This window comes from Eurosta solidaginis, chromosome 4 (genome assembly GCF_040869045.1).
Source record: "Eurosta solidaginis isolate ZX-2024a chromosome 4, ASM4086904v1, whole genome shotgun sequence".
In the NCBI taxonomy this organism is placed as follows: Eukaryota; Metazoa; Arthropoda; class Insecta; order Diptera; family Tephritidae; genus Eurosta; species Eurosta solidaginis.
Genome location: NC_090322.1, coordinates 84,223,401 through 84,295,489, shown reverse-complemented (window position 1 = coordinate 84,295,489; position 72,089 = coordinate 84,223,401). Strand labels below are relative to the sequence as shown.

The 72,089-nt window shown below is 38.1% G+C and overlaps 1 long non-coding RNA gene across 1 annotated transcript; it reads left to right on the top strand.

Annotated features, from left to right (window-relative positions):
• The first annotated feature begins 19,545 nt into the window (after positions 1-19,545).
• On the top strand, positions 19,546-55,113 carry LOC137250023 (uncharacterized). Its single transcript, XR_010952698.1, has 3 exons — positions 19,546-20,417; positions 20,529-20,972; positions 54,628-55,113. It is a non-coding gene; the product is annotated as an uncharacterized lncRNA (long non-coding RNA).
• The last annotated feature ends 16,976 nt before the right edge of the window (positions 55,114-72,089 follow it).

The window sequence follows — 72,089 nt, the reverse complement described above, 5'->3', positions numbered from 1 at the left end:
AGCTGTGTACAAAAAAATTGTTTAGGGCATTAGCTATATGATACTCATTATCGAGGCATTCGCCATGTATTACTGTCTTAGTGATATGTTTTTTGTTATCTGTAAGCTCTGCGAGGTTTTTCAGACACTTCCACATCCGCTTGATGTTTCCTTTATTGCTGTGAACTCTGCCTTCCATATACATCTTCTTCTTATACATAATCGTAGTTTTATATATTTTCTTTAATACATTGTATTCATCCCAGTATACTGTTTCTGTGGCAATATTATATAGATCAAGTTTTCTTTCTTCTGCCGCATCCAACAAAATAACCTCTACTGTACCACTGCCGTTCCTGTTGTCTCTACTACTATTCCCGCTACTTCTTCTGTCGCCACTGCAATTCCTGTTGCATCTACTGCCGTTCATGCTGCCTCTATTGCCGCCACCGCCGTTTCGGCTACCTTTATTCATACCGCTGCCGATTATTTCACAGAATTAAATGTTTCGCTTGTCACTCATACCAACTCCGACGCCAACTTTAATGCTGTTGCCTTTGCAGTTCCTATCAACTCTGGTACCGATTCTGCTTTAACTGAAATAACCGCCGCCGGGGACGTTGCCAAAACGATTGCCATAAATGTTGAAGACGAATGGGCGGCTTTGAAATACCAAGGGTACGTTTACACAGCCTCCGATAAACCAAAAATTGCCATCAGCTGATGAAATCGGCCGGCCTGGTGTTGAAATTGCAACCGATTATCGGCCGGCAGCTTTTTTCTTACATTTTACTTATTCGCAAAAATGTGATTTCGTTTAGGCTTTTATGTGCTTATCTCATAAAGGGCGCCTGTTTTGTACACAAATAATCAATTTTTCAGTCCACCGCACGAATAATTAATTTTTAACTGTAAATGCACGCAATTTATCGGACGATAAAATTGAACACGCGCGAATTTATCGGCAGTGAAAAACGGCAACGGCCGACAACAATTCGGTGATCGGTTGAAATGTACACACGCTCATCTAAATACACGTGTTTATTTTTATTGGACGATTACAATCGGCATCGGGCGATCAAAATCGGTGGCTGGGAAAGCGTACTCTAAGGTCCCATGATGGAATAAGATAAGGTGGTGCATTGCAAATGTAAACATTAGTTCAGCTGTTTTTTATGCGCAATTTTTACGTCATTTTCCTTTAGCTCTTGTTTTTTCTGTCTTTCTTTCATTCGCTGAAGCAGTCAAGTGTGACGTAGATGCGCAGAACGAAGCAATTTTGAACTCGCGAATGCTCAAACTTCTGCGTGTGATTTGTGCTAAGGCCCCTATTATCAGCATTTTTCGATCTTCGATCTTCACTGGCAATCGAAAATCGCATTTGAAATTGGTGTTATGATATCTAATCTCCGTCAAAATTTTCGTTGTGTAACCATTAGTTTAGCTGTTTTTTATGAGCAATTTTTACGTCATTTTCCTTTATCTCTTGTTTTTTCTGTCTTTCTTTCATTCGCTGAAGCAGTCAAGTGTGACGTAGATGCGCAGAACGAAGCAATTTTGAACTCGCGAATGCACAAACTTCTCCGTGTGTTTTGTGCTAAGGCCCCTATTATAAGCATTTTTCGATCTTCACTGGCAATCGAAAATCGCATTTGAAATTGGTGTTATGATATCTAATCTCCGTCGAAATTTTCGTTGTGTATCTAATTTTAAAGCGAATAGAAATTTGTTGTCGACGCTGTATCGAATTAGAAGAAAATTGTTTGAAACGTAAGTGTTTTGTATTCATCTTCTAATTTTTTGCTACCTAATAGTAATTTCAAACTTTTGTATTAATCGTATATAGTGTAGGATGCTTTATTTTTATTAAAATTAATATTCACACACAAATTTCTTAAGAGAAAATGTTATATTTTCATGATACAAATTGAATAATAATGAACTTTTTTGAAAATAGAAAAATTAATATTGATAATTTAAATATTGTAAAACATATTATAATTACAAAGTTCAAAGTAACATAATAAATAAAAATAATTGAGTCAATGGCCCCTATTATGAGCATTTTTCGATCTACGATCTTCGCTGGCTATCGAACATCGAAAATCGAATTTGAAATTGGTACTATGACATCTAATATCTGTCGAAATTTTCATTATATATCTAATTTTTAAGCGAATAGATATTTGTTTTCGAAGCTGCTTTTTTGCTACCTAATAGTAATTTCAAACAATTACTGGATTCAAAAATTGGACAAAATCCGTTTATAACAAAAGGAACTAGCGGACAGGATCAGGTGGAAAAAATTCCGAGTACATTCTCGTACCCGATGCTCAGTTGAAACAATCCCTAGCGCAAAATCTGAGAATTGTTGCCAATTTCAAAATGATTGGAATAGACTTGGCTGTTGTGCACTTTTGCAGCCATTCATCTTTACTGGATAGCAAGGCCATGAACACTTCTATGGTCATTATGAAGTTCACTTTTTAACACATGTAACAACATGTTTCGAAAGTTACAATGTTTAGAAACCTACAATTACGCATTGAAAGTCATTGCAGCGTTTTATACTTCTAGCTAGTTCCAGTACTTAAGCTTTTTTCTTCATAATAAATAATTTAGCTTTTATTTTATTTGACAGATTATGGGAATGTGCTTTTCTGAACGGTTGAGTTTATCGAATTATCGAACAATGACACAAGTCTACCGAATGAAAATACGTCAGATCAGCTCTTTCGACCACAGTCGAAGATCGAATTTGTCTCATAATAGGGCCCTACGCTTACACAGCCACCGATTTTAATCGCCCTATGCCGGTCGTAATCGTCCGATAAAAGTAAACACATGTATTTCGATGAGCGTGTGCATATTTCAACCGATCACCGAATTGTTGTCGGCCGTTCTCGTTTTTCACTGCCGATAAATTCGCGCGCGTTAAATTTTATCATCCGAATCTGTTTATCAACTTGCATGGATTTACTGGAAACATTTTTTAATTGTGCGATGGACTATGAAAAATTAATTAATTGTGTGCAAAACAGACGACCTTTATGGGATAAGCACATAAAAACATACAATAATCGTGATTTAATAAAACGTTTATGGTCAGCAGTGGCAGCACAGCTGGGTATAGGTACTGAAGAAGCGAAGAAAAATAGGGCAATTTGAGGGACCAATTTAGGAAAGAATTCTGTAGGGTCAAACAATCAGAAAGATCAAGTGACTGTGCCGGCGCAATTTTTACACCGAAGTGGATATATTATTGTTCTCTACTTTTTCTTGCTAACCAAATTGCTCTAAAGAAGTGCCATGCCAATTTGCCTGCAGTTGCCAATGACATATATTCTTATGAATAAATTGATACCCGATTAAAATAGTTTATAATATATGCATATATCTAAATTTTTAGGAAATGATAAATTCCCCGAATTCGACATTGGAGTCACAGCCACTACAAACGCCACAAGTAACACCTGATGCACAATCCACATACTAAAGCCCCCGCCCAACACCTTTTTCCAAATACCGCCAATTCGTTTCAAGGAAAAAAATAAATGAAATGGATCAAGAATATCTGGACATCGAAAAAAAATTGAAGGTGTTCAAGTCTAGATCTGAGGATGCTAGTCATAGCGACCCTGACAAAAATTTTTTGGTGAGCTTGATTGCATACATGCAGGCGGTGCGCGTTGGCAGAAAAATTTTAGTACATTAATGAATAACTATCCCCCTTCTATTGCAGGCAAAATTCTCATTGGGCATGCTGTACGTATGATTTGGCCGTGGTACACATCAAACATACATACAAAAATATATGCGATACTCCACGTTATAAACCATTGTGCCGTCTAGTTTCTAATGGACGCACACCAAGCCTTAAAGCAGAGTCATTGGTGGCGTTTGTCGTATCGCTGTAGTCGTATCCCTAACGTAATCAGCTGTTTACCGTTACGACGGTAAACCAAAAACCAATTGATTGGCTACGATACGGTTACGACCTTAGCGGCACTAATAATCGATTACATTGATTCCCATAAGGTTGGTCGAATCAGCTGTTATAAGGTTACCGATACGGTTACCGATAAAGCACCAATGTCTGCAGCTTTATACTACTTCGTAAAGCGATTTTGGGTATAGAAATACAAATTGGTAAATATAATTCTATAGAAAATGCACGCGCACCCCTGAAAATTTAGAATCGTTTAAGTAGAGATTGGTAAAAACATTTCCAAAGGCATGAAAGTCTCCAGAAATAGTTGCTGCTAATGGATAAACAAGCCAAACTATAAAAAATAGAAGAGTTTGGTTTCATTTGTTAATACAGCATATTATTTTTTTCTTGTACACATTGTGCCGATTAAATGAATTTAGGCTTAAGTTGCTCGTATGCGCATCTCACCTCACGTCACTGACGTAATCACAATAAAAAATTACTTAACATAAAACAAGAATAAATTTAAACCAAAAAATGTAATAAACAATGAAGAATTTAACATTAAACATTTAAAAAAAATCTCGCTTGGCTAAAAAAAATTTAAAACGAAAATATATAATAATCATTTGTTTTGGGACTCAATCCTTTCGTACAATCTTTTCGTGCACACAAACCGCAAACTTGCATACTCAAGTCTATAGCAACAAAACAGTTTTACATTTTACGAAAGCAAAACTTCTTACGCTGATCTTGAAACCAGCAGAATTAGCCAGTAGTAATTTTGTAGTACGTTTTATGTTATTAATTATAATTATTATTTGTAAATGTATAATTGTAGAAGACGACTATTATCGATTGTTAAAGATAATAAACAATGAAATATGTTAAGAATTATTCAATATACAATAATTCATATTAAAAAATGTTTTGTTTTCAAACGTGTATTTTATTATAGACACCCGAGAAAGCTTCGTACATATATCCGTCTAAGGAGAAATATTCCCCACTATAATACATTTAAGCATTTTAGAATTCATTTTAACTTTCCCTGGGCTTCTTTTCATTTCGTATCATAAAATGTAAAAATTCGCGCGATTTTTTATTCCAAATTTTTCCCTGCGGCGCTTTTTTCGTTAAATGAAAAAATCGCTGGTCTTCTTTTCGTTAATGGAAAAAATTTCTTTCATTCTTTTCTTTTCAGATCATAAAACATAAATTTTCGACTGTAAGGTTTTTTTAAGTTTTATGAACAGATTTTCGGCTGCGGTGCTTTGCTTCGATAATTTAAAATCTTATCTCCTTAAATATGTATATTAAATTGCAAATTCTTCAACAAAAGAAAAACCATAGAGCATGGATGTTTTTTTGAATTTATGTCGTGCCGCCACCACCTTGCATTGTTCTGATTAGAGAAAAGCATAAGTACTATTGGTGCTGAGCTGGCACCACTATTCACCTCCATTCGTGTGTGTTCATGTGTTTAACTGCAAAAAAGAAATATGCGAGTTTTTTGATATTTGGTTTTAATTAATAAGTATAAATAAGTGAAGTTTTCAAAGTTATTTTTTCATTAATTCGTGTATATGAAATTACATTAATATACCCAATATCGGATTTGAGTTGATTCATGTGCGTACAGTAACGTAATTGTGCCGGAACTGAACGTGTCCTATGGAAAAGTTTTTCGCGTATAACTTTTAAACGGGTGAAAAAAGTTTACTTCCGCTTTCGGATTCTTGATCTAGAAGCGAATACGCGTCTTTTGATACCTCACTCGAAAAAAAGGCCCAAATTTCGGTGGGTACCATAAACTGCACAATTACCAAAACCTTAATTCAACAAGTACTTAGAAAAGCACGAATAAACGTAAATTTATATTTATAAACAAAAGTTTCTGTTTAATTTAAGTTGATTCTCGATTCTTTACACTTCTCCTTTTACAAAGTTGCATGAATAGAGTACATTTCTTAATCTAATTCAATTCACTGTTTATGTTCAGAGTAACCATCTTACCCACGAATAAAGCCATTGAGTCAATAGGAAACCGTTTGGAGCAGGAAGAAGTAAAAGATTATGACTTAGTACATGAGCTTGTTTATAAGAAAAACCCAAAAGGCAAAAGTATTATCTACGTACCTTATGAGATGGAGGAGAATGTTATACGTTTGATACATGAAAAGATAGATAATCTGTCAGTGGACAAACCAATGGAATGTATAGCGTAAGCTATGCCACCACAAGCGAGGAAAGGACGTTGTATGCTATTCCCAAAACCCCTCCGCCGTTCGACACAGTTCATGTAGATCACTTTGGACCACTGCCGTCTATTAAAGGCCGTGACACAATGACATTTTTCATATAGATGCGTTTAACACAAGCTTATGCGTGACAGTAACAGCGCCAAAATCAATTTAGCAAGATGGCGTATTTGTAAAGAAAAGTCAATGTTTATTTTCGCCAAATGTGTAAATTTGTTTATCTAAAAAAAAGTGTACCGCTTTTGCATTGCGACCAGGCAACAATTTTCACAAAAGAACGAAATTATACTTCTTTCATACATATATACATTTTTCATATAGATGCTTTTATCACAAGCTTATGCGTGACAGTAACAGCGCCAAAATCAATGATGCAAGATGGCGTTTTTGTAAACAAAAGTCAGCTGATGTTTATTTTCGCCAAATGTGTAAATTTGTTTATCTAAAAAAGTGTACCGCTTTTGCAGTGCGGCCAGGCAACAATTTTCACAAAAGAACGAAATTTTACTTCTTTCATACATATATAATATCATTATATATAAAATAACACGCTTTCATCAATTTCAACAAGGGAAAATGGGAAGATTACAAAGCGTTCACAGACAATCGTTTCGCTGCCCTCCCAATCCCGACTGATACCCATCAAGGGGAGCGTGTATTCCGCAAGGTCATCGAATACGCGTCTACTCGTTTTATTCCCGTCGGAGAATTCGCCGAAATCCGGCCACGCTTTCCAGCAGAAATAACAGACATTAACCAATGCATCAGACAGCATGAGAACTACCACAAGCTGGCAAAATGGCACTGTAATCTCTCTACCGGTGTGGGTAAGCTATGGTCTACCGTAAGGTCCCCATTGAACCCAACTAAACACAACTACAAAATATCCATCGCATTCGGCTATAAAGTGCTGTTAGGTCCGAAAAAGCGCGCGAACGGCTACCTCCCTGATCTCTCCAGTTTTTTGCCTCGCGAAACCTGGCATTATCGCCAACTAAATCCTCCGCTACCTTATTTACAACATGGACGTCCCAAATGTCGACCATTTTGAACATCCACGTCGAGTGCACTACGTTACCGACTGTCCTACACCCCAAAATCTTGGGTGTGGCGTTTGATCAGGATCTACATTTTGGTGAGCATGCAGCCGCAATTGTACCGAAAATCCAGAGACGTAATAAAATCCTCAAATCTCTTTCTGGCAGTACTTGGGGAAAAGATAAAGAAACGCTACATTAAAAAGTAATTGGCCAGCCGATTACATGCTACGCGTCCCCTATATGGTCGCCAAGCCTAAAAACTACTCACCTGAAGAAGCTACATGCCTGCCAAAATACTGCTCTCGGAATCGCCACGGGCTTTCTTCTTATGTCCACAGAACTCCATCTACATAATGAGGCGAGAATACTCCCCATCAGGGAGAGAAATGAGATGCTAACCAAACAGTTCCTGTTGAATACCCAGAAACTTGGGCATTCCAACAGACATCTGATTAATGAGCCACACCGTCTAGAGGCTTCAGCATGATGAGGAAATAGCTCACCTGAGAACACAGCCAAAAAGCACAAGCAGGTCCTCAATTATATCTATGCCAGGAATTTCCCTACGCATCCAGTTCTTAAAGAAAAACACCCAGAACTCAAAGACACTTACCTACATGCCACCAACAAACTCTTCAATTGTAATTTGAACCAACGCCTCTAACACCCCTCTCATTATGGTCCACCCCGGTTGAAACTATAGGATGCACAATTTGTGATCGGTCGCGCCAATTGGATGGCGAGAAGCACTGCTACAACAACAACAACGACACCACCTTCTACTCCTTAGGTACCAATAATATAGGTCATAATTTTTAAGGGGATTTTTCATATTAGGAGAACAAACATTTTTAGCACAATAGACACCATCAGCTAAACCAAACCTAATGCTAAGTCTTTAAATTTAAGACAGGTTCTGTAAAAATCTTCATTTTACTCGATGTTTATTATTTACATAAGTTTAGCACCTCTTTTATACATATTTTTATTTACATGCCACCAACAAACTCTTCAATTGTAATTTGAACCAACGCCTCTAACACCCCTCTCATTATGGTCCACCCCGGTTGAAACTATAGGATGCACAATTTGTGATCGGTCGCGCCAATTGGATGGCGAGAAGCACTGCTACAACAACAACAACGACACCACCTTCTACTCCTTAGGTACCAATAATATAGGTCATAATTTTTAAGGGGATTTTTCATATTAGGAGAACAAACATTTTTAGCACAATAGACACCATCAGCTAAACCAAACCTAATGCTAAGTCTTTAAATTTAAGACAGGTTCTGTAAAAATCTTCATTTTACTCGATGTTTATTATTTACATAAGTTTAGCACCTCTTTTATACATATTTTTATTCGCAAATTCATTAAGTAATTATCAGTCTAGTAGTGCGAAAAAGCTGCCTTCTAATTCAAAATCATTCTCGATTCTGTGCGGGGCTTTAAGCCATAAAGTTCCTCAAAAAATTGAAATATTTGTTGCTTGCTCGTAAAATTTTTTACTCCAAGCTCCGCTTCCTTTTCATAAGACTGCTCCACATAAATGTAAGATGGTGACGAAAATACACACACTATACACATTCCATCGATGTTTCGGCTTTCCCGCATTGTTCGTAAAAAAGTGTAGGATTTGAAAGTAAACCTCGTGCTGCTATTACACCATCAGCCTGTGTTTGTGCATGCAAATTTTTAGCGTCTTGTCAGGTGCGAACATTGCCATTAACAATAAGTGGTTTTTTTTATCGTTTTCTTTACTTCAGGCATAGCGTTAATATTAAGAGGATGTGATACCTTCTGCCACATGTTTCGTTCATGTAATTTCATAAATGTGGCACCACATTTTTCTAGTTGACGTGTCAGTTCCACTGTAGATCGTACTAATTGCTCTCCATTGCCATTTCATCAGAGTAGTTTTACCGGTAGCACACGCATTTTAGTTTGTACAATATCTTTCACCAGTTCTGGAAGTCTCAGCGCACAACAGCCATATGCTTTAGAGATTGCCCATGATTGCGGAGAGCCACAATTCAAATCCATGTCATTAACATATGGATATACATATTAACTGGGCTGCTTAGAATTCATGCGCATCGCACGCAGCGAATTGCTATATACAAGAAATGTCCTCTAAACTTGTTTTAAATTTATTATCACACGCCTTTCTACTATTTATAAAAGAACCATGTGATGTCTTCTTTTCAGTGTTAAAAACATTTAAAATATCTATATTTGGCCTTTGTTCGTATCATTGCAAGTTAATTTCGCAAATAATTACATTTTCCAATTTTTTGTTATGCTCTTTATTTCGACGCTAAACTTGTAAACAAATGTCAAATTCTTCTTCTCATGATTTGTTGGCAACAAAATTTGAAAGTTGGCTACTTTTCAATATCAGATGGCGCAGGTGTTGCTCAATCTACCGTTCTCCATAAAAATACGTGCAATCTACTCATAATGCATAAGCTTGTGTTAAACTCATCTATATGAAAAAGTGCTTATATGACGCAGCTATAAGTCAAAGCGAAAGCACATTTTAGCTGTAGTACCTGCTTTCACCAAATTTGTAAAACTATCACACCAATTCTATAAGTACTCGAGAGATCATTGGCGCTTCGGAAAAATACTTTAGCTACTATAATAGGCCGAGAAGAATTATTAGTGAGAGGGGAACCTGCTTTACCTCTTTAGCCGGCAAAAATACTCTTTCGTTTATGCTTTATGTGCTTATCTCATAAAGGGCGCCTGTTTTGCACACAATTAATTAATTTTCCACTCCATCGCACAAATAATTCATTTTTCACAGTAAATGCAGTAAGGCAGTAAACAACTGAAACGGGCGCCAAGAATTCGGTGATCGGTTGAAATGTACACACGCTCATCTCAGTACATGTGTATATTTTTATAGGGCGATCAAAATCGGTGGCTGTATAAGCGTACTCTTAGAGTTTGGTGATTTTTATTAAAGTCCGAGTTAAAGTTGATATAGTCATAACCATATTTCTACTTATCCATATCAAAGTGGCATCAGTTATTGGTGCTTTAACCTAAAAATCGTGAAAATTTCATAAAAATGAAGAAAACGAAAAAAATTACCAACATATACCACAAAAAATAAGTCTCTTTCTCGAAACGTATCCAAAACAATAATTAAAATCTACAAATCAATGTTTCACTTAGCAGCTTCTTCAGGAGCGAAGCTGATTTTACATATTTCATTTGGTCAGTTTTAACACAATGAAAACATGAAAATAAAATTTTAAGTTGGTTACAAAGATGAAAATTTGTTGAATAGAGTTATTAACACTTACATATTTAAATATGTGTAGCGCTTCTCTGCAAAAATCGCGAGTACTCCAATTTACATTGCGATGTCCTAGGACTGGTCCAATTTACATTGCGATGTCCTAGGACTGGTCCAATTTACATTGCGATGTCCTAGGACTGGTCCATATATTCCAGCTCCGCATTACATCAGAGTAATCCATGGAGTACCCACAGTCCAATAAACATCGTGTAGTGATTACAATCGTTAAAAACGAGCAATGATCGGCTCACAATATGTTCGTGTAGAAACATGAGTTGGTCCATTGCTGCATTACAGTAGAGTATAATGGTAAGTACTCCAGTATGACACAAGTGGACCACATGATCCAACGATTTTTGCAGCGTAGCAACATCAAGACATCAAAAGAATGTGACTTTTTGTGACAAATTGTTTACATTGTGCGATGTATCGTAAAAAAGTTAAATAAAAAAATAAATAAGTATGGTACTTGATGTTTACAGTACACTTGTCAACAAACAACTTGGATCGTCTACATTCGTTTGTTAGTAGGTGTTTGCGCGGCATAGGCTGTCATATGTACCATTTCCCCATTGTACTTATGTTTACCCATGAATTTATAACTAACCCATATTGTATTATATATTATTATTACATGGAGTTGTATTGTATTCGACTATATTGAATTACCTTATATTGAATTATCCCTAGAATCAGTGCATTGTATTTACCCTTAAATTCCCTATTGGGTCTCCTCATGGACGTGTGGCATCTTAAAAGCGTCGCCGGAACACACAGCTTCACCTTTGAAGAATTCTCGACTCTATTAATTCGTATCGAGGCCGTTCTCAATTCTCGTCCTATCTCGCCGCTTTCTCAGGACCCAGCGGATCTCACCGCCCCCACACCCGGCCACTTTCTCCGAGGCGCACCCATTCTCGCAATCCCCGAGCCGAACTATGAACACCTCTCTTTGATCAATCGTTGGGAACGGTTGAAAGTTTTACATCACCAATTCAGCAAGCGCTGGAAGAATGACTATCTCATGGAGTTACACAAGCGTTATCGATGGCAAACCGCTCAACCTCCCCCTAAAATCGGCGATCTAATCGTCATCAAGGAAGACAACCTACCCCCTACCGAATGGCGCCTAGGGCACGTGGAAGACACCCATCTAGGAAGAGACGGCCATATTCGAGTAGTCGACATACGCACCCAGAATGGCGTACTCACCAGGCCCATCACAAAATTGTGTTTTCTACCGACCTCTGAACCTGAATCAGGCCCTCAAGGCTCGGTAGCATCCCGAGAACGTTATACAGTCCAACCCCCTGTGCTATCGCAAAATTCACACCAATAATCATCACCCCTACCAACACTCTCCTCCCAACATCATGAGTGACTAACGCGTATTTATCCTATCTTCCTCAGATGGATCGCCAACGCCACCCGGTTCCCACACCGCGCCGCTCCTTGGCATCGCTAGTGATAAGGCCACCGATCCCACCACGAAATGCCGATGCCGTCGCCGACTATCGACGATGCCGTTTGTGTATGCGGCACCACGCGCTCTCGACTTGCCCACTGTTTACGGCCATGGAACCCCAACAACGCGCCTTGATTGCCAGGGCGCACAAATACTGCACCAACTGCCTGGCATTGTCCCACCACACGAGCGTATGTACGTCCCGTGAGCGCTGCCACGTCTGTGGGCTCCATCACCATACACTCTTGCACCGCGACACCGTGAGTCACCAACCCCAGCATGCAGCATCACAGCCGGTGCGCCACCATCGTCAGTCGCGCCGCCGCAAACCACCAAATCGCAGCACAGCAGGAGTGTCCGGCACCGCATCCAGTTCACGGCGCAACCCGCGCCCATCGACCGTATCAGATCGCACCATCCGATGCACCGCCACCGGTTTGCGCACCGCCACATATAAAGGCAAAATCGGGTAGCTCCTCATCGAGGAAGCCCAACGAGCTCTCCGAGAGCTAAGACACACGTTAGGCTCTTAGTACGCCTAGGCGGGGCAGGATGTTTGCGCGGCATAGGCTGTCACACGTACCATTTCCCCATTTTACTTATGTTTATCCATGAATTTATAACTAACCCATATTGTATTATATATTATTATTACATAGAGTTGTATTGTATTCGACTATATTGAATTATATTATATTGAATTATCCCTAGAATCAATGCATTGTATTTACCCTTAAATTCCCTATTGGGTCTCCTCATGGACGTGTGGCAGCCTCCACCGCGAAAATCCACCAAATGGAATTCGCCGCAACTACATAGTAGCGATACGGCAGGATCGCTACCTGTCAGAAAACCACCACCTTTTTTGACAGCATACATTTTTTTATTATTATTATCAAAATCTTGCAAATTTGCTGGTCATTTTTTCCTTTGTGCTACAAATAAGTTATATACATAACAAATATAAATTTATATTATTATAACGTGGTGTAAGCTCTAAGATTGCATTAACTAAAATTCCTATACGCTGCGAGTGCCTTTTTTTTAAATTTCGTAATTTCAATTCAAGTTCGTGTAAGCGGCGATTGTTTCATTAAGCCTTTTGTGAGCCACGGTTTTATTATAAAAATATAAAGGTGCTTGTGCAAAATCTAAAGGACTGTTTTTTTTCATTGGAGCCGGTTACAGGCTGATACTAAGCGTTCAAATTAAAGAAAAATACGACAGCGGTCGCTCTCTAACCATCTTTCCCAAAGGCATACTTTCCGGCGTCTTGTGCGAAAGCAATCTGTGGATCTTTGCGTTTGGCTGTCAGCACGCCACCCGAATTACTACAGAGAACATACGCAGTTTCAATATTATTCCAGTGACGACGTCGACTAGCGTATAACACAAGGAGGAGTCAGTTGCCGCCAACATCGCCCTCATCCTCACCAGCAACCCTATCAACACCAACATCACGATTGGCAAAACCACTGGACTACAGGTGAGTGCTTTAGTACCCGTAGCCCGTTTATCTAGTAGGTATGCATATGTTTACAAAGAAGAGAAATGGTAAAAAGTGGATTATAAGCATAATAGGTATGCATCGGAGATGTCAGCTGTCTCTTCTTTTCTGTTGACAGTCCTGTTTCTCATTTGCATTATTCGTAGGCTTTTTGTTGTGAATCGCACTTTATCACTCGTTTCTTTATCAAATATTTTTGCATTGGACAGATCAGCTGAATGCCCGCTTTCGGTAGTGTGCTGAAAGAGAGCTGTATTGTTTTTTTGGTCATTTACTTTGCACTACTAAAGTGTAAGATCATAAATGCAACCATGTAAACTAATTAATAGAATAAGCAAAAATACATCACTGTAAAGGAAGAAAAGAGAAGATGGTGGACTTCCGGTTCATTATTGGATTGACGACTGAAGAATAAATATTAAGATAATTAATCCGGACGTTTCTGCTGTTTTATTAACCATCGAAGGTAGAAATTACATCTCAGGTGTATTAACGAACCTCGCGCACTATTAGAAACAACTATTTTGTAAAATGGATGCTCGGGAGGACATTGTCAAGGTTTTAACTGAAAGTAATGTGGATTTCCCTCCTACTGCCAACATTATACAATTACGCAGATTACTGCAAAATATAGTTGACGTGGGAGATAATATCTCCGTAAATACGATGAATACCAACTCCGAACACAAATATATTGGAGAACATTCCGGACGAAATGATTGAGATAAACGCTGCCGTTTCTATTGAGTCCTCTGCCGGCATTGCTGTTACCGCCGTTCATACTGCCGCCACTGTCGTCTACTCTGCTGCCGCTACCGTCTGCTCTGCCGCCACCGCCGTTCATACTGCCGTTCCAACTGCTTCTATCACCGATGTTTTGGTTGAATTCAATTCAACACCTGCTTTTCACGATTTCCTGCTGCCGCCCATCAAACTCTGCCCCAATTCACGCAAGAGCCACGACCGTAAGTGTGGATGACGAACTGGTGGCGCTACGAAAACGTATGGAAATGTTAAAATTAATGAAAGAAATCGACGAGCTAAGAGCTAGTACTGGAGTACAACAGCAACGTAGACTGGATTTTGCCGATATAGAGCATGCTATGCCCAAGTTCAGTGGTGATGACATATTAGTGACGGTGGGACATTTTCTTCAAGATTTCGAAGAAGTAATGGAGTCGTCGAGAGTAGACGAACGATTTAAATTGCTGGCTTTTCGTCGCTGCCTGGTGGGAAACAGCCAAAGTTTTCCTTACCACCAGCAAAGCATTAAGCTATGCCGAGTTAAAAAAGGCCTTTACGATGGAATTTGACGTACCGATACAGAGAGCGAGTCATTACATTGTTCCGTTCTATTGATGCAGGCAATAGAAAAAAGGGCAAACATATGCGAAACAGAAAACATCGATTTCATAATAGACGGAATAGGCAATTTAGTGTCAAATGCACTGTTACCGGCCAAAACACTTGATGAGTCGTGAGCTGTTTTCAAAGAAAATATTTCACAGTAGAACCAGACTAATATTTGTTAGAAATTAAGTCAAACCATATCGAGGTCGATTACAGTGTCAGATTGGCCGATCGGTAACTCTGAACACAAATAGGGAATTGTATTAGATTAGGGATTAGGTTTAGATTAGGTATTAGATTAAGAGATGTACGATAGTGAAGATAGAAATTAAGTTATAATGTATCAATGTCAATACAGTGCGAGCGGTAACTCTGAACACAAATAGCGAATTGTATTAGATTAGATATTAGATTTAGATTAGGTATTAGATTAAGAAATGTACGATAGTTAAGATAGAAATTAAGTTATAATGTATCAAGAACTATACAGTGCGAGCCGTAACTCTAAACACAAATAGCGAATTGTATCAGATTAAGAAATGTATGACAGTAAAAATAGAAATTAAGATAATGTATCGAGGTCGATACAGTTTCAGGCTGGCCGAGTTGTAAGATCATAAATTCAACTATGTCAACTAATTAATAGAATAAGCAAAAATACACCACTGTAAAGGAAGAAAAGAGAAGATGGTGGACTTCCGGTTCATTATTGGATTGACGACTGAAGAATAAAGTATTAAGATAATTAATCCGGCCGTTTCTGCTATTTTATTAACCATGGAAGGTAGAAATTACAAAAGCAAATTTATGGTCAGAAATAGTCTATTTATACACATAATATTGAATACAATTGACCAGCTACCATATATACAACTTCTCCACCTCAAATATTTTTAGGTTATGGTTATGGCGAAAAACCAAAAAAATTGGTTGGCTGATATGGTTATACCTATATGACACTAATTTATTTTTGCTTGGATTCCAAGCTTAAAATACTGATAAAACTTTATCGGAGAGGCAAACTGCAAAAAAAAATTCCAATTAGAGCAAGGGAGTCCAATATTGCCCACGAAAGGAATATGCTTGGCATGTTATTGTTGACTTTTTTTCGTTTCATTTTTCACCAATTTTTTTCACAAAAAACCTATGAAAATGTAGCCGAAAAAATATTGCACCATCGTTTGGTTGTTTTTTTTTTTACAAGAACGTCGGGTTTCGCTACATATTTGTGCACATGAAAAGATAGATCATCTGTCAGTGGACAAAACACTGGAATGTATAGCGTACGCTATGCCACCACAAGCGAGGGAAAGGATGTTGTATGCTATTCCCAAAACTCCTCCGCCGTTCGACACAGTTCATATAGATCACTTTGGACCAATGCCGTCTATTAAAGGCCCGTGAAACAATGACATTTTTCATATAGATGCGTTTAACGCAAGCTTATGCGCGACAGTAACAGCACCAAAACCAATGATGCAAGAAGGCGTATTTGTAAACAAAAGTCAGCTGATGTTTATTTTCGCCAAATTTGTAAATTTGTTTATCTAAAAAAAGTATACCGCTTTTGCGATGCGACCAGGCAACAATTTTCACAAAAGAACGAAATTATACTTCTTTCATACATATATATTTTCTTTATATATTAAACTAGCGCACCCTCGCCCGCTTCGCTAGGCGATAAATTCAATGATTTGCTGAAAGAGAATAAAATTAATACGAAACAAAGCAAATCCTTTGATACAATTTCATTCGAACTTTATTGTAACACTTTTTGGTAGACAACGATTTTGGTTTTTCCATCTTTCGCGTAAATGAATAATGACGATGGTTTGCCTACTCGCGAGTAACCTACATACAATTGTCCATGAGAAAAAAATTGGGTATTCTAAATTAATACCGCACATTTGTATAGACTGTCCTTGCGCCTTATTAATTGTTATAGCGAAGGCAAGGCGAATAGGGAACTGCAAACGTTTGAGATCGAATGGTAAATCCATCGGAAGCAGTGGAATTCTGGGTATTAAAACGTCTTCTCCTTTGTACTTCCCTTTCAAAATTGTTGCCTCGATAACGTTACCCATTAGCTTCTTCACAGCGAGTCTGTTACCGTTGCAAAGTCTCGGCACAGTAATGTTGCGCAGCATAATAATCGTTGCTCCAATTTTTAATTAATTTTTGAGGTGGTAGGCCTGGCAAATCGAGTGAGTTTAAGAATTCAGTTGGATAATTTACGACATCATCTTGATCAGTAATAGTGTCCATTGACTTATATGCAACTATGTCACCAGGTATTTGATCCAGAATAGCTGCATTTATATCATTGACGTCCTTATTCTTCCCAGCTAAGATTGCTCTTTCGCTGAGCCAATCATAGTTTTTGTAATGTTGAACTATGTTTGGAAATACACTCTGTATCAATGTCTCTGTAGATTGTGCAAAAGTGCAGAAATTGTTAGGCAATGTAATCATTCCTGTTGGATCGACAGACATTTGGCCATTTCCGATTTTCAGTAATTGCTGTGAAAATTCAGCTGCTGACGGATCGTTTTTAGTTGAACACGTACGTTTATAGTAAATGTAAGCGTGTTTACATGTGTCCATAAATACGATGATTTTAAACATGCATTGATTTCATCTGCAGCCGTGGATTTTGGGATCACAGGTAATGTTTGCCTGAAATCTCCAGCCAATAAAATCGTGGGACCTCCAAAGACTGTTTGGCTTCCTCGTAGATCTTTCAAAGTTCTATCAAGTGCTTCCAATGATTTATTGTGTGCCATAGTACACTCGTCCCATACGATGAGCTTACATACTTTAAGAACTTTTGCCATTCCAGATGTTTTCGAAATATTATATGTTGGTGTTTCATTTACGTGCATATTCAAAAGCAACTTTAATGCAGAATATGCTTTGCGACCGCCTTCCATTAATGTAGACGAAATTCCGGAAGAAGCGAGTGCCAATGCAACGTTATTATCTGATCGAATTGTTGCTTATATCAATGAAATCAAAAAGGCCTTACCTGTTCCCCCAGGGAGCATCCAAGAAAAACAACTCATGGCTAACATTATTCATGATTGTATCATAAACATGTTGCTGTTAATCATTCAATTTCATTTAATTTGATGTTACAGATGTGTTTAGTTCATTACAATGATAATGACATTCACGCTCCAGTTCTCGATTAAACATATCATGCATTGGACGTTTTGCTGGACAATTTGTTTGACATCGACTAACAAATGGCGTCAATGCATATCAATGCTTCATTGTAAATTTCCAATGTAAATTCCAACTCATAATTTGCAGTATTTCGACGCATTTGGTTTAAAATATCATCTGTCATATAATCTGTGAAATTATTCCATAATTCCAATGGATTAGATGGGGAGCACATTACAATTATTATATAAAATAATGTTCGTATTTGATGGACAATGCTTATCATCCTCCAACAAATTTAATTGTTGACATGCTTCACGATATATAGCGCACAATTCACCATTAATTGTTCTTAAAGCTTGGAATGATGTTGGGCCACGAGCATTAATTAACAACAACCGCAAGTAAAAACACTCAGCATTATTTAAATAAACTGCATAAATACGTCCTTATGCATCTGTTGAGAACACATTATGATGACCTTGAACTGGTTTTCCTTTTTTTCGCCTTTGCAATATTTTCCTGGATTTATCCCATTTGAAGTATTGTGGCACTTCTGCATATAGCAATGTTCTTGCAAAATCGTCCGATTGGCATAAATGAATAAAGTTGTCGACTCTTGTTGCTCTAAGCGCTGCATTTTAAGGAGTAAAATAAACGCGTTGGCCATTTTCAAGGTGCGTTTGTGTATGTGTGCTGAAGCATCTCTCATAAACAGTGTACAAACCTCGGAGTTTATGTTTACTCTCCTTCGAAAACAATTTGCAACTTAGCAGCACGACACAAATCGAAAAATTCGTGAATTTATTCAAAAAATGTTGTACACATGAAATGATCTCGAGACTCTCGTCACCCAGAGAAAAATTACCACTCATCAGCACAGCTTCCTTTTGATACCCATATTGAAGTTAACAGCTTTGATACCCATAATGTAAAAACACATCCTAAGGTTATTCTGATCCACGTTTTGGGCAATATCTCGAGACCCTAGTCACCCAGATGTATGAAAATTACCCTCTGCTAAATAACTCATCAACAGCTTTCATTTCATTTCCATATTGTATAATCAAATTCTAGGGGTATCTGGGTCCACGTTTTGGCCTATATCTCGAGACACTAGTCACCCAGGGGTACGAAAAATTAGTATGTAATAAACCACTCATCAACAGCTTCCATTTGAAATCCATATTGTATAAACACATTCTTGGGGTACCCGGGTCCACACTATGGCCTATATCTCCAGACCCTAGTCACCTAGGGGTACGAAAATTACTCATCAGAAGCTTCCATTTGATACCCATATTATACAAACACATCGTAGGGTTATCCGGGTCCACGTTTTTACCTATATCTCAAGACCTTAGAATTTTTAAAAAATTTTTTTTTGCTAAAAATCTTCCCCTATTTGATCCCTATAATATGAAAAAAAACGAATAAAATTGGCCCCGTATCGGCCCCAAAACATGGACAGGAACGAACATCATTTCATTTTATATATATAGATTACACGCTTTCATCAACTTCAAAAAGGGAAAATGGGAAGATTACAAAACGTTCACAGACAATCGTTTCGCTGCCCTCCCAATCCTGACTGATACCCATCAAGGGGAGCGAGCATTCCGCAAGGTCATCGAATTCGTGTCTACTCGTTTTATTCCTGTCGGAAGAATCGCGGAAATCCGGCCACGCTTTCCAGCGGATGCCACAACTCTGGTGAGAGAAATAACAGACATTAACCAACGCATCAGACAGCATGCGAATTACCACAAGCGGGCAAAATAGGAGGAGCACCTAAAGCATTTTAATCTCTCTACTTGTACCGAAAATCCAGAGCCGTAATAAAATCCTCAAATCTCTATCTGGCAGTACTTGGGGAAAAGATAAAGAAACGCTCATCACTACTTACAAAGCAATTGGCCAGCCGATTACTACAGTTGGGATTGTACAGGGTATTTACCTTTTTTTTGAGTAAATACCAGTAGCCCGTTTCTATAACCTTGCGTTATAACAACGAACGATTTGCTATCGCAAGGCTCGTATCGCTTTCGATATGAAAAGTGTTTCTGTAACGCACTCAATTCACCTTGCGATATAATAGTGGGGAGTTTTTATCATATCGATGGAACAATCGAAATGGAACATAGGATCTGTCATCAATAGCTAAAAATATAATAACAAACACAAATTCTTTTTTCGTTGTTGTACTCCATGAATTAATTGCAAAAGAAAATGTTCAATATTCATTATATAAATCGTCAACTTTTGTTTAAGTTGGTATTTTAAGAAATTGACAATCATCCCTTGACTATAATAATAACGGAAAAATATTGTGCTACGGGTATTTACTTTGGAAGAGTCAATTCCCAAAACCAAAAAAAAGCAAATCAGTCCACCTAGAAGCTATAAGTAAGTAAATGTGTACATATATGCATAGAAAGAGTTAATTCGGGCCAAGTTACTTTACAAATTGCCTTGTGCTCTTTAAGTTTTACTAATATGTATGTACTTTTTTCGTAGGAAAAATGTTTGCGGCTCCACTATTTGCTCTGGCAACTGACCAACGAAACATGTTGCGCATATACAGACGACATTTACGGGATGCAACGGACCCCTTTCAGTTACCTGAAGTACGCTTCGAAGAGCTCTTTCGCTTAAAAAAAGGAGCAGCTATCGTGTTGCTCGACGAAATCAGCCCGTACATGAAGAACGGGCAAAGAACGACGTTTGTGCCAAAGGCACTTAGGATGCTGTCAGCACTACATTATTTCGCCACTGGCTGGTTTCTTCGAGATGTTGGGCAGGATTTTCTTTGCTCCTTGAGCAAGACGATGGTCAGTAAATCGATTAAGGAGGTTGCGCACGTTATAGAAACAGAATTGATGTGCAGCTACATCAAATTTCCTACTACGGTCGATGAGCAAGATGCCGTAAAACAAATGTAACTACTTTAAGAGCAAGCGGGTAAGCTTTTCAGTGCTGGTTTAAACTCCAGTCAAAGTTGATCATATTTTAACCTTGCCACTTTGGCTACACTTATTATTAAAGCTGACCCACTCAGCATTTAGGTGATAAAATTTTGAATCAAAATTCAAAAATCAAATCAAATCAAAAAATTTTAATAATTTTTCATTCAGCCTTCTGAATCTTTTCTGACAATCTTTGTTGACTGAATAATGAATTTTATACTTGTTATATTTTTACTTTTGATTGAAGATCTTATTTTTTCGCATACACACATTTTTTCAATCATGAAGTTCAGAAAAAATATATTAAAATTGTATCTTCAAGAGAAGAAATAATGTATATACTGCTCCTAACAAAAGATTTCCCGAACCATTTCTCCACCTTGGGCTTCCCAGAAAATATAAATCCAACCATTACACAATACAAAAGGTTGTGAACTATTTGAACCCCAGGTAAGTGAAACTCTCTTGACATATGTACCTGGATATGTCTTCAACATCCCGCACCGCATCGTATTTTAAGATAGTGACGATCATATGTAGCTGATGTTGGTTGTTGTAGTCGCAGGTGTATATTGGTCTAGTTTGTTTGCGAATTACCTTTGGTTCAAATAGCTCACTTCGGCATGCTTTCTTCCCCTAATGAAATAAGATCAGCATGTAGTATCTTATTTTGTATGAGATATGAAAAATAAATGCATGATAATCGTATTCAAAAATCTCAACCAAAATGCCTGAAATATGTTCACGAATATGATCAGAAAATGATTATGAAAAACATTCAAATATTACTCTAAAGCAATTAAAGCCCAATTTTACAATGATATCAGATATGCACAAAAAGCGTTTCGAAATACATATGAATCATAAATGATTATTCAAGAATAATCACATTTATCCCAGCCAGCATTTTTTGAAAATTTGTATCAAAAAGTATTTAAATATCATACCCCAAGATGATTAAAAACGTTCAAATTTAAAAACATTTTCTGTTCGAAAATTAACGTATCGTCGGGAGAAAAATGTACCATAAATGTGATTATTCTTGAATAATCATTTATGATTCCTATTTCGAAACGCTTTTTTTCATATTTGATATCATTGTAAAATTGAGCTTTAATTGTTTTAGAGTAATATTTGACTGCTCTTCACAGTCGTTTTTTGATCATATTCGTGAATATATTTCAATCGTTTTGGTTGAAATTTTTGAGAATATCTGCTTTTACGGCGGTCTAAACAATTTACAGTGGCGTTGCTAGTTCCAAATCAGAAACATCTGGAAGAACTAGCGGAACGAAGTGGTTTCCAGGGTAAATCATTTGAGTAATTATGCGCGTCAACAGCTATGGAGAAGGCAGTTATTAAGGAAATTGACGAACATGCTAAAAAGTGTAAGTGCAAAAAATAAAATAAAAAAACAACTTTCAAAAGAATTATGTTTATCGAATTTCCGTGTTAAAGACCCGGTTGTTATTTATGGGAGAAAAATATTAACAGATTAGTGGTTTCATAAATTTAGATTTTTCAATCCTTTTTACGGATGTATTTAAATACGACGCATACAAATTTAAGAGGTCACCTGAATTGCCTAAATAACTTAGCACATCTGACATACATACGTGGGCTGTTGGATTGTACTTTTTATTTTAATTTTATATGATAACCAACAACAAAGCATAAACGAGGGTTTTTAAAATCATAAAATATGCGAAGAAAAGGCGACCTTATAAACTGCCTACTTTATTTTATAAAAATAACAAACCCGGTCTGGAACACAATTGATTTGCAAATAGCTAGCACATCAGTAAAGATACGATTTTTACATCATGCTCTTTAACATTTACCATCCAGGCAAATTACAAAAGTTTGAAGTACCCACAGCTATTACGCTCTGCAAAGAAGTTTGGTCGCCGGATATGGGCCTCGTTACGGCCGCTTTCAAATTGAGACGCAAGGAAATTCAAGATAAATATCAGCATGACATCAATCGCATGTACGCTTCAATAAAATCAATATATTGATTTGATTTTGCGGGAGAAGTAAATTAAAAGCATACATTTTCCGCTGAGCATGCAGAGTTTTTCGAAAAGGAAATTAATTTCAATATTTTCCAAATTGTAGAAAAGAGGATACTGGCCATTGATTGGCTACGAATAATTGTACAATTAGACTAGCAAGAACGCAATTAGTGACCAAGGTGAAAAAGGCAAACAAGTTGCATTAAATTATAAACAATAGACAAAAAATGAGATACAGATGATATTTTTTTTTGTAAATTATAATTATTAAATATAATGGAAGTTGTAATGTGTTATTAGGTGCGTTATTACGTTTATATTTGAATTGTGTAAAGAGAGAAAAAAGAAAACGTTATCTATTTGAATGATGATTTATTTAATTATAATTAATATTTATGTACTACCATATGAACTACTTCGCGACTATTCAATATTCAATATTTCTTTATTTAATTAATTTCATAAATAAAAATAAACAAATATAAATTCATTTCATAAGTAGTTTTGTATGAAATAGTTACTTTTTATGTATGTACAGCTACTTAAAAAAAAATATCAAAATTAAAACACAAATATATGTAAATTCTATATATTTTACGTTGTTTGGTCAATTTCTAAATTTTTTTACATAATTTTATGTCAAAAAGCATCGTAATTGATTTGAAACTCTTTATTCAAAATTCGAAATACTTTTTAAAAGTCATCACAAGTTTTAAAATTGTTTTCTTAGAATTCGTAGAAACTTTCTGAATATGCATTTTTGTACCCCCATCCATCAATTCTAGCTAAACAAGATTCAACTTTAATCTTCCTAAAATATCCGCTTATTTTTGACAATTTTCTTTGTGAAAGGTGTTTAGTATTTTCTTCTATATAAACTTATTTCTCTTGTTTGGGAGAATATTCTTAATACCCTTCAGAAAAAAAATTGTCAAAAATAAGCGAATATTTTAGGAAGATTAAAGTTGAATCTTGTTTAGCTAGAATTGATGGAGGGTGGTACAAAAATGCATATTTATAAAGTTTTTAAGAATTCTAAGAAAACAATTTTAAAACTTGTGATGACTTTTAAAAAGTTTCTCGAATTTTGAATAAAGAGTTTCAAATCAATTACGATGCTTTTTGACATAAAATTATGTAAAAAAATTTAGAAATTGACCAAACAACGTAAAATATATAGAATTTACATATATTTGTGTTTTATTTTTGCTCCTATATTTTTGACCACGGCCACGTATTTTTTGTCGGTCGCTTGAGATATGTTAGTATAATAGTAATAGTAGTAATTCAGTCATTAAGTGATTGTGGTTTTAACGCCATGCCTATTGATTTGAGCGTTTCAGCATGTCTTTCAGCGTATTTCAAATTTCGTTAGTTAATTTTTGTTGCCCATTATTGAACTGTCTTTGTCTTTCATCCTGGTCTTCCATAAACTTTTTTATTTCGGCGTAAGCACTTCCAAAAGTATTATGACCACGTGGGGTCGATTGAGATGTGGCTGGGTCGAGTACGGTAGCGTTTGGGTTTGGAGTCGCCCTTGAAATCACTTTTGGAGTTTCTTTTGTAAGATCCAAGAATTCTATACCTTCTTCTTTTATTTCATTTTTCTGCAAATAAAAACATAAAATCATATATGTAATACTCCTATATTGCTAATAGAAAATGCTCGCAATGTGTTTTGAATTCGAAATCAAAACAAGACAGCCTATAAAATTTTTGTGATTTTAACAGCATAAGTGTGACAAGAAAAAATTAAAATTTAGGTACATTCGATTATTGAATACAAAAAAAAATGTTTAAACAGCAATATATCGGCACTCTGATGTTTGGGAATGTACCTAGCCTTTTGTAGCAATGTAGGAGTATTACATATATGCATAAAATGTTAGTATATATAAACAAACAACAATAAAAATTTGTATTCTCGACACAATCCAAAAAAAAAAAAACCAATCTCCTTGCCGAACTTATTTTGAACATTTGGGTTGCGAAGTTTTTCCCGAGAATAATTTATGTACATTTACCTCAGTAAATCCCGCTTCCTTTGTTCTGCCATCTCCGTCTATTGAATCTGATGGTAGAAACTCCAAAACTTCCACATCAACTCCCTCGAGTGGATTGGTCCCTCGCTTGCCGGGAGATTGCCGGTTCTATTTCGGAATTTTTTATTTTTTGCCTCCTGCTTTTTCACGGCAAACTTCCAATCGGACCAACTCTATAAATAAAATAATACAATACAGATATATATTACGTTTATTTCCATAGTATATACGCACTTTTTTCCACTGTTCGGCTGTCTTGAAAGCTCCCCCCACCGCATTTAGCTCAAGAGCAACGGCTTCCCATTCACTGCGGCTCAGGTTAGCACTATTGGGACCGCTAAAAGTCCCCATTGCCACTTTTTTATTGCCCTTCATCAATTCCACCAGTTTCACCTTCTGGTTTTTTGCGATTTTTCCACTTCTGGTTTTTTTCTATAAAATAAAAAATTAATTAGAAAACAAAAAATCCAATTCAGTTTCAAACTAACGAACTTCACTCATTTTCTTTTTATAGTTTGATACTATCACGACCTTCGGAGCTAGTGATATGAATATCGCAAGAAATATCGAAAATACATACTCACCCGTACAGAAACACTACCTTGCGATAGCCATGAATTAGGGTTGCATTTTGCGATATATTTCATACAAGGATACAGAAACGGGCTACAGGAAAATATCCGGAATATTCCCTTTTTGTATCTTTTTTGGGGTATTTAAAAATCATTTGAATAGAGGCTGCTTGGAATTACAATTCAGCAATTCAATTTATACGTAATTTGAAATTTAAAAAATTTCGTTTTGATTTTAAACAAACAACCCAGCAAACACTCGGAGTCAACAATTAGTCTGAAAGGAGTCCAAGCTTTGGATCGTTTGCACTCGTTATGAACTCATTTAAGAGCCTGAAGGGAATGCTATATTACTTCTAGCACGTTCATATTTTGCCTCTAACAAAAGTCTTATACAGGCCTCCTTCCGATATCATATATGAGCCTTATTGGCCTCAAATACTACTAATTTTGAGTTCTCATGACTCTATTTCAGGGCTTTTAGGAACAATTTTTGACACATATCCGAAGCGAAGAACATAGGTGATAAAACTCCCATGAGGATAAGATAGAAATGAAATAAGTATTAGTTAAATTAATTATTTATTTAGAATAAATTATCGCAGAAAAATTTCTGAATTTTTATTTCGGAGCGAGGCAGCCGATTTTTGTATTTTTCGTTTGTTCATAATTTGATCAAATTGGAGTAATAGAATACTCTTAGGTGGTAGTATTTTTGAGGCTGATATTTTTCACATATTTCAGGCCCATATTGAACTCCAGAACTGTAAGCGCTTCGAGATTGTTTTTTAGGGTACACATATTTACACAAACAAAGTTACCCTTCAAATATGCTAACGACGCTCATAATTTAAGAATCCGAAACGAGTCCAAAATAAGTGGGCAATGTAGGAATCAGAAAAGCGTCGAAACGCGTAGGAGGGTAAAGAAAATATAATTTTTGCCTTTTATTTAATGGCATAAAAGCTTCCAACCTAGCATGCAAAAATTATCATTTATCAAATATTTATGTTCCTCAAATCGAGTTTGGACCAAATATTGATACTTTGTTACAATTTTTCATTTTAAAGCAAAAGGAATTGCATTTGTACATTATTGTTACCCTTGCTATTCTTTTTTTGTATAAGCATCGACGTTTTTCCTCATGGACGCTTCCCGACATTTTTAATCTGACCGCAATGCTGCCACGCTCTGTCCTGGGGCCCTATTCGCTAACTGTGAGTTTTAAGGTGTACACAAGAAATTGTGTAAACTTTGAAATTCTGATTCTGTAAAGCAAAACTGTGAACAAAAAGACTCACTGATAAAAACTTCGTGAATTTTCAATGAGTGTACATTTTTCAGTTTTTCACAGTTACGGAATTGACCCCCTGGTGTGTAGAACTATATATGCCCCAATAAGCGCTGACGATGCCTAATAAATAGGCCATATAGGTGTGAGATAATCAGTTATTATTATTAAAAATGACGCCGGAGATTTCCAGTATAGTATAATATGAGCTGTTTAAAAGCCTTTTAGGGCATATTTCGGACTCTTATTTAGGCTCAAATGATATATGTTAAGAGGCTGATATAGGACGACCATTGCAAGAAGGAGATACATTGATTTCGGCCTCCCAAATAAGCCCATACCGACTGTATACGCTCAAATTTAGATATTTTTCCCGACTATTTTTTTGACTTAAAATGTTTACTGGGTAAACTTAAGTTTTTGCAAGGGCATGCATTATTGGCTAAATATTTTGAAAAACACTGGATTACAGATTAAAACTAAATCAAGCGATAGCGCAATGGATAACTACCCACTAATATAGGACAAATTGGGTACATTTTGGATTGAATTTGTGTGTTTGTTTCCCATATTTTCCAAAAGATAATTTTTACCCTTCTTTTGGGTAAATCTTTGGGCATTTACCCATTTTTACCATATATAACCAATTTACCGGGTATTTACCCGTTTCCCATCTCTACCGATTACATGCTACGCGTCCCCTATATGGTCGCAAGCCTAAAAACTACTCACCTGAAGAAGCTACAGTTAGTAGGTATGCATATATGTACAAAGAAGAGAAATGGTAAAAAGTAGATTATAAGCATAATAGGTATGCATCGGAGATGTCAGCTGTCTCTTTTTTTCTGTTGACAGTCCTCTTTCTCATTTGCATTATTCGTAGGCCTTCTGTTCTGATTCGCACTTTATCACTCGTTTCTTTACCAAATATTGGACAGATCAGCTGAATGCCCGCTTTCGGTAGTGTGCTGAGAGAGAGCTGTATTGTTTTTTTTTGTCATTTACTTTGCACTACCAAAGCAAATTTATTGTCAGAAATAGTATATTTATACACATAATATTGAGCACAATTGACCAGCTACCATGTATACAACTTCTCCACCTCAAATATTTTTAGGTTATGGTTATGGCGAAAAACCAAAAAAAATGGATGGCTATGATATTGTTATACCTATATGACACTAATTTATTTTTGCTTGGATTCCAAGCTTAAAATACTGATGAAACTTTATCGGAGAGGCAAAATGCAAAAACAATTTCCAATTAGAGCAAGGGAGTCTAATATTGGCCACAAAAGGAATATGTTTGACATGTTATTGTTGACTTTTTCGTTTCATTTTTCAACACTACCTTGCGATAACCATGAATTAGGGTTGCATTTTGCGATATATTTCATACAAGGATACAGAAACGGGCTACAGGAAAATATCCGGAATATTCCCTTTTTGTATCTTTTTTGGGGTATTTAAAAATCATTTGAATAGAGGCTGCTTGGAATTACAATTCAGCAATTCAATTTATACGTAATTTGAAATTAAAAAAATTTCGTTTTGATTTTAAACAAACAACCCAGCAAACACTCGGAGTCAACAATTAGTCTGAAAGGAGTCCAAGCTTTGGATCGTTTGCACTCGTTATGAACTCATTTAAGAGCCTGAAGGGAATGCTATATTACTTCTAGCACGTTCATATTTTGCCTCTAACAAAAGTCTTATACAGGCCTCCTTCCGATATCATATATGAGCCTTATTGGCCTCAAATACTACTAATTTTGAGTTCTCATGACTCTATTTCAGGGCTTTTAGGAACAATTTTTGACACATATCCGAAGCGAAGAACATAGGTGATAAAACTCCCATGAGGATAAGATAGAAATGAAATAAGTATTAGTTAAATTAATTATTTATTTAGAATAAATTATCGCAGAAAAATTTCTGAATTTTTATTTCGGAGCGAGGCAGCCGATTTTTGTATTTTTCGTTTGTTCATAATTTGATCAAATTGGAGTAATAGAATACTCTTAGGTGGTAGTATTTTTGAGGCTGATATTTTTCACATATTTCAGGCCCATATTGAACTCCAGAACTGTAAGCGCTTCGAGATTGTTTTTTAGGGTACACATATTTACACAAACAAAGTTACCCTTCAAATATGCTAACGACGCTCATAATTTAAGAATCCGAAACGAGTCCAAAATAAGTGGGCAATGTAGGAATCAGAAAAGCGTCGAAACGCGTAGGAGGGTAAAGAAAATATAATTTTTGCCTTTTATTTAATGGCATAAAAGCTTCCAACCTAGCATGCAAAAATTATCATTTATCAAATATTTATGTTCCTCAAATCGAGTTTGGACCAAATATTGATACTTTGTTACAATTTTTCATTTTAAAGCAAAAGGAATTGCATTTGTACATTATTGTTACCCTTGCTATTCTTTTTTTGTATAAGCATCGACGTTTTTCCTCATGGACGCTTCCCGACATTTTTAATCTGACCGCAATGCTGCCACGCTCTGTCCTGGGCCCTATTCGCTAACTGTGAGTTTTAAGGTGTACACAAGAAATTGTGTAAACTTTGAAATTCTGATTCCGTAAAGCAAAACTGTGAACAAAAAGACTCACTGATAAAAACTTCGTGAATTTTCAATGAGTGTACATTTTTCAGTTTTTCACAGTTACGGAATTGACCCCCTGGTGTGTAGAACTATATATGCCCCAATAAGCGCTGACGATGCCTAATAAATAGGCCATATAGGTGTGAGATAATCAGTTATTATTATTAAAAATGACGCCGGAGATTTCCAGTATAGTAATATGAGCTGTTTAAAAGCCTTTTAGGGCATATTTCGGACTCTTATTTAGGCTCAAATGATATATGTTAAGAGGCTGATATAGGACGACCATTGCAAGAAGGAGATACATTGATTTCGGCCTCCCAAATAAGCCCATACCGACTGTATACGCTCAAATTTAGATATTTTTCCCGACTATTTTTTTGACTTAAAATGTTTACTGGGTAAACTTAAGTTTTTGCAGGGGCATGCATTATTGGCTAAATATTTTGAAAAACACTGGATTACAGATTAAAACTAAATCAAGCGATAGCGCAATGGATAACTACCCACTAATATAGGACAAATTGGGTACATTTTGGATTGAATTTGTGTGTTTGTTTCCCATATTTTCCAAAAGATTATTTTTACCCTTCTTTTGGGTAAATCTTTGGGCATTTACCCATTTTTACCATATATAACCAATTTACCGGGTATTTACCCGTTTCCCATCTCTACCGATTACATGCTACGCGTCCCCTATATGGTCGCAAGCCTAAAAACTACTCACCTGAAGAAGCTACAGTTAGTAGGTATGCATATATGTACAAAGAAGAGAAATGGTAAAAAGTAGATTATAAGCATAATAGGTATGCATCGGAGATGTCAGCTGTCTCTTTTTTTCTGTTGACAGTCCTCTTTCTCATTTGCATTATTCGTAGGCCTTCTGTTCTGATTCGCACTTTATCACTCGTTTCTTTACCAAATATTGGACAGATCAGCTGAATGCCCGCTTTCGGTAGTGTGCTGAGAGAGAGCTGTATCGTTTTTTTTTGTCATTTACTTTGCACTACCAAAGCAAATTTATTGTCAGAAATAGTATATTTATACACATAATATTGAGCACAATTGACCAGCTACCATGTATACAACTTCTCCACCTCAAATATTTTTAGGTTATGGTTATGGCGAAAAACCAAAAAAAATGGATGGCTATGATATTGTTATACCTATATGACACTAATTTATTTTGGCTTGGATTCCAAGCTTAAAATACTGATGAAACTTTATCGGAGAGGCAAAATGCAAAAACAATTTCCAATTAGAGCAAGGGAGTCTAATATTGGCCACAAAAGGAATAAGTTTGACATGTTATTGTTGACTTTTTCGTTTCATTTTTCACCAAATTTTTTCACAATAAACCTATGAAAATGTAGGCGAAAAAATATTGCGCGATCGTTTGGTTGTTTTTTTTTTTACAAGAACGTTAATTTTCGTTACATATTTGTGCACAAAATTTTCAAAATAAAAATAAAATTTTCATTTATCAGAAAAAATTAAGAAAAACCGGCGGAATGCCAAAAAACCTATCGAAAAACAAACTGGCTTGTTTGTTTTTAATGAACTAGGTTGTATTTTTCTTGTATTTCGTTAGTTTTTTGAAATATAGTTTATACTCTTGCAGCAGTACTGAAACCGTATAAAGAGGAAGGGAGACAAAAAATATAAGAAAAATACAGAGAAAATAAAATAGTGTCATATAGGTATTATAGCTTTAGCAGTATGGTATTGCACAATTAATCGATTATATTGATTTCCATCATGATGGAATACGAGAAGGTAAACATTAGTTCAGCTGTTTTTTATAGGCAATTTTTACGTTATTTTCCTTTAGCTCTTGTTTTTTCTCTCTTTCTTTCATTCACTGAAGCTGTCAAGTGTGACGTAGATGTGCAGAACGAAGCAATTTTGAACTCGTGAATGTACAACCTTTTGTGGATTTCCATAAGGTTGGTTCGATTAGCTGTTTTATCTGGTTATGGTTAAGTCACCATTAGCTGGCCCTTAAAGTTAAATATAGCTCATATAAAAATTGCTGTCTGCTCTCCGCAAGCCAACGGACAAGTGGAGAGAGTGAATAGGCATGATGGAATTATAGAAGGAGGCGCATTGCGCATGTAAACAAAAGATCAGCTGTTATTTATGGACAATTTTTACGTCATTTTCCTTTATCTCTTGTTTTTTTCTCTCTTTCTTTCATTCGCTGAAGCAGTCAAGTGTGACGTAGTTGCGCAGAACGAAGCAATTTTGAGCTCGTGAATTCACAATCTTCTGTGTGTGATTTGTGGTGAATAGGGTATTAAAGGCTATGCTAGGTAAACTGACTGACGAAGTGAGCCATGACGACTGAACCAAAAAGCTACTTGAGGTGGAATCTGCCATAATTAACTCAAAATATAGCACTTGTCAGAATACACCAAGTCGATTTCTTTTCGGTTTCGAGCAGAGAGGTGTAATAATAGACGAATTTACCGAGTGTTTTCAAAGCAAAATATCTCCGGATGAGGACCGAGACTTGGTACAAATTCGTAATAACGCTTCTGACTTGATTAAAGTTAGGCAAGAATACGAAGCCGAGGGGTCCCGTAAGGGCAATTTTAGGACTAAGATATACAAAGTAGGCGACTACGTTGCCGTGAGAAATGTTGATACTACTGTTTATAGCACGCTATAAGAGTCCTTATGTGATACATAAAATTCGAGGGAACGATAGGTATGTCGCAAGGGACATAAACAATTGCCAGTTGACTCAGCCGCTCTATGACGAGATCATTGAGGCCCACCGAATCCGTGAATGGCGGCAGATGCCTGGGGAGTGTGATGACGAACCAGAATGTGATCCTCTGAAGATTGACTAGTTATATGTGTTATCCATGATCGAGGTCGATCATTTTCAGGTTTAGCCGAGTTGTAAAGCTGTAAATGCCTCATTGCGTAGTTCTTAGTTCTTAAGTAAACAAAGAGTGTTTATTTGTTAAGAGCCCTCACTCGATACTTTGGCAAATTACTCGATATTTTCTCAAGGTAGTCGCTGGCTTTTTTGTCATATATGTTTATAAAAATGCCTTGTATATATTTTCGTGGCGCATTTGTGTTTATTTTATTGATTGTATTAAATTAATTAATTAATTCTTTTTCTAAAAATTTTAATTTCGCAAAATCACTACACCGCGTAAATATATAGGATGCAGTTAAAGAAAAATAACCAAACTTCCTTGAGAAAACATTCGGCATGAATTCGTTCCTTTGTTGTTGCCAAAGTATAAAAATAAAAACTCTTTGAAGTAAATACAATGAACACATCCATGAAAATACAACCATGTCTGCATGAAGAATAAGGAATAAAGACGAAATAGGGGACTTCCGGTTAGGCAACCAAAAGAATAAGACATGTTTCAATCAATTGGAAATTAATATAAAAAGTAGTACTCCATCCGCCACTAGATCTCGAAGTTTAAAACTTGTATGAATTCACAATGACTGTCAGCAGTGACACAATCACATGCAAAGATGACATCTTAAGGTAAGGCCACGCTAGGCTGCACTACGCAGCACTGCACTTCACCGCCAAATATTCTTTGCATGTATGCTTATGGGGCAATTCACATATCGCGTCAGTAGCACTGCGCGACCCGGCACAGCGCGTCTAATTTGATCAACTAGGCAAAAAGCCGCATAGAAAAGTGTCGCGCAGTGCTGCTGCCGCTAGATGTAAATTACTTACCTGCATTAACCCGCGCGGCAAAATGTATTTGAGCATGAGAAAAAATAACATTTGGGAATTATCCAACGAAATTGGAGCAGAATTTGTTGTAACAGGTGTTTGATTGTAATCAATTGGGCAAAGAGCTAATGAAGACACCAAAGGCTCAATCGTGGTTTTTCTGATGTTATTGTAACGGCTGGTTATACAGAAGCCACCGATTATAGTACAACCGCAACTTTTGTGAGAAAATGATGGATCACAACTAAATTCGCAAATCAATCCATTAAACATGAAATTGAATAACTTTTAGTACAAAGCGATATATATAAGTTGTACATATATTAAAGTAAAACAATGTACAATAGATATACATATATAAATATAAAAAAAATTACTAACAACATATAAATGTAGTAAATTAATTTGGGTAGAGTTTTCTGGCGCCAATTGAGAGAATCGAGGGACATCAACCATTCCTCACCGCTTTCTTCCAATTCAGGGGGGGTCCATTTACTTCCTTGCTGCCAAATGTGAGTGTCGATAGGGATAATTACGGGGTGGAATGTCAATATCTATTGCCATTATATTCCATATCTTCGCATAAAAATTAAACTATTACAGTTTCAAACCCTATGTAGTCCATTTTGCAAACCAAAATAAACACGAAATTTTTCCGCAATGTGACGCTCGATATCCGCTTAATGTGAATTATCAAAATACGTCGTACTGTGAAGCGTTTCTGCTGCCACATGTCGCGCAGCGTAATATGTCCGTTCCTTTAGATGCATAGAAAAGATGGTTTGAAAAACTTATACGTTTGACGTATTTGGGGATTTTTGAAGTTTCACAAAGTTTGTTGATTTGCTAGCAGCGTTGCCATACCATTACTGTTTAAAGCAAAGTTGTGGCTTTCGGGATGGGAATTTCTTTCAGGATGAAACCACAACGGTTATCTGTGACAACAACTATATGCGTAAAGCATTTTATGTGTACAAATATTTGTTGAGAATCAGGTAAAAGTTTCGTTTATGCCGTTACGAAGCACAACAACTTACTTTGAACTGTCAGAGGGATGTTTCGGAAAAGGTTCCCCAATTTCGATTTGCATCGTCCTCGATAATCTTTGGTTTTCAGGACAAAAATCAGTTACCTTTTTAATAACCGTACAGCTAATTACATCATGTATAATTCGATTAAATAACAAAATACTTATTTTCTAGGCTGTTATTTTGTATTTACTTTTTTTCTTTTTTAATTTCTTGGTTAATTATTGAGCTCAAGGCCGCAAAGATAAAACACAATATATTTTGTAATATTATAATTTATATAATTATCGACTGTCGATCAAGTACATTCATTTGTTCCTGAGAATGGTTTCAGATTGAAACCGAAATATTGACCAATTATATGAATTATAATACCACATAATATATATTGTTTTATTTATCAATAATTAGCCAACAAATTAAAATACACTTATAAGGCTATTTTCTTTTTTATTTAAAATAACAATGAAAAAAGTTAACTCGTATCCGTTAATGTAAAATCCATCAAAATCAGAAAAATCGTAACATTCTTCAGTCTGGTACGGAGAGTTTTATGAAATTCTCACTGTAACTCACGTCACATTAAGTGGAACTATCTGCATTTTTTGTATCATGTAGAAATCTCTAGTCCATGGTGGAACTATACAAGGTGGCAGAATGGTGACATACCTACAAACATAAATAAAAGTACCATGTACTTTTGTTTTTGTAATTTCGATGAACTAATTTCAGCGCTAGTCTTTATTTGTAAACAAAATGTGCGATTCCGTTCTTGTCCTTGCGACAGAGTGGTCGTACAGTGCTAGCCTCGCCTCAACCAAGTAATTTCAGGCTTGACTTGGTTGAGCCGAAATCTAAAATGCACCTAAGGGTGGCAATTCTAGCGAATTGGCGGAGTTGGGATGTGCATTGCTTCTCTAAACTAGAGTTGGGGAAAGCTTTTGCACTCCCAAAAGGAAGAAGGGGAGAGCGGGGTACATTTGACACTGGGGCACATTTGACTTTGCTGTCTGTAGTGTGTACGGGGGCCTTTATGAAAAATTTACAGATGTGGAAAGCACCTTATGAAAAGAAACGGCAAAAAAAATCACTATTAGCTGTATTTCGTTGCAAACTATTACAATTAAAATACTAGCTAGATTACCGAATTGCATGGAAAGGAACAATAAAAAGTAACCGAGTTGAGTTGGCTAAGCGGTTTCAACTGAAACCGCTTAGGTAATTGTCGACCTGATTGGTTGTGTTGTTTAGTGATGCATATTCAAAAATAGGGCACTATTGTGAACGAGCGAATGAAATGAACATACGAATGTGCAAATAAACAAAAATAACAAAATAACAGCGTGGCGGCAGGGTGACATGCATACAAACAAACACACGCATTTCATGTATTTTGTTTTTGTAATTCTCTGGTTGAGTGTTAAAAACATACTGCGCTAGAAGTAGAAATGTCAAAGCAGCTAAAAAAAGTAACCATCTGTATGGTTTTGCTATAGTGAAACTGTTTAGCTAGTTGAAGCATTTTTTTCAAGCTCGCTTGCAAAAAAAACACCTACTATATTTCAACGAGTACGGAAGTAACAGGTGTTTTTACATTTTCGCGATCTTTATTGTAATTTTTCGTAGATCAGACGTGAGCTTTCTTAAAATCAATAAGAACCGATAATTTTTTAGCATCCTTTGAATTAGGCCCCCCAAATTAAATAATGATTATGAGGTGGGTTTTGTCTAAGGCTGGGGTAACGCTCAGTCAATCCAGAGTTGAGTAAAGGTCCCACAAACCCCTACTGAATAAATACACAATATTTATGTGTTACGAATACACGGCTGGAGGTATTAGGCGGGCAGCAGCTTTCCGTCGCAAGATGGTGAGGGGGGCAGAGCGGCGGCTAACGGTCGTTGGAGCAGTTGGGACGGTTGAACGGACGGATTGGTACGGCGGGACAGATGCAGGGGCTTAACGGCGGTAGGATGGCGGACGGCCAACGGTCGTCGTAGCAGCGGCGGGACGGATGCAGCGACTTAACGGCGGAAGGATGGCAAGCGGCCAAAATTTCGCCGTAGCAGCGGCGGCACCAGAGGAGCGACGATGCGACGGCAGCGGCGGTGGGCTACGGATCGCGTACCAGGGCCGGGATGAGAGGGGAAGCAGGCTGGCGATGGTGTTTGCCTGGACAGCGGCGGCTCGTACCGGGCGGGGTCGGTTGGCGGTATCGGATTGATCGGTAGTCTTCGGCAGGATCGGTAGTCCGCGGGGTCGGTCACCTGGGGAAGAGACTGCGAGGACTCGTAAGTGCCGGCTTCACCGCTTGATACCCCCGCCACCCTACTTAATAGAAGGTGCTTAAAGGGGCGGGGCTGTACCAGCTGTACCGCGGATCGATCCGTGGGCGGAGGGGAAGTGCACCTTAACGGCACAGCGGTAGCCCCTTATGCGCACGCATCGGTCCACGGCCGAAGCCAGAGCTGAGGGGGACGGGTGACATAGTCATTAAGGTGTCGGGCCGCTCAACACCCAGAGGGGCGACGGGTGGCAATAGGACAAAAGCATCCGCCCCGCTCGTCCTTAACTTGGTGAAGGGTGACCCGTGCCATGACGGTGCCCCTTCCACTCAACTAGCCGAAGCCAGAGTTAAGGGGAGTGGTGATATAGCCATTAAGGTGTCGGGCCGCTCAACACCCAGGGGGCGACTGGTGGCAATAGCACAAAGGCATCCACCCCGCTCGTCCTTAACTGGGTGAAGGGTAACCCGTGCCATGACGGCGCCCCTTCCACTAAACTAGCCGAAGCCACAGCTGAGAGAGAAGGGTGATATAGTCATTAAGGCGTCGGGCCGCTCAACACCCAGGGGGCGACGGGTGCAATAGCACAAAGGCATCCCGCTCGTCCTTACCTGGGTGAAGGGTGACCCGCGCCATGACAGCGCCCCTTCCACTCAGCTAGCTAGCAGTAGGGACAAGTATTTCTTTAAAAAGACAGCCACTCCCGCGTTTATATGGGTGGTGCCGCAAACTGGTTGAGAAACCAATACAGCATTATTGTGATTTTCTTGTGGTTATTTACCATAGTGGTTGTTGGCTATGCTACAGAAAAAATAAGTACAGGGAGGTTCAGGTTTAAGTGAATAAGGAAAAAAAGGGGGTGATGTTATTGTAACGCTACGTTACATGATTTTTTCTGAAGTGAAATACAGTTTGCAAAATCCAGAAAACGAAACGGTAAGTAGAATGGGGCACCTTTGACTTTCGCCAAAGGGCACATTTGACAAATGTAATAAAACAAATAGTTTTCTATTGCCCAGTTTTAATGTAATAATGGTTCGTAGCTACAAGAGAAAGACCAGCCGTTTCCGTATAAATTGGAACGATATGAAGAAATCCCTTTCAGATATTAGGCATAAGCGCGAAAGAGCTACGTTCGTAACGGAGAAATATAATATAAAAAGAACATCTGTGATCATACTAATGAAGAAACAATATCCTTTGAGGAACGATTCGGACTCTGGAAACGACAGTAGTTGTGATAAGAATTTTAGTTATTACTCTAAATACGCAAGCCATCAAACTCTAACAAAATTTCAAGAAGAACAATTTGTTGAATATACACAGAAGTGTGCGTTTTTTGCATATGGATTGTCTTACGATACATTCCGAGGAGTTGTTTATGGGTTTGTGGTCGCTAATAACATATCATCTCCATCTAGTTGGATAACTAATAAGGCAGCTAGAGAAAGCGGGCCTTATGGATTTTTGAACCGAAATCCTTGACTTACACTAAGAAAGCCTACAAAAAGAAAGTTTGGCTAGGCTTGAAAAAAGAGCTTGGCTAGACATTTCAAAATTGACATTATTGGACGACGAGGTATTAAACGTTGGAGAATACGTTTTGGTCGACTTCGGGGAAAAATGCAAGAAGCCCTTTTATTTGAAGAGATATTTTGCGATTCCACCCACAATATAAATTATTTTCGTAGTGAGTTTAACTTCCGATTCCAAAACCCAGCACCGATTTGTCGCAGCAGCACCAAATAATTATTTGATGTTAAATTTTACAGCTTATTCATAAAATATTTTTTCTAAGCTTCAATTCTATCTTTTGTTATAATAAGTATAAATATCTACACTGAATCTAAATTTGAATTTTATCTTTTGTTATAATAAGTCTAAAAACGTACAAATAAACTGAGTCTATTTTAATAAAATATTCACAAATAAATTATTGAGAAAACCTAGCAGAAAATGTGGTCAAATGTGCCCCGGAAAAAGTGAGATGCGCCCATCTGTGGGGCACATTTAACTAATTATATAACAATCTTTAAATGCAAATAAAAATTAGCTACACCTTTTTTCTAATTTTTTATTGTCATTATTGCACATGCAAACCCCGGAACTTCTTTACATTTAACTCTTTTAAAATTATATTATATGTTATACAATATAAACGACTTTTAAATGAAAGTGTCAAATGTAGCCCGTCCTCCCCTATTGTAATGGCGTGACGCCAAATAAAAATTAAAAAAAAAAAAGTGAAGTAACCGAACAAGTTTAAGTGAACATAACGGAACAAAAAACACATGGCAACACGCCGCATATTGGAAAAAAATACACATATACAATAAAATAGAGAAAATTCTCGTAATACGCCAATTACACGGCACAAGTATCCTTGTGCCAATTACCAATTTGCACAAGGATTTTCCCGGTGTGTGCAGTGTTTGCGCTATTTGCGCTGAGAACTGTGCTAAAATCAAAACGATTTTGATATTTACGCATGCTGCAAAAATTGCACATGCTTTTTTCTTCGTGTGTGGTGAATGTTATACAGTTTACCTGTGGTTTCTGATAACATAACATCGCTTAAAAATTTATTATCGAAGGCGTAAAGACCATATCTAGCTTGCACCAGGAATTCAATAAAAGTGAAAAAGAGTAATTATAAATAAAATGGAAAATGAACGCTTCTGGTGCGAGTTTTTTGACTTGTATCGTGAATTACCAGCACCGTGGAAAACAAGGAGTGCTGATTACAGCAATAGAACGGAAAAAAGCAGCAGCTACCAAGAGATGGTAGACAAATTGAAGGAAATATACCCGGAGGCAAATAGAGAAATGGCAGTAAAAAAATTAACAGTTTTCGCACCACATATCGTAAAGAGCTTAAGAAAGTAAAAGATAGCCAAAAGTCAGGTGCTGGGACTGATGATATATACGAGCCCACCCTTTGGTATTATGATAAATTGTCGTTTTTGGAAGACCAGGAGGAATGGATAGAAGGAACATCTACAATGGATATATAAAAAGAAGAGCACGTAAGAAGAAGTAGAGTAATTTACATACAAATCTTGGTAAATTTTCTCTTATTTCAGAAAATGCATATAAAGAAAAAAAAGGTGTCAGAAGAAGACCAGCTGATACAATTAGCTTGTAGCAAACTACAATCAAGCGGGAACAGCAACTGTGACTTTGATATGCTGGGCAAATCTTGGGCATTGCAATATCAAGAAATGGACGAACAGCATAAAGTGATTGCGCGTAAACTTATTTCAGATATATTGTACCACGGATGCATGAGTACTCTCCAAAAGAACCATGCTTTAGAAATACAGGATTTCCTACTTACGTCTTCACGTCAGCGACCTATTTATCAATCAACAGAGTCTTCATCTGAATTTATTGTGGCACAAAATATGCTCAACTTTTCGGATCAGGAGGTACCAATGACTAGTAATTCTGAGGCATTCTCCAATCGACGTGGTAGTGATATTCAATGCTTTTATGAGAGCTTCAGTGAGGAGTATTAAATGAAACCAATTTTAAAGTGATTATATTGAACTAAAAGTACAAAGTAAATTATAAGTATTCAGTCATTGTTTTCTTTGCCAAATGGAATCTATATTATTTATTATTTATTTAAGAAGTGCATTATCATTCAAATGATAATTACAATTCAAGCGAAAATATCTTTTCTTTATTTGTTAATCCAAAAATTACATTATTATTCACATGTTAAATCAATAAAAGTGAAAGTATCTTTCTAATTTAAAGTAAGGCGATGTCGTTGCACTTTTACTTTGGCAAATTGGAGGCGGTAAACCGGTGTTATGTTTCGGCGGCTTTGGTAAATGTCGTAATTTGTTTATAACTTACAGGGAATCCACTATGAGCAATGGCAGGTTATTGTCGATGGAGGCGTTTGTGCATTCGGACTGGAACGTTTGTTGTTGTTGTAGTTGTTGTAGCCATGCTCGCCCCACCTAATAGCCGCGACTGATCAAAAATTGTCATCAATATCCTCTAACGGGAGTCCAAGTAAACTTGCCGTTTCAACAGGGGTGGACCATAAGGAAAGGGGTATTAGAGGGGTTGGTTCCACATTACAATTGAAGAGATGGTTGGTGTCATGTGGGGACACGTTGCAAGCGGGGCATACATTTCGTATGTCGGGGTTGATAGGTAAGAGTTTAACCTGTTACAGTATCCAGAACGAAGTTGAGCAAGAGCGACACGTGTTTCCCTCGGGAGTATGCGTTCCTCTTCCGCGAGTTTTGGATAATTTTAGTTAAGTACTGGATTCACCGGGCAATTCCCTGCATAAAGGTCCGACGCCTGTTTATGGAGTTCACCAAGGACCTGCTTGTGTTTTTTCACTTCATACGGCTGGGTTCTCAGGTGCCATATTTCCTCAAAATGCTTACGGAGATGACTCCTTAAGCCCCTAGGCGGTGCTGGTTCATCTATCAGATGTCTGTTGGGATGCCCAGGTTTCTGGGTATTCAACAGGAACTGTTTGGTCAGCATCTCATTTCTCTCTCTGATGGGGAGTATTCTCGCCTCATTATGCATATGGTGTTCTGGGGACATAAGAAGACAGCCCGTGGGGATTCTGAGAGCAGTATTTTGGCAGGCCTGTAGTTTCTTCCAGTGGGTGATTTTTAGGCTTGGCGGCCATATGGGTGACGCGTAGCACGTAATCGGCTGGCTAATTGCTTTGTATGTACGGGACGCCCTTGGGCGTGAACGCAAGGAGCCACAAAAGATTTATAAAAGTTACGTGGACGTCGGGTTTTGGGATCAAGCCCAGAACAACCTGTCCGATGCAACCATTCCTTGCACGAGACACACTGAACAAAGTATGACCGTCCTAAAAAGATTCTAAAAGCAACTAAAAGCTAAACAGCTATAGTTCATACATTTTTTTATTTTGACTGATAAATACAAATGTAAATACATATTATATTAGTTGCTTATTACTATTGGCATTTTTGTTTACGAGTTTCATTATACACTTTATCTTGCCATGGAACCGTGCCAACAGAACTAAAATATATTCTAAATTTGTTTCTCATATGTTTTGCATTTGCAAATGCATTTCTAATTGCTGTGGAACTTAAAGAATCTAAGACATCTCCCTTTTCTTGCGATCCAGGGGTTTCGAAAGCTTCTGTGGTTTCCACATTTGAACAGGGCTCAGCAGTAAAATATGTTTCACATTTTGATTTACGCAAGAAGTTTTGCAAATAACAACACGCCAAAACAAATTTTGTGGATTTATCTGGCGAGAAATTTAAAGTATTCAAAAGGATTCTAAAACGCGAAACCAAGATTCCGAAAACATTTTCGACCAATCCACGTGCGCGGGATAGCCTATAATTAAATATTATATCACTCTTCTCGAGGGAGTTGTGGCTGAAAGGTTTCATTATATTTTCCATTAGTGGAAATGCGTCGTCAGCAACAAACACAAATGGCATTTTTTCATTATATCCTGGAAGCAATTCAGGTTTTGGTGGTCGTAATTTATTTTCTTTAAGCTGCTTGAAAAACTTGGTTTGACTAAATAAACCAGCATCTGAAGCTCTTCCATTTGCACCAACATCGACCATCAAAAATTCATAATTTGCGTTTACTACAGCCATCATAATAATAGAGAAATGCTTTTTATAATTAAAGTAAAACGACCCCGACCCAGGTGGTTTTTTATGTTAACGTGCTTGTCGTCAATCGCACCGATGCAGTGGGGAAAATTCCATCGCTGGTTAAAGGCGTTTGCTTCCATCTTCCACTCATTTTCATTTGTTGGCAACTGTAAGATGATTGAAATGTATTAATTGTTTAAAATATGTAACAAATACCTTTATGTAGTCTTTTAGCTCTTCTATTATAGCATCACAAGTCTCGCTTACAATCTTGCCGATAGCTTGTGGAGAAATTGCTGTAATTGCCGCTTGCCAAAAAACGCAATGTTAAAGTTAAACGATGACGCGCAGGAATAGCTTTCCTCATCACAGTGTCTCGTTTATTAATTCGATGCGCTACTTTAGACAAAAGTACTTCAAATGTTTCTTTATCCATTCTTACATAATTTTTAAAGTCACATTGAGACGTAAACTCAAGTTCCCGAAGTAATTTTTTCTGTCCCAATACATTTCGTTTTTTATACCACAATTGTGACCAAATCCGTTTACCCTTTTGCTTTCTTTTCTCTCTTTTTAATGCAATCGAAAGAAGTAAAGCCGCACTTGCCTTCTTTATGCAATTAGAACACATGATTCGTTTGTTGCGCTAGTTTAAAAATTAATATTGCGCAGTGTTTTTGAGCCGTGTATGTCAAAATTCTCCTTTGCACAAATTTCGTCGTTTTATATTTGCGCATGGCTTTTGTGTCGTGTATGAGCCGTATAATTGAAAGTGAACTAACGAAACAAGTATAAGGCCCGGTTTTTCTGTAGTTGGTTAAGCTAAGCTTCAATTAAGTTTCCCAAACTGTAGTCAAATTTAAACTCCAGTTAAACTGCTGAGCAGTTTTTCGGTCACAGTTTAAGGCCGACTTCTGGGTATGCTTTTTTGTACGGCAACATCGGTTTTTTATCTAGATAATTTGTAGATACGACAACAGCTGGATTTCGTTTACCAAACAAGCATGAAAAAAATTCTCCAGCGAAATGTATATATAGAGTTCCGGAAGTGATATCCAACATCATTTTAAATTATTCTTAAACCATATAGATCATGAGTTGGTATCCAACTTCATTCTCCAATCACTATCCAACCTTTGAGAAATTTTGTAAAATAAAAAGTTTTCGAGTTGATCTCCGACGTCATTAATATTTTCCAATAAATATCCTAATTTCGAAAGATCTTGAGAAATGCACAGTTCTCAAATGAATATTTAACAAGTTTCTCCAGTTGATATCCTACATTGGATATCGAGTTGAGGTGGAGTTGAAAAAAAATCTCCAAGATGGTACCACCAAAGCAAATACCTATTTATTGTGAGAAATAAACACCTAATTGATAGCAGTAATGAGGCGTAAGTTATAAAAAAATTAATAATATAGGCGGCCGCCATGGTGTGATGGTAGCGTGCTCCGCCTACCACACCGAAGATCCTGCGATCACGCCCCGGGCAAAGCAACATCAAAATTTTAGGAACAAGGTTTTTCAATTAGTAGCAGTGTTTGGCAAGCACTCCGTTTGTATTTCTGCCAGAAAAGCTTTTTGTGCAAACTTACCTGCCTTGCAGGTGCCTTTCGGAGTCGGCATAAAACAAGTAGGTCCCGTAGGAAAAATTAAAAGGAGCACGACGCAAAATGGAAGAGAAGCTCGGCCTAAAATATTTTCGGAGGTTAGCGTGTCACATTTATTTATTTTTTAAATTATATATATTTCATTTTATTTTCGTGAAAATACTGTAGTATCGAATCCTACTTTTCAGTCTAGTTAGAGAACCGCAAGTTGTTAATTAAATTTTTTCAACTTAAGTAATAGCATTTTTTGCGCTATAAAAAATTCCATATTTTGCTGAATACGCTATGATTCTCTAGTTGAGCCACTGTTTCGAAACAACCCTTGAGATTTTAAAAGTATGCCTAGTTATCAACATGAGCTCTAATGATACTCAAGCCCAAATGCTTGTTGAGTATATTCGACGCCATTTCGAACGATTGCAAATACTGATAGGTTAACTAGAGTTTAACCCTGACAGATCGGCCGCTTAAGTTCAGCTTAAACCATTGGTTACTATATAGTTTGGCAGCTTAAATTGAGGTTATGTTGCGATATGTTCAAACAGAAAAATAAATTGAGGCAATTTCGATTTAAATTGAGTGGTGTTCATACAACTCAATTTAGCTTACACAATAGTAATTTGATAGCTGGTTGGCTAATATCTACAGCACCAACATACCTCTGTTCAGATTGGCAAAATGTGCGTGTTGGTATTAGGCGAATGGAATGGAATGAAAACATAAAACTTTGAAATTTTTATGTGTTGTAAGAAAATGTGTTCAAAGTTTTGATTTCATTTTAAGTTTGCCATCCTCTTTTGAAAATCCCTACTCCAGTGAAATGAAGAAAATACTATCAGCTGGCGAGATGAGCCAAACATATACTTGAGCCATGCGTAACTGACGTTTAAATCTACTCAATAAAGACACTTTGCAAGATTGCATTTGCAGTTTGAAACAATTTATTACGAATTTTTTTAAAATTTGCAATTTATTACGTAATTTATCATATACAATTTATATTATACAATTTATTATATTATAAATTGCGTAATGAATTGCCCAAATGGTATAAATTGCCAATTTGGTGTGTGTTTGTACATAGTATAAAAGAAGGCAGTCGAATGAAGTATAATGAAGGAATAATGTTCGGAGTTTTTTTTCAAAATTTGCCCAAAAGCCTGAATCACAAAAGGGAATGTAGTTAAGTACAAAAATGAAAAAAATGTAGTTATATAGAAAATATAATATACCAACCAAAGTTCATTCTATTACCCATTTTATCTATGAGGCATCACATATACTTTATAAAAAAACGCTTTTTATTTTTATGAACTTATTCCTCGATGAAAATAAATGAAACACGTATAAATGTAGTCATTAATCGTGTTTATTACTTCTAACTATATGTTGTAAATGTGTTGAAAGTAGCAGAACTAATATAATATTGACAAATCTGATATGCCATACTAATTTTATATATTAAAAATGATTTTATACATTGCATGCGTTTTATACCTATGCATTATATCTCAAATTTTCACTAACTTTTCGTTTTGGTGCTGACTAATTTGAATAACTTTCATACGCCACATAAGATAACAATTCCAGGGGCCGTTTTCGCCATCGTCGGTGAACGCTAACAACCACTTGCCATCACTTTTAACGGACGTTAAAAGTTTCCGTGTGACAATGCACGCAAAAGAAAGAGTCACATTTTGATTTTTTGTCATGAGTAAAATTGAAATGCAACAATTTTGATAACATGAAGATGGAGCGAAAATTTATTAGTGATTGCACTGCGAACATTGGTATATTGTTCCCTCATCAGATTGCGTCGCGTTCCAGGAGGAAATGCTCCGCTTATCGATCACGAAATCGACATGAATACAAAACTGTGTTCTTTATTTAGTTGAATGGCGATAGAAACTGGCATATTTTTCAAAAAATGCAAGAAATTTCAAGAAGAACGTAAGATTTTAATTACATGTGTGTTGCTTCAACGTTGGCGTTGCGTTGCTTATGGATTGAAACAATTAAAGCGCGTGTGTTCAAAGTCAGATATAGACGCAATTCAAGTGCTAAAACGACGCAAAATCCACCTTAAGTGTAGCTGCTTCACATGTTAGTTATAAGCGTTAATTAAAAAATATAAACTTAGGCAAGATACGCACGAGGCGTAGTTTCGTAGACGCGTACAAAATATGGCATGGAGCTACGTTCTCTCTACGCCTCAAGATTTTTTATGCTGTGCTAAATACGCATCTATGAAGCTACGCCTCGAGTGCATCTTCCCTTAGATTATAATGCAAAGAAACATTTCTTAGTTTTAAACTTTGATCATGATATTCATGTACATACATGTCTACTACTATGGCAGTCGCTTGCATACCACTATTTCATTATTTAAAAAAAATTAAATTCTGAAAAATGCATCCTTGTCACATGCATTTTCAAACACGGTTGGCACACCATGTTTTCATTAAGGAACGAAATTCATCGAAAAAAGACCAGGCCTAAAAAAGACGACCAAATTTTAGTTTTACTTTATTGGTTTACAAACAATTCGGCAAATTACTAGAGTGTCGTATTCGTTGTAAAAAGCAAACGTTTTAGGATATTTCCGTGGTTTCCTATATAAAATTTTAATAAAGGAGACACTTGTCTTTAATTCAAACTGCACAAACAAAAATAAAATGTGCCTTTAGATATTACATTTTCACATTTCTAGGATTAGTCTATGTCTTTCACCAACCAAACGTTGTGAACCTAGTTTTGCTTGATTTCAATGAATAAAATGTATAGCGCACTTAAGTTTTAGTAAGGAACGCTTAAAAAGTCTACGTTGTGGCAAACTTGTGTTAAAGTGTAAATGAAACTAATAATATCTCCGGCCTAAGTGTACCCTCGGGCAACCACCTCAACTTAAATGAAACTAAGCAATTGTGTTAATGCCATTTTTATAGAGGCCTACTTTTTCCGTAACAGTTTAAACTTCATACCAGATCCTAGATTCAGTAAGTGTGAGTTTTGAACTCAGACTAAAAACCAAGCGTGTTAAAAGTTTCAACAACGTAATAACTGAACGGGATTACATGTAAAGAAACTAGTTAACAGTGTTGTGATTGAACCTTATGGAGTTTTACAAGCACCTGCGGGGAATAATTTTACGCAGAACACGCGAATATTTGAGATACATTTTTTTTGCTCGACTAGTTACAAAAATATATCACGAAAAGTGTTTGATAACCGATTGAAATATCTAATTACTAAAAAAGTATTTTTTCTGATAAGTCCGTTGTTTCGTCAAAAATTAACACTTCTGTTTTTAATGCCTCGCCTATATTATCTGACATTGTTCTGCTACATTTTATTGACAGCAATTTTCGTGGTAGGAATTCCATTGAATTAAATTGAAAATTATATGTGGGTTAATAAATGTGTGGCAAATTTGATTAGCAGTATTTTGCATTTTTGTTTCAGTGAAAAAGAAAAAAAGTACCAAAAACGTGCCGAAAATGGACCAAAGTTGCGAAAAAAGGACCAAATGGTTTTGGAAGGGACCATTTTTGAACCAAATGGACAGAGATGGCAACCGTGTTCTAAATACAAGCTTCCACATTAAATACAAATACCCCGTGTTTTAATGGTACATGAACCAGTAAAGTAGACTGAAAAACTGCAGAATAAGTTTAAGCGTAGCTTAACTAACAAACTGACAAGTGAACATAACGGAATAAAAAACACATTTTTTTTTGGGGGGTTTAAGATATTCCCGCACCGTGGCTACGGAGGTCGATTATAAATCGAATTATTTGGCCCATTCAATGAATTAAAGCGCCATCGCCAATTACGAGACTTCTTTATTTTATTTCAATATGTGGCGTGTTGCCATGTGTTTTTAATTCCGTTATGTTCACTATAGTTGTTCCGTTAGTTTCAATACGAGAATTTTCTCTATTTTATTGTATATGCCCTTGCGGAAAGCACGCTTCCCTTGGCGGGCATCAGTTGGAATAGGGAGGGCAGCAAGGCGGTTGTCTGTAAAGGATTTGTATTCGTCCCACTTTCCTTTTTTAAAGTTAATGAAAGTGCGTTTTTCTGCGACGATGAAGTCGGCGGAATGCTCGAGCGAAATAAGTATAGGCAGGTGGTCGGATGCGCATGTTACCATCGGCTGCCAGTTGACGCAGTTTACGATTTCTGCGCTCACGATTGAAATATCCGGCGAACTGTGACAGCTTCCTACCACCGCCGACTTCATCGTCGCAGAAAAACGCACTTTCATTAACTTTAAAAAAGGAAAGTGGGACGTATACAAATCCTTTTCAGACAACCGCTTTGATGCCCTCCCTATCCCAACTGATGGCCGCCAAAGGGAGCGTGCTTTCCGTAAGGTCATTGAATCTGCCTCGGCTCGTTTCATTCCCGCCGGTAGAATTCCCGAAATTCGGGCCCACTTCCCGGCAGAGGCCGCAAGTTTAGCGAGAGAACGTGACCTTGTAAGACAGCTCGATCCCGGCGACCCCCAAATAAGGGATATAAACCAACGCACCAGATTGTTTGTGGATGAACACAAGCGGGCGAAATGGGAGGAGCAGCTAAGCGGCTGTAACCTCTCTGCCGGTGTAGGTAAACTTTAGTCCACTATAAAGTCCCTATCGAATCCGTCTAGGCACAATGACAAAGATTCCATCGCCTTTGGCGACAAAGTGCCGTCGGATGCGAAAAAATGCGCGAGCGCTTTCTGCCGACAATATATAATGCATTCTATAGTCGACAAAAATAGACGGAGGGCCAACAGACACGCACATAAACATAAGTTCAGCGCGTCACCAATTACCATCACCGCCAAAGAGGTTGAGGATGCCGTCGGTCATGCTAAATCATCCAAAGCAGTGGGCCCAGGCGGCATAGCCATGCCGATGCTTAAAAGCCTAGGGAAAAAGGGTTTCAAATATTTAGCACATGTCTTCAACCTGTCTCTTTCCACCTTTGTCATACCCGAAAAATGGAAAATGGCCAAGGTGGTCCCGCTACTAAAGCCTGGGAAACCAGCTAACATACGAGAGTCATACCGCCCGATATCTCTCCTATCGGCAGTAGCCAAGACGCTTGAAGCCATTTTGCTCCCCTAATTTAAAGCAAATTTGCAGCTAGCCTGTCATCAGCATGGCTTTAGAAAACTCCATAGCACCACCACCGCGCTAAATGCCATTAGCACCCAGATAAATTGTGGTTTAAATCAGAAGCCCCACCATAGAACAGTACTCGTAGCGCTAGACCTATCAAAAGCTTTTGATACGGTCAACCATGGCATGTTACTGCAAGTCTTGGAAGGGTCTACCCTTCCCCATGTCTTAAAAGGTGGACCGCAAATTATTTGGGTGGTCGGCAGGCATCGGTGCAATTCAGAAACGAAACATCAAAGCCAAGAAGAATTAAACAAGGGGTGTCACAGGGTGGTGTCCTATCCCCACTTTTGTTTAATTTTTACACATCAAAACTACCTTCGCCATCGGAAGGAGTTACTATCGTTTCTTACGCCGATGACTGCACAATAATGGCCACAGACCCGGGCCTACAGATCGATGAGTTTTGCAACAGAATAAGCGGCTACCTCCCTTATCTCTACAGTTTTTTCGCTTCGCGAAACCTGGCTTTATCACCGACTAAATCTTCCGCGACCTTATTTACAACTTGGACGTCCCAAGTGTCGACCATATTGAACATCCACGTCGATGACACTACGCTACCGACTGTCCTACACCCCAAAATCTTGGGTGTGACTTTTGACCAGGATCTACATTTTGGTGGCACGCAGGCGCAATTCTTCCGAAAATCCAGAGCCGTAATAAAATCCTCAAATCCCTTGCTGGGAGTACTTGGGGAAAAGTCAAAGAAACGCTCATTACCACATACAAAGCCAGCCGTTTGCGTGCTACGCGTCACCCATATGGTTGCCAAGCCTAAAAACTACCCACTGGAAGAAGCTACAGGCCTGCCAAAATACTGCGCTCAGAACCGCCACGGGCTATCTTCTTATGTCCCCAGAACACCATCTACTCCCCATCAGGGAGAGAAATGAGATGCTAACCAAACAGTTCCTGTTGAATACCCAGAAACCTGGGCATCCCAATACGGCACCTGAGAACAGCCGTATGAAGCAAAAAAACACAAGCAGGTCATTGGTGAACTCCACAAACAGGCGTCGGACCTATATGCCGGGAATTGCCGGTGAATCCAGTACTCAGGGAACAGTACTCACAACTTGCGGAGGAGGAACGCATACTTCCCAGGGAAACGCGAGTCACTCTGGCTCAACTTCGTTCTGGACACTGTAACAGGTTAAACTCTTACATATCCAGAATCAACCCCGACATACAAAATGTATGCCCCGCTTGCAATGTGTCCCAACATGACACCAACCATCTCTTTAATTGTAATGTGGAACCACCCCTGTCGAAACAGCAAGTTTCCTTGGACTCCCGTTAGAGAATATTGATGACAATTTGTGATCGGTCGCAGCTATTAGGTGGAGCGAAACATTGCTACAACAACAACAACAGCAAGAGTATGACCGTCCTAAAAAGATTCTTTTCCGGCAGATGCAGCAAACCATTTCTCAGAACCGGGGTCAGTAGACGGACCCGGATTGGGTTCGATACCTTCCCGGAGCAAGAGAATATGGAGCAGTCCCGCTGCAAGGAGCTGCTGGGAGGATGACAATTTGTGGGAGGGCGCAACAAATTAAATGGGGTTACACTGAAATGGCAGTCCTTGGTCGGGAAAAATTCCGAGTCGCTCCGCTACATAGAACCGACGGCCTTAGGAAGCGTCGATCACAAAATCGGCATGTGTTATTCGATAATATGCCCAGTTTCTGCATACGGCTGTTCAGTCTATAATGCCCTGTAAGAATAGATCTTGGGATTCTTAGGTTATCTTTCGAGAGGTCTATTATTGCCCTGTAGCGACTTGTGCTATAACCTCCTAACAGTAACTTAGATTGTCTCAAATCTGGCGTATTGCTCCAGTGTTCTTCTCTCTTTTCCCCCTTCTACTAATAAATGCCCCTGTGAGCCAACTGGCAGGAACGGCTCGGGATCGATGGGTCATGCAGTTCCTGCCTCTCTTTCCAGGTTGTTCGCCTGCTGTTATTGTTGTAGCAGTGCTTCGCCTCATCCAATAGGTGCGACCGATCACCAATTGTCATCAATGTCCTCTAACGGGAGTCCAAGGAAACAGAAAGTTTCAACAGGGTGGACCATAATGAGAGGAGTGTTAGAGGCGTTGATTCCACAATACAGGTGAAGAGATGGTTGGTTTCATGTGGGGACACATTACAAGCAGGACATATGCTTTGTATGTCGTGGTTGATTCTGGATAGGTAAGAGTTTAACCTGTTACAGTATCCAAATCGAAGTTGAGCTAGTTTGTGGAGTACACTGAGGACCCGCTTTTGTTTTTCTGCTTCATACGGCTGTGTTCTCAGGTGCCGTATTTTCTCATAATGAATGAGGGCGTGAACAAAAAGAAGCCACAAAAGATTTATAAAAGTTACGAGGACATCGGGTTTCGGGATCAAGCCCTCTCCGATGCAACCATCCCTTGCACATGACACACTGACAAGAGTATGACCGTCTTAAAAAGGTTCTTTTCCGGCAAACGCAGCAAAACCATTTCTCAGGACCGGGGTCAGGAGGGCCCCGGATTGGGTTCGATACCTTCCCGTAGGAGGAGAGTATGGGGCAGACCCGCTGCATTGATCTGTTTGGAGGATGATAATTTGTGGGAGGGACGCAACAAGTTAAACACTAGAGTCCGCCTGCTCATTACCCTCTACTCCCCTATGGTCTTGGACCCAGGGCAACAGTACTACGTTGTGTGTTCCTAATTGATTCAGATTTTCTGCGCACTCAAGGACCAGTACTGCCTTTATTTCGAACGCCACAATTGCTTTAGTGGGGCCTGACTGTCTGAATGAGTATGGCAGTTGTTTCATTGAAGTATCAGCGCTGAAGGTTCAGCTCATCGCACCAACTTATGGTGAATATTTCCGCTTGAAAAATGCTCGTATGTGCTTTTACAGGTACTGATATTTTGGCTCTGGGTCCGAAGACTCTGGTTCCAATTCCCGCTGGCGTCTTCGAGCCATCTATGTACCATACGATCTTGAGAATGCTAGTAATACATTGCACCCGCCCATACTTATACAGCCGTACCAAGAGACGGAGCAGCCCATTACATATTGGCACAACCATAGCACTGCTGGACATCTAATCTATATTAAAGCTATGCATTCAAGTGTTTGTACCAGTGGCTGGTGCACACCGAACTGGCCCAATGTATGCTATATTTTTTCGGTGTAGCACCCGGCGACAACGCTCCTTGCTTGCTTTCGGCTTCCGCTCCTTTGGGTTTCGTTACCACTTGCGACGAAATGTTAAGGCCCCCAGCCGATGGGCCACGCCCTTCTGGAGAGCGAGCTAGCTTCCTTCCTACAAATGGATTGAACGCCATTTCATTCTCCTGTGTTTGGTTTTTTATTTTAGTATTGTTGTTGCTCATCATTTATTTAATTGGGTCCCCACTTGAGGCCGCTATCTTGGTCCGAGTGTGCAGTTACCTATATAGATCCCGTGGTTGTCTATGCGAAGGCAGGGAGGCCACGTGAAGGTTGACGCAGTCCCTCATGAAGACTGCGTTCAGAGCCAGATCAGTATTAATCGGGAGGATCTCAACCGAACCTGCACCACCAACTTAATGATGACGGACTTTGAACGTACCCCAAGGCCTGCCAAGGTTTTAACGGGACGGAGACGAATGGGACATTAACCGGAAAGTCATTTCGACGGTGTGTCAAGCCGTGTACTGAGATTTCCGAATGCCACATTCGCCAGCCCTTAACAAACATATCCGAGTCGTTGATTCCAGTATACCTTAATTAAGACCTTACTGGGCTCAGTCTTAATGTGACAATCACCTTAAATTTACAAATAATTTACCTCTTTACCTTCCTGAGTGTGTATCCCACGTCGTATAGTTGCCTCCCTATCTTGGGTAGGTATTCCCTCGAAGCAACCCCGCACTAGGCTGTGGATGCTTAATTCAGGGCGGCATCTACTCGCCCTGTCACTGGAGGTTCTCAGGGTGCGTTAGGCCTTTTAAGCCAAACCCTCCTCACCAGCCGCTCTTGGTCGAGGGCTGCTTATTTGATATTCGCAGCTAACCTAATTAATAGGCCGTTCACTGTCCGCCAGCAGTGACCCCCTTGGCCTGAGCTCAGCCACAATGTATGCTATATTGATGCCTGCACAAATACCAGGCAATGTTCATGTAAACAATGTTACTGCTAATGTCAATTTGCACGGTTGAGTACATACAGTACCTGCATACAAGGTGGATCGCCACACTACCTACATGGCGATGTAGCCATCGATCAGGTTGTTGTAAGAGATTACTTGAAATATGTAATTCATATACATTGATTCTTATATTATCATTATCATTAAAAATAGAGGACTGTAGACTCATGACGGGTATTCTGACTAGACATTGCCTTCTGACGTCACATGCTTTTAAATTAGGCTTGGTCAGTGATATCAGATGTAGGAAGTACGGATTGTAGGAGGAAACGATCGAGCACATTCTGTGCTCGTGCCCTGCGCTTGCCAGGCCAAGGCTCCAGCTATTAGGAGTGATAAAGCTTTCAGATCTAGAAGCAGCAAGTGGCTTAAGTCCTAGGAAGCTTCTAGTATTTGTCAAGAGGACGGAGTTATTTTATAACATAGGTCCTGGTTGTTGATAGGGTTTTCCACTTGGTCGTTAAAACAAGCTTCTGGTAACACTACCGACTCATTCAGTCTATGTGAGGTCCTTATGAACCGGCCAGTTCAACATAACCTATATTTTGTTTTGGTTTTTACTTTAGAATCTACCGGTTAAGTAAGCGATGTCAGCTAACTAAGCACCTTCAAATGTAGATTCATAAGGAACATGAGGTCGCCAGAGCCGCGGCTGTTAAAGAAACAGGATTCGCCACGGGTAGGTGACGTTGCCAATTGGGTTGGAGAAGCTATATATTTCGCTGGCAACCCATTGAAAGGGTTGCGCTACAAAACTCCTTGAATCAATTTGGTATTTTAGTCGCCTCTTACGACAGGCATAGCTACCGCGGTTATACTCTAAGCCCACTAACCCACTGGAACCATGAGAAGCGTGAGTGCACTTTGGGTGTCGCAAGGCAAGTTCCATCGTGTCTGGCGTTGTTAGGTGAGCGGCCAGGCAGCAGGGTACACATGCACCATTCAGGAGGATACCCTTGCTGAGCCCAGAAAATCTGGGAAAATTAGATGTACTGGTCAGATCCAGCAAACGAGTATGTTCTGTACTGGCATATGATAAACTTGTAGACAACCAAACGTTTACTTTCCTGTCCAAAAGGGAACTGGTGCTCGGCACTACTGCTAAAGAAGAATAGACGTATTCATATCAATTCGTTCCCGGGTTACTCGTGGAAAGCAGTTTTAGCAGTACTTTGCCCTTTCAATTTGCATATCCATTCAAAGAACTTCGCATTATGGATTAAACAGTCATTTGCATTTATTCGTTTTTGTTCTTGTAGCACGCCTAATTTACTATATATTATCCCAACATCTATCAATTATCCCTTGTTATAATCTTCGGGTACCCCTGCCACCGGAAGATGCCTTGGCATGGTTCACTTGAATTTACTTTACAAGTCCTGATTCTGGTTATCTAAAATCTCCTTGAGTATCTCGTATTTATTAAGCACTTTCCGGTTATATTAAAAACTTTTTATCTATCCTTACTGATATTCGTTTCTTTTTCATTCTAGGTAATTTGATTTGACGATGTGGGCAATATTCCAGCTGTGGCTGTAAGAAGAACGTACATTTGCTGAAACTTCAAGAAAACTGCGACAACTATCCCTCGGCCTTTTTAGTATCACATATAAGTCCCTACCACTCATATTATGGGAAAGGGTCGTTCAAAGGCTCAACATCACCTACAAATCGACTTTGATAGCACGAATTGGGGCTGCATATATTCCGGTATTATATCTACAACACTCATATCTCTGCAAACATATGCTAACAACACCACCAGCGCAGGAAAAATTGGGCACCATCACTCTGAGCTGCGAAACTCAAAATTATTTCAGAAAGGGCACGACTACGAATGAATTTATGTATTTACATATGTAGTTTGTACATATAAATATGCAAATATGTAAGGTTTGCTAGAAAAATAAGGAAATTATTTGTAAAAACCATTGTATACATAATTTATTTATAATTAAATGTTATTTAAACAAAAAGAACGCCTTTCAATCATGCAAAAGGCGATTTGACAGAAGGTTACCGGTACGGGTAACCGGTAGGCCAGTTACCCGTATTGTTGTTGTTGCATATGTTTTGGTTAGCGATAATGAAAACATACCTAATATGGTTTTCACACAGACGGCTTATTGAATAATAAAGGCAGTTTTCTACATTAAGACGCTTATTATTCCCTAAAAAATTCGAATCTATAATTATTTCATAAGTGACTTATCGAATGCCTAATGAAGTCAAAAGCACAATGGAACTCTGTTGAGAGCGTTAAGTTTCTTAGTTTTTAGTGTGTTCAGTCCTTAAAAACGTCATTTGTCAAAGTAAATGTCATTGTCTGTCATATAGCAATGTCATTATATGCGCTAAAAAAATTTAGTTGAATTTAAAAAACCAGAATTTATTGTTTTCATAATGCAAAATAATAGTGATAGTGTGTAAATAAATATATATACTTTTTATACACATGGACATTAAAAATTAAGTGAATTTTGGTCCTTTAGCACCAAAACCTAGAAGAAAGCGATCGTTTTGGGCTGGAGATGGCGAAGTGGCTATCCTGGATTTGTGGGAAGAGCGTGCTGCTGATCTCCGATCTTCGCGAAAGAATGGCCATATATATAAAGAGATGGCAAACGTGTTGGCAAAGTTAGGCTACAATTACACCGCTCGAGATGTTCAAGTCAAGTTCGCAAATTTTACCAAGCGATACCGGTAAGAAAATATTAAATATTTATGGTAATTCTATACTACAGCTTGACACTGCTAATACGCGTCCAAAAATATCGAAAGAGGTGTCAAAATACGCGTATTAATCTCGACAACAACAATCCTAAACCAGAATTTTATCGCTGTCCGGAGATATTTGCAGTTGAAGTTAGCGATTTTCATGTCGGTGTTGTAATGTTGGTGTACCCAGAAAAAAATTGTGAATGTATAGACCTGTATGTGTGTGTGCGTGCACTCATGACAGTGGATGACGTTTGATGAAGACCAGCGAGTAGTTGTTAGTTACCTAGTTAGTTGAATATATGAATTACAGGTGTATGGTTGTGAACCCATTGGCTACGAGCCCATAATATTTGTCCAACATTCAACTACAATTAAAGATACTTTATTAACGTATTTGTGTGACTCATTATTGTGTACGCATAGTATAACAGGTGAGTTATTACAGTGGCGACGAGGATGGGATCGAAAGATCGAAAATAAAAATGAGATTTTCACAATTGGAAGTGGCGGCAGTGTCGGCCATTTTCTTTTGTGGATTCTGCTCAGACGAATATGTACTCGCTGAATTTGCAGTATTGAGAAAATGTTTCGTTACAGATATTTCGCTAGAGCTGAGACACATTAAATTGTGCTATTGATAAATAGATACAATAACCGAATGAAACAAATCGAAGGTAGAGTAAATAAACCTGAATAAGCACATTCAATTGTGCATATCAGAAATAATCAAAGCAGATCTAATTACCTGATTTCAGACTGCAAGTGACGAATTAAATTTTGTCTAGAGCAGACACGAATCGGAGGTGACGAATTGAATTTTGTCAGAGGTGCAGGCGTTAAAGACACTGCAGTGGTTACAAACCAACCGAGTGGGAGGCAACCCATAGGTAGAAAATTTGCGCATTTAATTGGGCATATAAAAGTCTATCTTAATTATTTGATTTCAGATATATTTAAAGCAGTACATTTAATTGTACAAAATGACAGAAATTCGCCCGTTTCTGTGCGATAATATTGATAGAGCGCTGATACGATCAGAATGGGAAAAGTGGCATAGGTCCTTCTCTTTATATTTTCAGGCAGAAGATATAAATTATGAAATAAAGAAAAAGAACAAATTGTTACATTTGGGCGGTCCACAGCTACAGGAAGTGGCATTCAATATTCCGGGTGCTTTGGTTGAATCCGATGGGAAGACAAATGTTTTCAAAGTACTGGTAGATAAGCTGGACGAATATTTTTCACCAAAGCGTAACTCGACTTTTGAGAGGCACCTGTTCCGCAATCTGTCCCTTAGCGAGGGCAAGAATTTTAATAAATACTTGTTGCGTCTTAGAAATCAAGTGTCTAAGTGCGAGTTTGGGAAAACGGCGTCGGAAATTGTCGAAATTTGCGTGAAAGACAAAATTATTGACTCTTGGGCCCCTGTTGACCTTAAAAGGAAACTGCTCGAAAAGGAACAGAGTCTGAATGAAATAATTGAGTCCTGTCAAATTTACGAGCAAATCAGTAAACAATCGGGGTCCATGTTCACAAAATCAAGCGAAGAAAAAGCCAACAGGATTTCAGCCAAAACATCCGGAGGGAGACATGATGTGGACGAGTGTATGAGATGCGGTCAAAAAGGTCACGGGAATAAGGACTTAAAATGTCCAGCGAGATTCCTAAAATGCAACAAATGTGGTCTGGTGGGACATTTCGCAAGAAAATGCAAGACCAAAAAGCGCAAACTCAACAGCAGTGGGCATAGTTCACCCAAAAAGCGGTCATCAGGGGCGTTTAAGGTGCGTAATGTGGAGGACGAAAGCGAACCGGAAGAAGAAGTTCGAGAGCTGAATTGCTTCAAGATTACAAATGACGGGTCTGATGATGAAAACCTGAGATGTGACATTGGGGGTTGTGACATACCAATGATTATTGACTCGGGTACGCTATTCAACTTGGTTAGTGAAAATGATTTTAAATTGTTAAAGACAATGCAGCAGTTCTATGGAATGAACGAAAAGACGACGGTAAGGACGACTTCCACTCATTTCAAAGAATTGCTACCTTCTACGTGATCGCAAATGTATGTCAGTCACTATAAGGGCGCGACACGGTAACGAAGCTAGGAGTACTGAGGCTGGGAACAAACGTAAATCGGGTAGATAGAGTAGAACCTTTCCCAAAAATGCTAGGGGTGAAAATTAAATTATCAATAAATCCAGATGTGAAGCCGGTACAACAGGCAATGCGACGAGTCCCTGTGGCTTTGGAGAAGAGGGTCGAAGATAAAATAGACCAAATGCTTGCACTGGATATAGTTGAGCCGGTGTTGGGACCCACGTCGTGGATTTCACCAATAGTGATTGTCATCAAAGAAGGGGCGAAATGGGACTTTGCATCGATATGCGCAGGGCAAATCAAGCCGTATTACGCGAGAATTATCCACCCCACATTTGAGGTATTTATGACCAAACTAAGAGGAGCCAAGTTCTTTTCAAGAATTGACCTGAAATGGGCATACCACCAGTTAGAGTTGGACGAGTCCAGCCGCCACATCACTGCGTTTATCTCACACAAGGGCGTCTTTCAGTACAAGAGGCTGATGTTTGGAATAAACTCAGCTCCTGAAATATTTCAACGCGTGATAGAAAAGCTTTTATGCTCGTGCAAAAACGCACTAAATTACATAGATGATATCATCATATTCGGAAGAACAGAGCAAGAACACGATGAAGCTGTCAAAAAAGTGGTAGACATATTCAAAAACAACAATCTCCTACTGAATGAAGCGAAATGTGTGTGGAAGGTAAGACAACTCAAGTTTCTTGGCCATTTGCTATCCGATGAGGGCATCGCACCAGATCCTAGTAAGGTCCAGACGATCAGGGATTTTCGGGTTCCACAATCAAAGGAAGAGCTGAGAAGCTTCTTAGGGTTGGTAACGTACGTAGGCAAATTCATCCCCGATCTCGCTAGCACGACTGAATCGTTAAGGTGTTTACTGAAGCTAAATTGCAGGTTCACTTGGGATGAACCCCAAAAAGATGCGTTACACAAACTAAAACTCGCTCTCTCTGAGATACCTAAGTTGGCATATTTTGACCCTAACAAAAAAACGCGGGTCACAGCGGACGCTAGTCCAGTTGCGCTAGGCGCGGTATTGTTGCAAACCGATCTCGCTGGCGAGGCCCAAGTCATATCATTCGCAAGTAAAAGTCTTTCAGACACAGAGAAGCGATACTCTCAAACGGAAAAAGAGAGTCTCTCTCTCTCTATTACCTGATGGGGTTAGAATTCGAGCTAGTCACTGACCATAAGCCACTAGAGACAATCTTCAAGCCTACGTCGAAACCACCGGCTAGGATAGAAAGGTGGCTGCTTACGTTACAGCCTTTCAAATTTAAGGTCACATATTGGCCAGGCAAAGAGAATATTGCGGACTCCGTGCCAAGGTTCTGCAAAGTCGTGAATGCAAACACCTTTGACAACGACCACAACAATAACATTTTTCACATTGTCGAGAGCTCCATACCTTCAGCTATGGGTATATGCGAGGTTGCGAAGGAAAGTACCAAGGATCAGGAATTGGTAGACGCTGTATCATACGTGAAAAATGACTTGTGGGAGACGAACAAAACTAGCACATTTTATCCATTCCGGTACGAATTGTCGGCAGTAGGCGACATCTTACTTCGAGGCACTCGAATCGTTATACCAAAAACTTTAAGAGAGAAAACGCTACAGCTGGCCCATGAAGGACATCCGGGGGAATCAGCCATGAAGCGGAGATTACGGTCCAAAGTGTGGTGGCCATTAATAGACAGAGATGCGGAATCATTTGTGAAAAGATGCGTAAATTGCTTACTAGTTTGTCAGCCAAATAAACCAGCACCAATGCAAAGGCACTCGTTTCCGAATGGACCATGGCAATGCGTGGCCACTGATCTTCTCGGCCCACTCCCAAATGACGAATACATATTGGTATTGATCGATTATTATTCCCGATATCAAGAAATCAAGTTCACTAAAAGAATTACATCTGAAGTCATAATTTCCATTTTGCGAGAAATTTGTAGTCGGTTGGGGATACCAAATTCATTAAGAGCGGACAACGGCCGGTAGTTTGTGAGTGCGGAGTTTAAGAGTTTCTGTCAAACCCACAACATGGAACTAATAACAACCCCTCCATACTGGCCGCAGGCTAATGGAGAGGTCGAGAATATGAACCGCTCGTTAGTAAAACGTTTAATAATAGCACACAACAACAAAAGAGACTACAAGAAGGAAATTCAGGATTTTACGCTTATGTACAATGTTACCCCTCACGGTACAACTGGGACATCACCATCTGAACTTATGTTCAGTCGCGTTGTCAGAGATAAGATCCCGGGGATACAAGACTTGACAGGCGATATGCTGGATTCAGCGGCCAGAGATTTAGACATGATCAACAAGTGGAAGGGGAAAGAAAATGCAGATACGAAGCGCGGAGCGAAAGAACCTGATATTGAAGTGGGAGATAAAGTGGTTTTACGAAATGTTATATTCCCACACAAACTCACACCAACGTTCGATCCAACGGAGTATGTAGTAAATGAAGTAAATGGAAACGAAGTGACGATAGCGGCGAATGGGAAGTCGTTGAGAAGAAACATAAGCCATGTCAAAAGACTGCCGGTTACCAAAAACGCTAATCCTTCTGTATCAGGAGAACACCAAAACGCCGCAGAATTAGCTGCACCGTCTGCTACCATGACAACAGTACCAACGAAGGTCGCAAGTAACATGGTTCTACAAAGCGAGGCGTCGTTAGCAACACCAACCGCATAAGGCTGTAACAGTATCATCATCAACAATTCCCACTGCCTCAAATTCACAGCTGGAAAGGAGACTCAAAAATAAGGGAGAGATGTATAGACCTGTATGTGTGTGTGCGTGCACTCATGACAGTGGATGACGTTTGATGAAGACCAGCGAGTAGTTGTTAGTTACCTAGTTAGTTGAATATATGAATTACAGGTGTATGGTTGTGAACCCATTGGCTACGAGCCCATAATATTTGTGCAACATTCAACTACAATTAAGGATACTTTATTAACGTATTTGTGTGACTCATTATTGTGTACGCATAGTATAACAGGTGAGTTATTACAGTGAACATTAGTGTTTTGCGCGGATATAGTTTTGGTTTCCAAACCGGTGTTGGACCCACCCAGGGTAATTTTTTAATAGCGCGGCCGAAGGCCCCCTATGCAAAAAGGTGTTCTGCGCAAAAATACGGTAATTGTTTACTTTAGCTCACAACTGCTAAAACTCGTCCAAAAATATCAGGAGAGGTGTCAAAAGACGCGTTTTGATCCCAGGACCACGAATCCGAAGGCGGAAATTCAAAATGTTATTTCGTTTCGGAGATATTTGCAAACAATTGAAAATTTTCATGTGGTTGTTGTTGTTTTGATGATTTTGTAGTTCCCACAAGAAAAACTGTGGGTAAAAGTGTTTTGCGCGGATATAGTTTTGGTGTCCAAACCGGTGTTGGGCTCACCCAGGGTAATTTTTTATAAGAGCGGCTGAAGGCCGCCAATGCAGAAAGGTGTTCTGCACAAAAATACTATGGATCCCACCCCCGGTTTCGGTGCGCTCCGGGGCCATTTTTCGGTTTTTTGGAAATAAATTTTGACAGAAATAAAATTTTGAATTTCCGCTCTCGGATTCGTGGTCCTGATATTTTTGGTTGGGTTTTAACAGTTGTGAGCTAAAGTAAACAATTACCAAAAATACTATGGATTTCACCTCCAGTTTCGGAGGGACCCGCGGGTCATTTTTCGGTTTTTCGTTAATAACTTTTGAACGAGTTAAAATTTTTATTTTCCAGTTTCGGATTATTAATACTGATGACAAGACGCGTATTAGCAGTGTCATACTGTCGTATAAAATTACCATATTTATATATCAATTAAATTAAAAGTGGGACTAAGCAAACATAATTATTTTTAGCAAAGAAAAAACGGAAATGGGTTCTACGGGTGAATCACCGTCAATATGGCCGTTTTATGCTAGAGTGCATCAAATAATTGGTGGTTTTAAGGCCAATCGATTTTGTGAACTTATGTTGGAGAGCATCGATGGTATGTATGTGTATGTGTACCGTGTGCCAACCATAACTATTATTATCCTTTCCGACAGAAACTTTTGACGGCCTCTCGGCATTATTACAAGACCTGGAAAGGTATTGCTATTGATTTGTAATGCGCGCAAACAGATAACAGCCGAGAGGCCGTTTTTGTTGTTGTTGTAGCAGTGCTTTGCCCCATCCAAGAGGTGGGACTACTCACAAGTTGTCATCAAAATCCTGTTACAGTATTCAAATCGAAGTTGGGCTAGAGTGACGTACGCCTCCCTGGGGATATTGCTTTCCTCTATTGTGAGTTTAGGGTATATGACTATAGGAACGGGGTTCGCCGGATAATTTCTGGTACAGAGGTCCGAAGTTTTTTGGTGGTGGTTTGTTGTTAATGTTGTAGCAGTGATTCGCCCCGTTCAATAAGTGTGATCGGTCACAAATTGCCATCAATGTCCTCTAACGGGAGCCCAAGGAAACTTGCTGTTTCAATAGGCGTGGACCATAATTAGAGGGGTGTTAGAGGCGTTGGTTCCACGATTTTTTTTCTTTTAACTAAGTAGTTTCTCATGACTTAAATTATTTATTTCCGAACATATTGTATACATTGTTTTTATATTATTGTTTCATTCATGTTGAATTAGTGCTAGTCATGGTTTGGATTTAGTTATTAGATTTCCATACATACATACATGAGTGACTAAATGGAAAGAGTAAAATTTTCGTCTTTTGATTATTTTGTTACTTACTCTGATTCTTGACTCATGGAAATCATTTTACAAATTAACACCACAAGCAATCAAGTTCAACAACACTAAACATAATTCCTTTTCATGTTAGCAAATCGATCGGTATTGTCTTTGTTGTTACAGTCCTTACAGTTCCGTATTTCAAATATAATCTAGATTTCCTAAGTAAGAAAGTCACAGTGAATGTTAAATAATATTTAATTTTTGTTCCCCTACCAGAGAAAAAAACTTGCAAAGGTATTTCAATATGAGTTGAGCTTTGGTGTGATAGTGGGCTCACATGTGATATTATGGTCTCGACCTAGTATCTTCGAAGCTCAGGAAGATTATACTTAGGGATTATGCTCAATGAAGACCCCGATAGATGTGAATGGAAGCTGGTCGAAAAGCATTACGGAATCTTTTACGTTTCTATTGGACTATCATTATCTAGATATTCCTGTTGCACAGGGCACAGCCACCTCCCTGTTGGTTTTATTTACTTTTTTTAGTCCTGCAAGTCTCCGTGTCTCAACAACATAATGTCAGCAGGCCACTAAGCCTAAAAACGATCACGGCGGAGTGAGGGACACATTTGGGACGTCCATGTTGTAAATAAGGTCGCCGATAATGTCAGGTTTCGCGAAACGAAAAAACTGGAGCGATCAGGGACGTGCGATGGATATTTTAAAAGGGAGTGGGCCATAGTTCTATAGGTGGTCGCCTTTTCTAGATATCGTTATAAAAGTGGACCAGGGGTGACTCTATAATGTGTTTGTAAGATATGGGTATCAAATTAAAGGTATTAGTTAGGGTTTTAAAGGGAGTGGTGGTAGTTGTATGTGAGGGCGTTTTCGAGATATCGACCAAAATGTGGACCAGTGTGACCCAGAACATCATCTGTATGTAATACTACGAACAGTATTCCTGCCAAGACTCCAAGTGCTTTTGATTTCTCCCTGCAGAACTTTTTCATTTACTTCTACTTAATAAAAAAAAAAAACAGAGAAACAATGTATATGCTCGGTTTATATATTTATTGTGTTACGAATATATTAAAAACATGCCTTATTTTTATTAAAATTTTTATTTTAAACAGAATCAAGTACCGCATCTTCATTACCCTCAACACCATCGCCACCACTGATATCTACTCCTTCTACACCGCAGCCCTCGTCCAACCCACCGTCGCCCATACCAGGCTCGTCTGCGATCGAACCTAAAAAGAAAAAAAAAAAATATTGTTAGTGTTCACACGAAAGTCATGGAGAAATTTGAGGCGGTGTCAGTGGAAATAACTAATTACATGAAAAAAGTGAAGAAAACGAAAACAAATTCATGAAAATTGAGGAAGAGAAGGCCAACGCATTGAAAGAAATAGCCCAAGACAATAAAGAACTCAAAAACGGCATATTGGCATTTTTAAAATATAAATAATATAATAAATAAAATATGTACGCACTAAAATAATTGCATAGTTCTCGTCTTATTTGTTCAGCAGATGGATCGTTGTCGCCCAACACAACATTAAACTGCGGTCTTTCATGACTTCTTCCTACTTCTTGGAACCTCTCCAGCCACAAGTCATTTATTTTACCATTCATTTCATTTAGAAAGTTATGAATGACGCAGCATACCCTAATGATAATCAGCCCTATTCTGCATTTCGACTGGGATTGGAATTTTTTCGATTTGGCAATTTTGGTATTCTGTGTTCCAATCTATTTCGATCCAACTTCGAATCGTTCGATTTTTTGTATTCTGCATTTCGATCGTAGTTCCGTTTTTCTAAGTTGCAAATTAGTTGGAGGAAAAATATTTTCTTTTTATTTTTTTATTAGTTTATAACAGAATTTTAACAAAAATGTAAGTAAAACTTGTTAAGAAACGTAGAAGGCTTGATGATGATTGTTTTTTATATGTTTCCAGGTCAAAAACAACATGTCGATGTCGAAGTCCTTGGACGTATTTGCCCCGCAAAAGTATCTAACACATACTTGAAAGTATCCTTGTTAAGTCGAGAGTTTTTTTTGAACCTAAATAAGAGAATAAGTCTTTAAACTTTACCACTTTTAAGTTCAATTTCTTACAATTCGTCACTCATCTCAAATGGATTACACAAATGTCGCAATATTTGCCTTTCTATTCTCGTCTGGCCATTTTCGTATGCGTTGCTTTCCAACTCACAAACATGCCGCGGCTATTGATTCCATTATAATAGACAGCTATAATTTGTGTCTGTTCGTTGGGTCCAGTTATATGCCAAAGCAAGCTGCCGGCGTAGAGGAAGGTGAAGCGAAAACGTAAACAATCCTTGCGGAAGGAATAAATAAACCTTTATAAAGTATTTTAGGCCAGTGCAATTAAATTAGCATCCTTAAAATTCAGAAAATGTCAACTATATTCGTGCAGGAATCCGTTTTAACAAAACTTGGTGGCAACGGCAGGAAATTGTCCAAAAGAACGACAAAAACACACTTACAATTATGAAAGCACTTCACTCAAAAAAATATAACAGTGCGGCAATATATTCTATTGCTTTTTTTGTACAAAATGGCGTGGATAATAAAATATAAACGTTTTTCAGTGTTTTTTACAAATTTGCTTTAATTTATTTTGTTCCATTGTTCACACATTCCGTACCAACAGATGATTTCGAAAAATCATTTGCTCTTCCTCTTCTCTTTACGATTCCGTCGTAATGCAGAATACCAAACTTCGATTAAAGCGAAGCGGAGAACGGGAACGTAATCGAAATGCAGAATAGGGGTGAATAGCTGCCTTACCAATTCTATTGTCTAAAGCTTTTCCAATTCGACGGAATCGTCCTTTCAGCTGGTCAAAGCCATTTTCAGACACCCTAATAAATTTTGAAAGATTATAATTAAAAAGCTTTTGCGTTTCAGTTAGCGCCATAGAAAAAGAGTACAGCTTCATCAAAGTGGTGGAATATCGGAACGCAGAGTCTCCAATGATGCATATTGGCATATCTACGCCACCTATTTCCTTTTTACTTGCGGCCAGTAGTTCATTTTCTTCCATTACTTTCTTCATTAAAGAGGCATTATAAATCTGTGAATCATTGCATCATCCTGGAGAGCCGATGTTCACATATAAAAAAATGAAAAATTACATAATTAGCACCAGTTCATGGCAAGAACTACAGCATAGTGTACCTACTTGTAATCCACTACAGCTAACAATAAAATGGAATACCATCCTTTGTAGTTGTAATAATCGACTGCATCTTCTGCATTTGGGTTTATTTCGATGTGACACCCATCTAGGTAAAAATGGTTATTCCCGTACATATGCATAAATACATGTAATTTTCCTTACCTATTGCCCCTAGAAATTGTAGAAAACCTAGACGATGAAAGCCACCCACGAGATCAGCTATAATTTCTGGAGTAGGTGGTAATTTTTTGATAAATTTCGCTGACATTGCTTCATAAACTTCCTCACAGAACTCCCATAAAATTTTGCATACCGTCGATATTCCAACTACGAAAAGTTCTGATACCACTCTGTATTCTCCAGCTGATCCCAGAGTAAATAAAGCAATAGCAACCCGTTTCGAAAGTGGTATCGCAAGTCGCCAATATGTGTCCGACTTCTGCAAATTTTTTAGGAAGCTGCAGAGGGTTTCAAAGCTGGTACGATGCATACGGAAGTGTGTCTTAAAAACATTGTCGTCGCTGCAGTCACAAGTGACTTCCCAGAAAGATGAGCGCCGTCCCTATAATAAAAAGAATTACCTATAACTGAACAGTGTGTTATAAACTATAAATTGACTTACCAATTTCCAGAGGGATCGCCGAGAGGCTTTCGTTGCCATTAAGCCGTAAAGGTACATCTGCTGTCGTCTCAGATGCTGCAAAATTAAAAAATTTCTTTGCACAGCACCGGCGTTGTCGTAACTTGCTTGCGTCGATTGCAAAGCTTGCATACTTGCAGTATATGCAAAGAATATTTCTTTTAAATAATTATTTTCCTGCATTGTACTTTTACTTTTCTAAACCAATTAAATATTATTGTTATTAACAATTTAAATCCGCGATCTTATTATTGTTATTATTATTTTGACATTTCATCCGTCATACTAATCGAGCAGATACTTCTGTGTGAAAGCAAAAAATTTACGATTTCATTAGAAGGTGAAAAGAGATCATTAAGTTTCTGTGTGAAAACAGTATAAAGAAGTAACTTCAAAACGTAAATAACATCGAGCGAGAAGGAATATCGAAAACACATTAGGTAAGCGCGAGAAAGCGAGTCACACGTACACTATTTTGAGAGAACGCGTGCGTTACTTTTTTCACGACATCAATGTAAAAGTGATTAACGGCGTTATTATGTATAACGCAAAGCGACGCGAAGAGTCACTTTCACCCAAAATCATATAAGAGCATTCATTCACTTCGGTGACTATCGGTGACTGTAGGTGATTGTTCTACGCTTTTTCGTATTATATAGCGACGTAAAGTGTCACGAACACTAATTTTTGCTGTCAAAATATTCACTTGCCTCTGAGCCGCGTTTGTTTCATTCACTTGGTTTTTTCATTGTCGTTTCTTTATAATTTTTGAGTAAAAATCTTAGTATTTCGGGAAAAAAAAGATTGAAATTTTCCATAGACATAAAGGTTATATTTAGAGTTTCGTTCAATGTATATTTCCTCAAAAAATTTTACAGGAATAAAAAAAACATAAGCGAAACCTATACAAATTATAGCCAGGGATCAGAACAGTTATTGTTAAAGTTGGTAAAAGGAATATAAGTAGCAAATTTGCCAGTCAAACAAACCACCGCTGTATAGCTAAATGGTTAGCGCAGCGTGCCTAAAGCGTACTGATGATGAAGGCTTAGCACCCTTCGAAATGGATCTATCTGCGCAGCTATGGCAGGTTGTCTGAAAAATTTTCTACTTACTATTTCATAAACAAAATTAAATTTTTCAAATTTAGAAAAATTAAAAAATAACAATAATTATCATTAGAAAAAAATTATTGTTCTGGCCTTGAGCTCGAATCGAACCTTGAACGAGTTATTCCTTTTGTAATAAAAGTCCTTGTTGAAGACATGATCCAGTTTTCGGACTAAGTCCGCCTCCCTCCGTTTGGTAACACCCGGCCAGTGCGGCCAAGCGCAAGTGCAGCACAGCTGTGCTTGCCGACCAACACCGCGCTCACTCTCAATTCAGTTTACTTAAAACTACCACCACGTACCGATCGTGCTCGCACCGTTCGCCCGATAAATTTATACGCCCGCCCGCCGTCGCGGAAATATTTCTTTTTCATTTTGGATTAAATATTGAATCAAATTCATTTTTTATAAAATTGTTAATATTTGAAAAATTTAAATTTTAATAAAATATATATATTTAAAACCCGTGCGCACCCTCTTTTCATAAATACAGTGCATATTGTTAGTGTTTTATACATGGTCCTTTTGTGCCAAAAAAGATAACCAGCGGCAAAAGAAAAAAAGGCAACACAAATTTTTTACAAAATTTAAAAGCTTTTTTATATGAATACATAACAAAATAACGCGATCGGGACGGGTCCAATAAAAACATAAAGTGAGAACCCAAAAGTGTTACAAACAAAAAATTTAAATAAATTGAACAAACATGTGCATAAAAGCAAAAATTGAGGTGTTGCAAAAAATTAAAAAAGGCAATTGAAATTTTATTGCGAAAACGAAATACAAAACCAAAATCCAACATAAAAGAAGAAAAGAAAAAGTAGAATTTTATTAAACAAAAAACATTTTTACAAACAAACAAAGCTTTATAAGTACTACGTTAGGGTGGTGAAAACAGAGAGAAAAAAGAACAAAAAAAAAGAAAGTACGAAGTTTTCTTTAGGAACATTTTTTTACGCAAAACAAAAAATCGACATACATTAAGGTGTGAAAAAAAAAGTTGGAAAAGTGGTGAAAACAACTTTGTGAAGAAAAAAAATAACTTTGAGAAAAAGAAAAATTTTCAAAAAAAGGCAAAAAAAATATTAAATTTTTTCACGAAAACACTAAAAACGGAAAATATAAATACAACTACAGAAGATAACATTATAGGAAAATTTTAAAAAATTTAAAAAAAATTTTGAAAAAAGGAAAAATATATTTGTGGAAATTTACATATACATACATACATCAAACCAACATTAACAACACAACAACAATGAGGAGCACAATACAACAGAGGCTAAAGGACAACACAAACAACCCACAAGTAACACACATAAAACTAAAGGAAAGTAGAGTAAGAGAAAGTACTTTGTCACCCAATATATACCATATATATATTCCCTCCCTCTAAAGTACGGACCCAATTTCAGTAAATTCCCCAATTTTATACCCTCCGATCTAAAGATCCGGACCCTGGGTATATAACCCACATCAAAAAGCCAAAAAGGTAAAATATTTCAATTTCCTACCCACTGGCACCAAAAAGTAGTCCCTTCAAAAAACCCATATAAATTTTCCAACAAATAAATTTGCATTCACGTACCAACGGAAAATCCACTGCCCGGTTCTATATACCCAAAAAGGTCGTTGCGCTAAATATCTACATAATTATAAAAATATATACGTATATATGTAATATATGTATATACCCACTTAGTTCGGTAATATCACCCGAGCTACATATTTTTCCAGCGTGAAAAGCACCGCTGCCCAGTTTACCCTTATATACATATATTACATAAAATATATTTTATAAAAAACCCATAGCAACGAACTTTGCCAAATTTTTGTAATTTTTCCTAAAGTTTATTTTACGGGTGCACCCAAGATAATTTGCATACAAATCTACAAGTATATGCACCCATAACACCCACACGCACTTGTATATCTTTTTGCATAAGCCAAAAACCCACCCTCAATAAAGCAATTGCATGAGCATATGTAACAACATAATAGAAGGAATCAACAAATAAGATCATCGGTTACATATTTTGCATACATTTACTTTGTCAATACAGATCAAGTACATTGGCATTTGCAACCAAAAAGGTATTGTATGTACACCACAGCTTACCGGCAAATATGATTTACCCATATATTATATATATATACATACGTTTATACCCACATTACTTGTACTCAGAAGCGCTGAGACAAGTACATATAACAAAAAACCCAGCATATATTAGGCGGGTCCCAAAAAAAAAAAAAACCCAGTGAACACCCACCCATTTATATACTCACATTACTTGTACTCAGAAGCGCTGAGACAAGCCCGTATTAAAAACCAAGCATACATTAGGCTGGTTTCAAAAAAAAATATTTTGTTTGTCCTTTTGACACAATTTTTTTTCGATTTTCACAGCTTAATAAAAGCTCCCTTTTAATAAACCAAACTAATTTATAATGCCGAAATCATCGGACGAAACCCAAAAATTTACCACAGGTTTACTGCTCAAGATGGTCACCCTTCCAAGCTGCCGATTTATGAGTGTATGCTTAAGGTCAAATTAGAAGACTTAGATAAAATATGGGCAAAGGTGCTAGCGTCGCATCGAGAAGTAAGTTTCTCCGATAATTACACAGGTGTTAGCGGTTGAGCAAACATGCAAATCTGAAATTTTGGAAGCCTTACAAACTTTCAACACTGCTAGCACCAACCAACAACAAATACCCGCCCACCCAATAAATGACTCAAACTAATATGGTTGTTATTTGAAAGTACCAGCATGTGACACCGAAGTCTTCCATGGTGGATATGAAAACTGGCCATCCTTCAGAGATATGTTCACGGCAGTCTATAAAAACCACCCTAAATTATCACCCGCTCAAAATCCCGACAACGGCCTGGGACCCAATCCTCGTTTACCTCTACTCATCCAAGTTGCCAAGTGAAAGCCTTTCACTATGGGAAGAATCCCTCAGCTCCCGGAAGGTGCTCCTCCTTTGGGAGGATATGAATAAATTCCTTACCAGCAGATACGAGGTAGTAGAGAGACTAAGTACCTATAGACCAGGTAAGGCGAAAACCCAATTTTGGAGTTTTACACCACGAACGGTGAATCAAAACTCGACCCAATCTAACAAAAATAGAACCTATGTGTATCACACGGAGTTGAATAAAACGGCTTCGTGTAGATTATGCAATCAGTACCACGCAGTCAAATCTTGCGACAGGGAATTTATCGGTATCAGACCGAATTTAATTTGTGAGAAAAGATAGTTACTGTGAAAACCGTTAATCAACGTCACACCCCAAGAACGAATGTAAAAGTAGTTTCATGTACGTTTCATCGCGTCATCATTCGCTACTGCATTTGCAGCCCAAACGCCAACAATCACAACCAAACCTCAGAGCTCAAAATGCCCAAGCCGGCATCCCTAGGAGAACGGACGACGAGCGAGCCTCAACATCGAAAGCCGCCGCAAGAGCCACCTCCTCCCAACAGTCTCAAGACAAAAACCCGGTTTCTACACTCTTCTCGAGTAATCATGGAACCACCCTACTACCAAAAAATTCGTGCCCTAATAGACCAAGGTTGACAAAAAACTTTTGTATCATCCCGTATACAAAAGCTTCTTGGTCTACCTACAAAAGAGTCTCTCCACCAGATATCTGGAATGGGTGGAACGGTTGTGAAAAATGCCAATAAAGTCTGCCAGATAACATTCTGTTCGGCAGACTTAACCCAAATGATAGACGCACAAGCAATAATTTTGCCGAAACTAACGAAGTTCTTGCCCACGGTCAGAGTTTCAAGCATCGATCTCGAAGCCGATCCACAGTATTCGATACCATCGAAAATCGATGTGGTAATCGGCAGCGATATCACCCCGCAAATCCCCACCGAATGGCTCCTACGAAATATGAGTGGAACATTACTTGCCCAAAACACAATATTCGAATGGATATTAAGCGGCCCTGTAGCTGAAAAGGTATCAACCTTCAGCACTCATGTCACGGAATGCACCGATGACCACATCAATAAACTTTAGAGACAACTTTGGGAACAGGAAGAAGTTCACCAAACCCAACAACGAACAGCTGAGGACGAATACTGTGAAACACTCTACCGGACAACCACAATTCGTGAGGAAGATGGACGCTACAGAGTCAAACTACCACTCAAATCGGAATTTCCTGGCAATCTGGCACTTGGTCATTCACGACCCGGAGCACAACAGCAGTACATCAGCATCGAACGCACCCTCGAAAGAAAACCCGAATTAAGAGACAAATATTTTGAAGTCCTTAATGAATATTTAACCATGGATCACATGGAACCAGCCTCCCAGCAAGAGATAATTAGAGATGGTAAATATCTGTCATTTTATCTACCCCATCATGCTGTCATTAAACCCGACAGCAAAACCACAAAAGTGCGAGCCCAACGCATCAAAAATGTCACATTCTGGCAACTCGTTGAAC